Below are 72,089 nucleotides of genomic sequence, written 5' to 3'. Positions count from 1 at the left end.
TAGCTTCTATCCGCACCCGAATCAAATAAAACGTAAGCAGATTTATTGTCAATAAGAAACGTGCCCGTAACAAGCTCCGGGTCTTCCTGTGCCTCTGCCGCATTAATATTGAAAACTCTTCCGCGGCCTTGTCCATTCGTGTTCTCCTGGTTCGGGCAATTTCTAATAATGTGGCCCGGTTTTCCACATTTATAACAAACTACATTGGCATAACTTGCTCCGACACTACTTGCTCTGCCATTACTTATTCCGACACCATTTGTTCCTTTCGTTCTGTTAATCCCTGGTCCGTAGACCTCACACTTCACCGCGCTATGAGCATTTCTTTTACACTTGTTGCAAAATTTGGTGTAGAACCCCGAGTGATACTTTTCACACCTTTGGCATAACTGCTTCTGATTGTTGTTGTTGTTGTGGTTGTTATTGTTGTTGGGATGATTGTTGTTGTTGCTGTTGTTGTTGTTGTTGTTATTGTTGTTGGGCCATTTGTTGTAGTTGCGATTGATGTTGCGATTGTTGGGATAATTGTTGCGATTATTATTGTAATTACTGTTGTTGTTGTTGTTGTATTGGTGATTCTTATCACCGTTTTCCTCCCACTTTCTTTTGACTTGCTTCACATTGGGCTCTTCAGCCGTCTGTTCTTTAATTCTTTCCTCAATCTGGTTCACTAGTTTGTGAGCCATTCTATATGCCTGTTGTATGGAGGCGGGCTCGTGTGAACTTATATCTTCTTGGATTCTTTCCGGTAATCCTTTTACAAACGCGTCGATCTTCTCTTCCTCATCTTCGAACGCTCCTGGACACAATAGGCACAATTCTGTGAATCGTCTTTCGTACGTGGTAATATCCAATCCTTGGGTTCGTAACCCTCTAAGTTCTGTCTTGAGCTTATTGACCTCGGTTCTAGGACGGTACTTCTCGTTCATCAAGTGCTTGAATGCTGACCACGGTAGTGCGTACGCATCATCTTGTCCCACTTGCTCTAGATAGGTATTCAACCATGTTAACACAGAACCTGTGAAGGTATGCGTAGCATACTTCAATTTTTCCTCTTCAGTACACTTACTTACGGCAAACACCGATTCGACCTTCTCGGTCCACCGTTTCAATCCGATCGGTCCTTCGGTTCCATCAAATTCCAAAGGTTTGCAGGCAGTGAATCCTTTGTAGGTGCATCCTACACGATTTCCTGTACTGCTAGATCCAAGGTTATTGTTGGTATGTAGCGCAGCCTGTACTGCGGCTATGTTTGAAGCTAGAAAAGTACGGAATTCCTCTTCATTCATATTCACGGTGTGTCGAGTAGTCGGTGCCATTTCTTTCAAAATAGTCAAATGGAACAAGTTAATCATACAGAATATTAAGAGTAGTTAATAGTATTTCGTAGCATAATATGAACTCATTTATAAAAGCTTTTTCTTCATATTAGCGTTTTATAAGTTTAAATTCGGGTAGTACCTACCCGTTAAGTTCATACTTAGTAGCTAATATACAATTCAACTACTACAATTCTATATGAAAAACTGATTATAATAATATTTCGCGTTCAAACTTTTATACAATATTTTACAAACTTACAATACCGCTTATTTTACATAAAGCATGAAATATAGCACACAATAACTTTGATACAAGATAGTTGTCAAGATAATTCTAGCTAGTACACAAGTCGTTCAGCAAAGGCAATAAAGACACGTAATTCATACGTCCAGAAACAAGTCATGCATTCTGGTTTTACTAGGACTACTTCCCATCCTTGGTCTTGTGGAACATAACCGTTATGGCCGTTGATAAGATAGCGTGTTGTAACGTCGTCAAAGGGACGAGGGTTACGTAATGACCAACAATCTCGTAATAACCTAAAAACCTCATTTCTTACCCCAATTACCGACTCCATCACTTGTGGGAACGTTTTGTTTAATAGTTGTAGCCCGATGTTCTTTTTCTCACTTTGGTGAGAAGCGAACATTACTAACCCGTAAGCATAGCATGCGTCTTTATGTTGCATGTTAGCCGCTTTTTCTAAATCATTAAGTCCTATATTCGGATACATTGAGTCAAAATAATTTCTTAACCCGTTGCGTAAAATAGCATTTGGGTTCCCCGCAATATATGCGTCAAAGTAAACACATCGTAACTTATGGGTTTCCCAATGTGATATCCCCCATCTTTCAAACGAAAGTCTCTTATAAACCAAGACATTCTTGGAACGTTCTTCGAATGTCTTACAACCTGATTTCGCCGTAAATAGTTGTGCCGAAGAATTCTGACCGACTCTAGACAATATTTCATCAATCATGTCTCCGGGTAGGTCTCTTAAAATATTGGGTTGTCTATCCATTTTGTGTTTTTATACTATAAAATAGACAAGAGTTAGATTCATAAAAAAAATACTTATTAATGCAAGCAATTTTTACATATATCATAAAGCATAAGCACACTATATTACATATATTACACCACACGAATACAACTATCTTATTCTGACTCGCTCATTTCTTCTTCTTCGGTTTTGGTTCGTTTTGCCAAGTTTCTAGGGATATATGATGTTCCCCTAATACGAGCTGTCGTTTTCCACAATGGTTTAGAAAAACCTGGTGGTTTAGAGGTTCCCGGGTCATTGTTACAACTTAAGGGCTTCGGGGGTTGACGATACATATAAAGTTCACCGGGGTTGGAATTAGATTTCTCTATTTTTATGCCCTTTCCCTTATTATTTTCTTTTGCCTTTTTAAATTCAGTTGGGGTAATTTCTATAACATCATCGGAATTCTCGTCGGAATCCGATTCATCGGAGAATTGGTAATCCTCCCAATATTTTGCTTCCTTGGTGGAAACACCATTGACCATAATTAACCTTGGTCGGTTGGTTGAGGATTTTCTTTTACTTAACCGTTTTATTATTTCCCCCACCGGTTCTATTTCCTCCTCCGGTTCCTCCTCTTCCGGTTCTGATTCTTCTTCCGGTTCTGATTCTTCTTCCGGTTCTTCTTCGGGAACTTGTGAATCAGTCCAATATATATTCGACTCTTCGTTATTATTAGGTGAGTCAATGGGATTTGTGCTAGAGGTAGACATCTATCACACAATATCAAACATGTTAAAAGATTAATATATCACATAATATATACATGTTAATAATATATAGTTTCCAACAAAAATGTTAAGCAATCATTTTTAAAGAAAACACGGTCGAAGTCCAGACTCACTAATGCATCCTAACAAACTCGATAAGACACACTAATGCAAATTTTCTGGTTCTCTAAGACCAACGCTCGGATACCAACTGAAATGTCCCGTTCTTATTGATTAAAAACGTTCCATATTAATTGATTTCATTGCGAGGTTTTGACCTCTATATGAGACATTTTTCAAAGACTGCATTCATTTTTAAAACAAACCATAACCTTTATTTCATAAATAAAGGTTTAAAAAGCTTTACGTAGATTATCAAATAATGATAATCTAAAATATCCTGTTTACACACGACCATTACATAATGGTTTACAATACAAATATGTTACATCGAAATCAGTTTCTTGAATGCAGTTTTTACACAATATCATACAAACATGGACTCCAAATCTTGTCCTTATTTTAGTATGCAATAGCGGAAGCTCTTAGTATTCACCTGAGAATAAACATGCTTTAAATGTCAACAAAAATGTTGGTGAGTTATAGGTTTAACCTATATATATCAAATCGTAACAATAGACCACAACATTTCATATTTCAATACACATCCCATACATAGAGATAAAAATCATTCATATGATGAACACCTGGTAATCGACATTAACAAGATGCATATATAAGAATATCCCCATCATTCTGGGACACCCTTCGGATATGATATAAATTTCGAAGTACTAAAGCATCCGGTACTTTGGATGGGGTTTGTTAGGCCCAATAGATCTATCTTTAGGATTCGCGTCAATTAGGGTGTCTGTTCCCTAATTCTTAGATTACCAGACTTAATAAAAAGGGGCATATTCGATTTCGATAATTCAACCATAGAATGTAGTTTCACGTACTTGTGTCTATTTTGTAAATCATTTATAAAACCTGCATGTATTCTCATCCCAAAAATATTAGATTTTAAAAGTGGGACTATAACTCACTTTCACAGATTTTTACTTCGTCGGGAAGTAAGACTTGGCCACTGGTTGATTCACGAACCTATAACAATATATACATATATATCAAAGTATGTTCAAAATATATTTACAACACTTTTAATATATTTTGATGTTTTAAGTTTATTAAGTCAGTTGTCCTCGTTAGTAACCTACAACTAGTTGTCCACAGTTAGATGTACAGAAATAAATCGATAAATATTATCTTGAATCAATCCACGACCCAGTGTATACGTATCTCAGTATTGATCACAACTCAAACTATATATATTTTGGAATCAACCTCAACCCTGTATATCTAACTCCAACATTCACATATAGAGTGTCTATGGTTGTTCCGAAATATATATAGATGTGTCGACATGATAGGTTGAAACATTGTATACGTGTCTATGGTATCTCAAGATTACATAATATACAATACAAGTTGATTAAGTTATGGTTGGAATAGATTTGTTACCAATTTTCACGTAGCTAAAATGAGAAAAATTATCCAATCTTGTTTTACCCATAACTTCTTCATTTTAAATCCGTTTTGAGTGAATCAAATTGCTATGGTTTCATATTGAACTTTATTTTATGAATCTAAACAGAAAAATTATAAGTTTATAGTCGGAAAAATAAGTTACAAGTCGTTTTTGTAAAGGTAGTCATTTCAGTCGAAAGAACGACGTCTAGATGACTATTTTAGAAAACATACTTCCACTTTGAGTTTAACCATGATTTTTGGATATAGTTTCATGTTCATAATAAAAATCATTTTCCCAGAATAACAAATTTTAAATCAAAGTTTATCATAGTTTTTAATTAACTAACCCAAAACAGCCCGCGGTGTTACTACGACGGCGTAAATCCAATTTTACGGTGTATTTTGTGTTTCCAGGTTTTAAATCATTAAGTTAGCATATCATATAGATATAGAACATGTGTTTAGTTGATTTTAAAAGTTAAGTTAGAAGGATTAACTTTTATTTACGAACAAGTTTAGAATTAACTAAACTATGTTCTAGTGATTACAAGTTTAAACCTTCGAATAAGATAGCTTTATATGTATGAATAGAATGATGTTATGAACATCATTACTACCTCAAGTTCCTTGGATAAACCTACTGGAAATGAGAAAAATAGATCTAGCTTCAAAGGATCCTTGGATGGCTTGAAAGTTCTTGAAGCAGAATCATGACACGAAAACAATTTCAAGTAAGATTTCCACTCGAAATAAGATTGTTATAGTTATAGAAATTGAATTAAAGTTTGAATATTATTATTACCTTGTATTAGAAAGATAACCTACTATAAGTAACAAAGGTTTCTTGATCTTGGATGATTACTTGGAATGGATTTAGAAAACTTGGAATTAACTTGCAATCTTGGAAGTATTCTTGATTTTATGAAACTAGAACTTTTGGAATTTATGAAGAACACTTAGAACTTGAAGATAGAACTTGAGACAGATTAATTAGATGAAGAAAATTGAAGAATGAAAGTGTTTGTAGGTGTTTTTGTTCGTTGGTGTATGGATTAGATATAAAGGATATGTAATTTTATTTTCATGTAAATAAGTCATGAATGATTACTCATATTTTTGTAATTTTATGAGATATTTCATGCTAGTTGCCAAATGATGGTTCCCACATGTGTTAGGTGACTCACATGGGCTGCTAAGAGCTGATCATTGGAGTGTATATACCAATAGTACATACATCTAAAAGCTGTGTATTGTACGAGTACGAATACGGGTGCATACGAGTAGAATTGTTGATGAAACTGAACGAGGATGTAATTGTAAGCATTTTTGTTAAGTAGAAGTATTTTGATAAGTGTCTTGAAGTCTTTCAAAAGTGTATGAATACATATTAAAACACTACATGTATATACATTTTAACTGAGTCGTTAAGTCATCGTTAGTCGTTACATGTAAATGTTGTTTTGAAACCTTTAGGTTAACGATCTTGTTGAATGTTGTTAACTCATTATTTATTATAACAAATGAGATGTTAAATTGTTATATTATCATGATATTATGATATATAATATATCTTAGTATGATATATATACAGTTAAATATCGTTACAACGATAATCGTTACATATATGTCTCGTTTCGAAATCATTAAGTTAGTAGTCTTATTTTTACATATGTATTTCTTTGTTAATACACTTAATAATATATTTACTTATCATTTAACATAATTAACCAAGTGTATCAATATCTTAATATGATTCATATGTACCTAGTAAGACGTTGTTATAACGATAATCGTTATATATATCGTTTTAGAGTTTCTTAAATTAATAGTCTCATTTTTATTTATATAACTCATTGTTAAAATACCTAATGAGATACATACTTATAATAAAATCATGTTAACTATATATATAACCATATATATGTCATCGTATAGTTTTTACAAGTTTTAACGTTCGTGAATCACCGGTCAACTTGGGTGGTCAATTGTCTATATGAAACCTATTTCAATTAATCAAGTCTTAACAAGTTTGATTGCTTAACATGTTGGAAACACTTAATCATGTAAATAACAATTTCATTTAATATATATATAAACATGGAAAAGTTCGGGTCACTACAGCTGTGGAATGTAATTTGTACTGATTCTCTCTCTTACCGAATCTCATTCTATCTTATCGTTTCTCTCAATCTCAACATGATCTGACCTATCATTTGGTATCAGAGCTTCTAGGGAGTGATATTACATCACTAGATCGATCCAGAGATTGAAGATTACAGAATCTGAACACTCTCGGTATTTTGAATCAGACTCGGTATACTCGAATCTGATAATCTGACGTTTAGATTCTTGTGATAAGTTCAGCGAAGGTGTATTAGGTTGATTAGAAAGAGTTTTGATCATCTTTACAGCTTTTTAACATCAATTATGGAGAATCAAGTTAATTTTTAGAGTTTGTGGCTAAAACTCTCGGTATTCATCATTTCTAGCTTGATTCTGACAGTTTAATTTCACTAATTCTTCAAGTTTTGAAGATTTGATACACATTCGGTATCGTAACTGCCATACCGAATCTACTTCAAGTTAATAATTCTCATTCAGTGTTGCAGATTGTGGTGTGTTTGTGATTCTATCACATTCGGTTTGTTCATACGCAGCTAGTTGATGTGATTTGGAAAAGGATTTGTTTGAAATTCTAAGTTTTCATACTTACACTCGGTATTGTCAACTGCTACAGTTGACATTCGGTATTCTATACATTCAGTATCTTTGTTATTTTGTGTGATACTAACGTGTTTCCTTGTGCAACAAGGTTACAGAATCTAATTCAAAGGGATTGAATTGTGTTTGAACTTCATATTCATACAGAATCTGACTACCGAGTTAGATACCGAATTTGAATCTCTGTATCACTTAATTCATTGGTTTAAGTGTTCTCAGGCTTCAAGTCTTGTGGTTACCGAATCTATACAGAATCTGGGTGTGTTACTTGTATTTCTGATCAGTTTCTGTTACAGAATCTGGTTTACCGAATCTGCTACAGTACAGAATCTGTACCGAATCAGCTACAGTACCGAATCTATTACCGAATCTGACATTCTTGTTAGATTGTTGTGATTTTTCATCCTAGATTTGTGTAATACCGAATCTTTACCGAATCTACCTCTTTTTCAAGATGTCTACTCAAGATACTTTGATCATTGGATTAAATTCCCGTCCTCCAGTATTGTTTGATGGCAAGTACACTCAGAGGCTTCACCGTATCACTCAGTACATAGACTATAAGGGTGAGAAAGCAAAGTACATATGGGCTTCTCTGAGAGATGGTCCAGTTGTAGATTATCATCCGGATACTGGTATGCCAATTCCAGTCTATGAACTTTCTGGTGATAAACGTGAGATAGCTCAGGGTGACATAGAGGCAAAGAACATTGTTATGCAAGCTATCCAGTATGAATTGTTTGAAAATGTTGATAGCAACACAACAGCAAAAGATATATGGGATGAGATCAAACGACAGCAAGAAGGTTATGACATGTCAGATGTTACTAAACTGAATAAGGCTCTGGGATTTTATGAAGACTTCAAGCAGGAACCTGATGAACCACTCAAGGATACCTACCGTCATTTCAATGGTGTTCTCAATGATTTGAAAAGGTGCAAAATCATAAAAGTAAATACTGAAGTCAACATGAAATTTCTCAAAAAGCTCAATGCTGATTGGCTTCCTTATGGAACCATTGTTCGATCAACCAAAGAGATTGACAAGATGACTATTCATGAGCTTGTTGGAGTTCTTATGCATTACCAACCTGAAGTGTCTAAACTTCAAGAACGAAGGAAATAGTCATCTCCAAGTGATCCTCATGCTCTCATTGCCAAAAAGAAGAGCAAATCATTTACGACATCTAAAAGCTTGTCCAAGAAAGTGTTTGTTGAAGATTCAACTGATTCTGAAGAATTGAATCTGTCTGATGTTGATGATTCTCACCTTGAATTAGTCAAGATGGCAGCCATGTTCACCAAGGCAAATCAAGTAATCAATGCAAGAATTCATCATCTTCCTCGTACTACAAGAAAGCTGATCAATCAAAACAACAACAACGTGTTGATGATTCCAAGAAGGATGATTCAATCTGTTTCAATTGTGGCAAAGCTGGTCATTACTCTCATGAATGCAAAATGCCTAAGAAGAAGGATGCAGCTTACTACAAGAAGAAAATTATGTTGGCTAAGATTGTAGAAAATGGGGGAGAGCTGAAACCGGTTGATGATACTTGGTTTAACTGGACTGACGATTCAAATTCAGAAGTTGAACATGCAAATGTTTGCAAGGTGACTAAGCTCATCAAAGCTACGGAAGCAATGGAGAATTCTGACTCAGCATCTAATGATGATGAGGTACAATCATCTGAAATTCCACCTGATTTTATCAAAGTGCAAAATGACATGATGAAGAATTTGGTCTCAATGTCCAAAGAAGTCAAAGGTTTAAAATCTGAAAACAAGGTTTTAAAAGATAAAATTAAACTTTTTGAGACCAAACCATCTTCATCTAAATTACAATCAGAACTGCAATGATTGACTGTCCAACTCAGCTCCACGGAAACTGAGTTGGAAGATCTTAAAAAATTAGTTCATCCGATTAAGGTCGAAAGGACAGATTATCGTCTAAAATCTGAACGACTTGCAGAAAAAGTTCAATTTCTAGAAAAAGATCTTTCTGATTTGAAAACTCAACATAAACCCACACTTTCAAAGCTAAACAAGAAAATTATTCAATTAGAAAACAACATCATTGAAAAGGACTCTGAAATCTCTTCGTTGTTAAAAGAGTCTTTTGAAATGAAAGCACAACTTGCTCGAAATGAGGAAAAAATCTATCGAACAGATCAATCCAAAGCTATCATGAATATGGAACTTTCAAAACAAACAATTTTCATGAATAGACCAAAAACAATTCATGGTGACAAGTGGGGGTTGGGTTATGAAGATCCTAAGATCTTAGACAATGTTTCCAAAAAGATTCCAGGATTATATCATTCTGATTACTTTCAAGCTGGTTTACCATATCATTTTGTGCATGTTTCTGATACTAATTTTGATGATATTATTGTTAATCACAAATCTAGAAAATACCATCAAATTAGCTTAATGTATAAGAAAATTAATGCTAAATTGGGTAAATCAAATCCTGATTTCTTGAAGGAACTTGTTGAAACTGAAAAGAATATGCAACATGAAAATTATGTGCCTAAGCGTAGACTGGTTTATGTAACGACCCGGATTTTTCTGATAATATATAGAAGATTAATATTTACATAATTAATGTTTCCAACATGTTAAGCAATCAAACTCATTAAGATTTGGTTATTTGAAATGAATTTTATACAAATGTTTGGCCACCCAGTTTGTCTGACGATTCACGAACGTCATAACTCGAAATAATTATATAATGATGTATATATGGATATATATATACTTATGATTTTATAAAATGATATTTAAGTATCTCATTACATATAATAACAATTGGTTATATACATAAAATGAGATTACTAACTTAAAGACTTCAAGACTATATACATATATATAACGATTATTGTTATAACAACGTCTTACTAAATACATATGAATCATATTAAGATATTGATACACAATGTTTAACATGATAAATGACAATTAAACATATCACTAAGTGTATTAACAATGAACTACATATGTAAAAACAAGACTACTAACTTAAGGATTTCGAAACGAGACATATATGTAACGATTATCGTTGTAACGATATTTTAATGTATATTTATCATATTAAGATATATTCATACATCATAATATCATGATAATATAATAATTTAACATCTCATTAGATATAATAAATATTGGGTTAACTGCATTAAATGAGATCGTTAACTTAAAGGTTTCAAACAACACTTATATGTAACGACTAACGGTGACTTAACGATTCAGTTAAATTGTATATACATGTAGTATTTTAAGATGTATTCATACACTTTTGAAAGACTTCAAGACACATATCAAAGTACTTCTACTTATCAAAAATGCTTACAATTACATTCTCGATCATTTTCATCAACAATTCTACTCGTATGCAACCGTATTTGTACTCGTACAATACACAGCTTCTAGATTATTTACTATTGGTACATACCAATAGTAAACTCTAATGATCAGCCATGAATGAGTCATAAACCATGATCATGACTTGTTTTAACTTATACTTGATATTTATGCATAAAAACAAAAACTAGTAACCTTATATTGACTAAGCATTAGGCATTTTTTTCAAACAACACACACATCACATTTCCATGATTTTCTGATCCAAATTTTCTCCATCCAAACTCTCTCTACACTCAAGAACATCTCTACTTCAGTAATATTGATCATCTAGGTCAATCTAGCTTCAATTACAATCAAGAAACATCAATATTCAAGAACACATCAAGAACACTTCACAAATACTTTCAAGTTTACTAGCTTACTTCCAAACTTTAAATCCAACTCCACCACTCTTTAGGATCAAGAATTATACTTCCTTTCCAGTAGCTTTGAATCTTTTAATCAAGAGTTTCCAAGCCATCAAAGATACTTTTGATTCCAAGATTATTTCTTATCTTTTCCAGTAGCTTTATCCAAGTAACTTGAGGTTCGTGAATTTGTCAAAGGCCAAGTCTTACCACCATCTATTCTGAAATCATCACAAGTGAGTTATAGTCCCATTTTTACTATCTAAATTATTTTGGGATGATAATACATGAAAAATTTATAAATGCTTTACAAAATAAGCACAAGTTCATGGAACTACATTCTACGATTGTTTTGTTATATCGGATATCTTTACTTATTATTATTATGCTTGGTAACCTAAGAATTAGTGAAAAACACTAATTGACGCGAATCCTAAAGGTAGATCTACGGGCACCAACCACCCCCATTTTCGAATAGTGGAAATGCTTTAGTACTTCAAAGGGTCCTTGTCATACATTTGAATAGTGGAATTTATGATGCCAGATATCTTAAGCGCTCTATGTTAAGGTCGGTTACCAGGTGACTCATCGTATGAATGATTTTTGCAGTTGTAATGATCATGCGCATTTAATTAAATGAAATCTTGTGGCTTATTAAATATTATGATTATTATTATATAGAAATTAAACCTATGACTCACCAACATTTTTGTTGACGTTTTAAGCATGTTTATTCTCAGGTGAATATTAAAAATGCTTCCGCTGTCATATGCCTACCCAAGGTCAAGATTTGGAGTCGGCATAATTGTTTATATTGTTTAAACTTGCATTCGGAGTATTTGTTGTAATATATTTGATCATATTGTAATGGGTTGTGTAAAAACTTATTTATTTGAGGAGATTGTCTTTGATAGACAATCTAAATTATGTCATTAAGACCTTTATTCAATAATAAAGGTTATGGTTGTTTTTTAAAAACGAATGCAAGATTTGAAAAACGTCTCATATAGAGGTCAAAACCTCGCAAAGAAACCAATTAATATGAAACGTTTATAATTAATATGAACGGGGCATTTCAGTTTATATCCCAACACTCATGCTAGAGAAATACATTTTAATGCTTGAGAATGAAGTGTTTAAAAAATCTAGTTCTAGCATTATTGCCATAGATGAGGTGTTTGATGAACCAAATTTTGATGTGAAACCAATTCTACCAGCTTTGCGTGCATGTTTTGATAATGTTTTCCGTGAAGACCTAGCACATGAATTAACTGTCTTCTTTGAGACAGAATCCCTAGGTCAAACTGATTTAGATGTAAAGGTAGAACCTCGAGATGAACTAACTCGTGTAAACCTGATAGACTTTGACAAACCAATTGATCCTTTGAATGAATTTTATGTGAACTTACCTATTGTACAAAACTTGAAACGTATACTAGGTGAAGTTGAACAGGAAAACGTTGATTTGCAACTTAAGTGTCAATCATTAGAACAAATGCTTGCTTTGTGTGATAAATTGCCTCCACTTCCTAAGAAAGAATGTACTTATGATTTTAAGGAAGGTGAAGTGATAGTTTCTGCAGAGGAATTATGTCTTGAGATTAAGAGCTTAAAATAAAAAAATAATTCAACTGAAACAGGCTAACACACTTAAGCAATCATCTATTGTTGAAACCATTGTGTCTACAAGTGTTGGTGGGATGACTAAGAAGGGGAAGGGGATAATAACATCTAAGGATGTAAAACCCATTACTATTCTTAAAAACCCACTATGTTCTCAATTTGGAAACCGTGTTTCAAATGTTGCACCTTCAACACAATTTGTTGTCAAGAAAGTTCATACTCAAAATGGTTCTATGTTAACTGAAAAGATTCCTATGATTCCAATGTCAAATCAATCAAAGGAAAGTCTTTTACAAAAATTAGTCAAGTCAACACAACACAAGAGTCCAAAACCTGATTTGAGTGAGTATGATGCAAAGGAACGTAAAATCAAATTGGAAATTTTGCAAAATCAATCATCTCATGTGTCAACTGAAAAGTTTGGACGTTGAAATGCCCCGTTCATATTAATTATAAACGTTTCATATTAATTGGTATCTTTGCGAGGTTTTGACCTCTATATGAGACGTTTTTCAAATCTTGCATTCGTTTCTAAAAACAACCATAACCTTTATTATTGAACAAAGGTCTTAATGACATAATTTAGATTGTCTATCAAAGACAATCTCCTCAAATAAATAAGTTTTTACACAACCCATTACAATATGATCAAATATATTACAACAAATACTCCGAATGCAAGTTTAAACAATATAAACAATTATGCCGACTCCAAATCTTGACCTTGGGTTGGCATACGACAGCGGAAGCGTTTTTAATATTCACCTGAGAATAAACATGCTTAAAACGTCAACAAAAATGTTGGTGAGTCATAGGTTTAATTTCTATATAATAATCATAATATTTAATAAGCCACAAGATTTCATTTAATTAAATGCGCAGGATCATTACAACTGCAAAAATCATTCATACGATGAGTCACCTGGTAACCGACCTTAACATAGAGCGCTTAAGATATCTGGAATCATACATTCCACTATTCAAATGTATGACAAGGACCCTTCGAAATACTAAAGCATTTCCACTATTCGAAAATGGGGGTGGTTGGTGCCCGTAGATCTACCTTTAGGATTCGCGTCAATTAGTGTTTTTCACTAATTCTTAGGTTACCAAGCATAATAATAATAAGTACAGATATTCGGTATAACAAAACAATCTTAAAATGTAGTTCCATGAACTTGTGCTTATTTTGTAAAACATTTATAAATTTTGCATGTATTCTCATTCCAAAATAATTTAGATAGTAAAAATGGGACTATAACTCACTTGTGATGATTTCGGAATAGATGGTGGTAAGACTTGGCCTTTGACAAATTCATGAACCTAATAATAATATTCTTGTGTCAAGATATATATATATATATATATATATATATATATATATATATATATATATATATATATATATATATATATATATAATTAATATTCCATACTTATGATACTTGTGATAATTTTAATTGTCCATTGTTAGTAGTCCAATGTTCGTAGTCCAATAGTCCAATAGTCCAACAGTATGAATATATATATATAAATATAAATGCGTATATTGTGTTAGAATTCACTAACACTATAATATATTGTCTTAATATAATAAGACACATAATATGTATATTGTCTGAATCAATCCGCGACCCATTGTATACATGTCTCAGGCTAGATCACAACTCAAAGTATATAATATTTTAGAATCTACTGCGACCCACAGCTAACTCGAAATTACTGTCAATGGTGTCTTATAGTTCGTTCCAATAATATATATAGAAGAAATTAAAATGATATGTCAAAACGCTGTATACAGATCCACGGTGATCAAGTCATATATATATATGGTGCCTTACGATCTTTATTAAGACTATAATATATTTTCGTAGAACTTAATCACGACTATTATAAATTGTATTTCCATAAGTTCGGGAACAAGACCTGTATAAATACATGTAGGATACAAGGTAAGTTAGCTAGGATAAGGTTAGCATCCATTTTTATGAATCATGTCCGTAGCTAAAAATTAAGAAAAATATCCAATTTTGTTTTACCCATAATTTCTTCGTTACAAATCCGTTTTGAGTGATTCGAGTTGCCATGGTTTCGTATCGAACTCAACATTATTAATCTTAACAGAAAAAGTATAGGTTTATAGTCGAAAATACAGCTTAGGTGTCAAATAAGAGAAGATAGTCATATCCGTCGTAAGAACGACATCTTGATGACCCTTTTGAAAAACATACTTTCACTTAGAGTTTAACCATGGATTTTGGATATATTTCATATCCATATAAAATAAGATTTTTCACCAAAGAAAATCTTTTAATTCAAAGTTTAAGATAGGTTTTTAAAATTAAACCTAAAACAGCCCCCGTTCGACTAAGACGGCGTATATTCGATTTTAAGGTGTTCTTCGTGTTTACAAGTTTTATATCCTTATGTTAGCTTGACATATAGTCATAATACATGTGTTGAATTATTTTAAAAGTCAAGTTGGAAGGATTAAGTTTATTTGCAAACAAGTTTAGAAATAATCTAAACTATGTTCTTGTTGTTATTAGTTATAACTCAAAATAAGATAGCTATAAGAATATGAATCGAATAAAATTATGAATAAGGTTACTACCTCAAGTTACTTGGATAAAGCTACTGGAAAATATAGGAAATAATCTTGGAATCAAAAGTATCTTTGATGGCTTTGAAACTCTTGAAGTATGAACATGGAATGAACAAAAGTTTGAATAAGAATTCTATCTTGAATTAAGATAGTTATAAGTATATAAATTGAAGCAAAGCTTGTATATGATTCTTACCTTGATTAAAAGATGAAAAGCTACTGGAAAGAAAGTATAATTCTTGATCCTAAAGAGTGGTGGAGTTGGATTGAAAGGTTGGAAGTAAGCTAGTAAACTTGAAAGTATTTGTGAAGTGTTCTTGATGTGTTCTTGAATATTGATGTTTCTTGATTGTAATTGAAGCTAGATTGACCTAGATGATCAATATTACTGAAGTAGAGACATTCTTGAGTATAGAGAGAGTTAGGATGGAGAAAATTTGGATTAGAAAATCAAGGAAATGTGATGTGTGTGTTGTTTGAAAAAAATGCCTAATGCTTAGTCAATATAAGGTTACTAGTTTTTGTTTTTATGCATAAATATCAAGTATAAGTTAAAAAAAGTCATGATCATGGTTTATGACTCATTCATGGCTGATCATTGGAGTTTACTATTGGTATGTACCAATAGTAAATAATCTAGAAGCTGTGTATTGTACGAGTACAAATACGGTTGCATACGAGTAGAATTGTTGATGAAAATGAACGAGAATGTAATTGTAAGCATTTTTGATAAGTAGAAGTACTTTGATATGTGTCTTGAAGTCTTTCAAAAGTGCATGAATACATCTTAAAATACTACATGTATATACATTTTAACTGAATCGTTAAGTCACCGTTAGTCATTACATGTAAGTGTTGTTTGAAACCTTTAAGTTAACGATCTCATTTAATGTAGTTAACCTAATATTTATTATATCTAATGAGATGTTAAATTATTATATTATCATGATATTATGATGTATGAATATATCTTAATATGATATATATACATTAAAATATCGTTACAACGATAATCGTTACATATATGTCTCGTTTCAAAATCCTTAAGTTGGTAGTCTTGTTTTTACATATGTATTTCATTGTTAATACACTTAGTGATATGTTTAATTGTCATTTATCATGTTAAACATTGTGTATCAATATCTTAATATGATTCATATGTATTTAGTAAGACGTTGTTATAACGATAATCGTTATATTTATGTACATAGTCTTGAAGTCTTTAAGTTAGTAATCTCATTTTATGTATATAACCAATTGTTATTATATGTAATGAGATACTTAAATATCATTTTATTAAATCATAAGTATATATATATCCATATATACATCATTATATAATTATTTCGAGTTATGACGTTCGTGAATCGTCAGACAAACTGGGTGGCCAAACATTTGTGTAAAATTCATTTCAAATAACCAAATCTTAATGAGTTTGATTTCTTAACATGTTGAAAACATTAATTATGTAAATATTAATCTTCTATATATTATCGGAAAAATCTGGGTCGTTACAGACGTCTAACGAACAGAGGTGTTTTTCGTGTCATAGGTTATAATCCAAATTTGACTTACAAGTCTGTATGGGTTCCTAAGTCCACGACTAAGAAAGTAGCAACTAAACCAAATAAATCTGCTATTCGACCTAGGAAATCATCTCATGTTTTTCGATTTTCGTCTGTGAACAATACATCTACTTGGAATAAGTTGTGTGCTAAGACTTCTGATAACGATGTAAAACAAATGTGGGTACTTCGGCTTCATTTGGTCTTCTCATTCCCAAGAAAATTCAGGTCCTCTACTAGCATTCCATCGAACCTTAACGATTGGTATCTTACTTTGTTTGAGTCGTTTGACCTCACGATCCATAATTTCGACGGGTTCTTCGACGAAATTTAGTTTCTCGTCAATTTTAATCTCGTCTAAAGGAATAATGAGATCTTCGGCAGCTAGGCATTTCTTCAGGTTTGAAACATGAAAGGTGTTGTGAAGATTTTCTAATTGTGGAGGTAGCTCAAGTCGATAGGCCACCGGCCCAATGCGTTTTTCAATCTTGAATGGCCCAATGTAACTTGAGCTCAATTTCCCCCGCTTTCCAAAACGAATAACACCTTTCCAAGGTGATACGTTAAGCATAACCATATCACCTTCCTCAAATTCTAAAGGTTTTCTTCTAACATCCGCATAGCTCTTTTGTCGACTCCGGGCTGTTTCAATCGTTGCTGAATCTGAATGATTTTATCGGTGGTTTCTTGGATAATTTCTGGACCTGTAATCTATTTATCCCCCACATCACTTCAACAAATCGGAGACCTGCATTTCCTACCATAAAGTGCCTCGAATGGTGCCGCCTCAATACTAGAATGATAGCTGTTGTTATAGGAAAACTCAGCTAACGGTAGATGTCGATCCCAACTGCTTCTAAAATCAATAACACATGCTCGTAGCATGTCTTCGAGTGTTTGAATCGTCCTTTCACTCTGCCCATCAGTTTGTGGATGATAGGCAGTACGTAAATCTAGACGAGTTCCCAACGCTTCGTGTAATTCCTGCCAGAATCTGGAAGTAAATCTGCTATAACGATCAGAGATAATAGAGATTGGTATACCATGTCTAGAAACAACTTCTTTCAGGTATAATCGTGCTAATTTCTCTATACCATCCTCTTCTTTTATTGGCAGAAAGTGTGTTGACTTAGTAAGACGATCGACTATACCCAAATCATATCATAACCACCTACGGTTCTTGGTAACTTAGCAATGAAATCCATGGTAATGTTTTCCCATTTCCATTCTGGGATTTCAGGTTATTGGAGTAGGCTCGATGGTTTCTGATGTTCAGCTTTGACTTTAGAACAAGTCAAACATGCTCCTACATATGTGGCTATATCGGCCTTCATTCCTGGCCACCAAAAGTTTCTCTTAAGGTCTTGGTACATTTTCCCCGCTCCAGGATGTATTGAATATCTGGTTTTATGTGCTTCATCTAGTACCACTTTCCTCAAATCTCCATTCTTTGGTACCCAAATTCTTTCAACTAAATACCTGGTTTCGTCTTCCCGAATATTAAGCTGTTTTTCTAATCCTTTGGGTATTTCCCTTCGAAAAATTCCTTCCTTCAAAACCTCCTGTTGTGCCTCTTTTATTCGAGTAGTAAGATTAGTATGAATAATCATGTTCATAGCTTTTACTCGAATAGGTTCTCTTTCCTTTCGACTCAAGGCATCGGCTACCACATTCGCTTTCCCCAGGTGGTAACGGATTTCACAATCATAATCATTTAGCAGCTCAACCCATCTACGCTGCCTCATGTTTAGTTGCTTTTGATTTAAAATATGTTGGAGACTTTTTTGGTCGGAGTATACGATAAACTTGACCCCATATAGATAATGACTCCACATCTTTAATGCAAAAACAACATCGCCCAATTCCAGATCATGTGTAGTGTAGTTTTGTTCATGAATTTTGAGTTGTCGAGAAGCATATGCAATCACCTTCTTCCATTGCATAAGAACACACCCAAAACCCATTCTTGATGCGTCACAGTAAATAAAAAAATCTTCCATTCCATCAGGTAACGATAAAATAGGTGCCGTAGTCAACTTCTTTTTCAACAATTGGAAGGCACCCTCTTGTTCGGAAGTCCATTCATACTTCTTCCCCTTATGTGTCAAAGCAGTTAAAGGTTTGGCTACTCGGGAGAAATCTTGAATAAATCTTCTATAATAACAGGCTAAACCCAAAAATTGACGTATTTGCATTGGAGTTTTTGGGGTTTCCCAATTTTTGATGGCTTCGATCTTGGCGGGATCAACTTTGATTCCATTACTACTGACTACGTGGTCAAGAAATTGTACTTCATTTAACCAAAAAGCGCACTTAGAGAATTTTGCATAAAGCTGTTCTTTTCTTAACAATTCTAACACAAGTCTCAAGTGTTGTTCTTGTTCTTGGTTATTCTTCGAATAGATAAGAATGTCATCAATAAATAAAATGTCCCGTTCATATTGATTATAAACGTTCCATATTAATTGATTTCGTTGCGAGGTTTTGACCTCTATATGAGACGTTTTTCAAAGACTGCATTCATTTTTAAAGCGACAATAACCTTTATTTTATCAATAAAGGTTTTAAAAGCATTACGTAGATTATCAAATAATGATAATCTAAAATATACTGTTTACACATGACCATTACATAATGGTTTACAACAGAAATATATTACATCGACATATGTTTCTTGAATGCAGTTTTTACACAATATCATACAAACATGGACTCCAAATCTTGTCCTTATTTTAGTATGCAACAGCGGAAGCTCTTAGTATTCACCTGAGAATAAACATGCTTTAAACGTCAACAAAAATGTTGGTGAGTTATAGGTTTAACCTATATATATCAAATCGTAATAATAGACCACAAGATTTCATATTTCAATACACATCCCATACATAGAGATAAAAATCATTCATATGGTGAACACCTGGTAACCGACATTAACAAGATGCATATATAATAATATCCCCATCATTCCGGTACACCCTTCGGATATGATATAAATTTCGAAGTACTAAAGCATCTGGTACTTTGGATGGGGTTTGTTAGGCCCAATAGATCTATCTTTAGGATTCGCATCAATTAGGGTGTCTGTTCCCTAATTCTTAGATTACCAGACTTAATAAAAAGGGGCATATTCGATTTCGATAATTCAACCATAGAATGTAGTTTCATGTACTTGTGTCTATTTTGTAAATCATTTATAAAACCTGCATGTATTCTCATCCCAAAAATATTAGATTTTAAAAGTGGGACTATAACTCACTTTCACAGATATTTCCTTCCTCGGAAATAAGACTTGGCTACGGATCGATTCACGAACCTATACAAATATGTACATATATATCAAAGTATGATCAAAATATAATTACAACCATTTTTATTATGTTTTAAAGATTTGAGTGTATTAAGTCAGCTGTCCTCGTTAATAACCTACAACTAGTTGTCCACAGTTAGATGTACAGAAATAAATCGATATATATTATCTTGAATCAATCCAAGACCCAGTGTATACATGTCTCAGGCTAGATCACAACTCAAAGTATATATATTTTTGGAATCAACCTCAACCCTGTATAGCTAACTCCAACATTACTGCATATAGAGTGTCTATGGTTGTTTCAAATAATATATATACATGGGTCGATATGATATGTCAAAACATTTGCATACGTGTCTATGGTATCCCAAGATTACATAATATATTAGAATACATATATAATACAATATAAGTTAGCTAGGATATGATTTGTATAGATTTGTTAAACATTTGCCGTAGCTAAAAAGATCAAAAATATCCAATCTTGTTTTACCCATAACTTCTTCATTTTAAATCCGTTTTGAGTGAATAAAATTGCTATGGTTTCATATTGAACTCTAATTTAAGAATCCAAATAGAAAAAGTATTGGTTTATAGTCAGAAATTTAAGTTACATGTAAATTACTAATGAGGTAGTCATTTCCGTCGAAAGAACGACATCTTGATGACCATTTTAAAAAACATACTTTCACTTTGAGTTTAACCAAGATTTTTGGATATAGTTTCATGTTCATATGAAAAATCATTTTCCCAGAAGAACAACTTTTAAATCAAAGTTTATCATAGTTTTTAATTATCCAAACCAAAACAGCCCCCGGTTTCACTACGACGGCGTATATCCAATTTTATGGTGTTCATCGTGTTTCCAGGTTTTAAATCATTAAGTTAGCATATCATATAGATATAGAAAATGTGTTTGGTTGAGTTTAAAAGTCAAGTTAGAAGGATTAACTTTTGTTTGCGAACAAGATTAGAATTAACTAAACTATGTTCTAGTGATTACAAGTTTAAAACTTCGAATAAGATAGCTTTATATGTATGAATCGGATGATGTTATGAACATCATTACTACCTCAAGTTTTCTGGAAAAAACTAATGTAAATGAGAAAAATGGATCTAGCTTCAAAGGATCCTTGGATGGCTTGAAAGTTCTTGAAGCAGAATCATGACACGAAAACAGTTTAAGTAAGATTTTCACTCGAAATAAGATTGTTATAGTTGTAGAAATTGAATCAAAGTTTGAATATGAATATTACCTTGAATTATAAAGATAACCTACTATAAATAACAAAGGTTCCTTGATCTTAGATGATTACTTGGAATGGATTAGAAAGCTTGGAAGTAGACTTGCAAACTTGGAAGTATTCTTGATTTTTATGAAACTATACTTATGGAATTTATGAAGAACACTTAGAGCTTGAAGATGGAACTTTAGAGAGATCAATTAGATGAATAAAATTAAAGAATGAAAGTGTTTGTAGGTGTTTTTGGTCGTTGGTATATGGATTAGATATAAAGGATATGTAATTTTGTTTTCATGTAAATAAGTCATGAATGATTACTAATATTTTTGTAATTTTATGAGATATTTCATACTAGTTGCCAAATGATGGTTCCCACATGTGTTAGGTGAATCACATGGGCTACTAAGAGCTGATCATTGGAGTGTATATACCAATAGTACATACATCTAAAAGCTGTGTATTGTACGAGTACGAATACGGGTGCATACGAGTAGAATTGTTGATGAAACTGAACGAGGATGTAATTGTAAGTATTTTTGTTAAGTAGAAGTACTTTGATATGTGTCTTGAAGTCTTTCAAAAGTGTAAGAATACATATCAAAACACAACATGTATATACATTCTAATGGAGTCGTTAAGTCTTCGTTAGTCGTTACATTTAAGTGTTGTTTTGAAACCTTTAAGTTAACGATCTCAATTAATGTTGTTAACCCAATGTTTATTATATCAAATGAGATGTTAAATTATTATGTTATCATGATATTATGATGTATGAATATCTCTTAATATGATATATACATTAAAATATCATTACAACGATAATCGTTACATATAAGTCTCGTTTCGTAATTCTTGAGTTAGTAGTCTTGTTTTTACATATGTAGTTCATTGTTAACACACTTAATGATATATTTAAATATCATTTTATCATGTTAAATATAGTGTATCAATATCTTAATATGATACATATGTATTTAGTAGACGTTATCATAACGATAATCGTTAAATATATCATTTCGAGTTTCTTAACTTAGTAATCTCATTTCTTATGTATATCACACATTGTTAATATACTTAGTGAGATACTTACTCATCATAATCTCATGTCAACCATATATATATGTCTATATATACCACAACATGTAGTTTTTACAAATTTGTAACGTTCGTGAATCGCCGGTCAACTTGGGTGATCAATTGTCTATATGAAACTTATTTAATTTAATTAAGTCTTAAAAAGTTTGATTGCTTAACACATTGGAAACATTTATTCATGTAAATATCAATCTCAATTAATATATATAAACATGGAAATGTTCGGGACACTACAGTACCTACCCGTTAAATAAATTTCGTCCCGAAATTTTAAGCTGTTGAAGGTGTTGACGAATCTTCTGGAAATAGATGTGGGTATTTCTTCTTCATCTGATCTTCACGCTCCCAGATGAACTCAGGTCCTCTACGAGCATTCCATCGAACCTTAACAATCGGTATCTTGTTTTGCTTAAGTCTCTTAACCACACTATCCATTATTTCGATGGGTTCTTCAATGAACTGAAGTTTTTCATTGATATGGATTTCGTCTAACGGAATAGTGAGATCTTCTTTAGCAAAACATTTCTTCAAATTCGAGACTTGGAAAGTGTTATGTATAGCAGCGAGTTGTTGAGGTAGCTCCAGTTGGTAAGCTACTGGCCCGACACGATCTATAATCTTGAATGGTCCAATGTACCTTGGATTTAGTTTCCCCCGTTTACCAAATCGAACAACGCCTTTCCAAGGTGAAACCTTAAGCATGACCATTTCTCTAATTTCAAACTCTATATCTTTTCTTTTACTATCCGCGTAGCTCTTTTGTCTACTTTGGGCGATTTTCAATCGTTGTTGAATTTGGATGATTTTCTCGGTAGTTTCTTGTATTATCTCTGGACCCGTAATCTGTCTTTCCCCCACTTCATTCCAACAAATCGGAGACCTGCACTTTCTATCATAAAGTGCCTCAAACGGCGCCATCTCAATACTAGAATGATAACTGTTGTTGTAGGAAAATTCTGCTAACGGTAGGTGTCGATCCCAACTGTTTCCGAAACCAATAACACATGCTCGTAGCATGTCTTCAAGCGTTTGTATCGTTCTTTCGCTCTGCCCATCAGTTTGTGGATGATAGGCAGTACTCATGTCTAGACGAGTCCCCAATGCTTGTTGCAACGTCTGCTAGAACCTTGAAACAAATCTACCATCCCTATCAGAGATAATAGAGACGGGTATTCCATGTCTGGAGACAACCTCCTTCAAATACAATCGAACCAACTTCTCCATTTTGTCATCTTCTCTCATTGGCAGGAAGTGTGCTGACTTGGTGAGACGATCAACTATTACCCAAATAGTATCATAACCACTTGCAGTCCTTGGCAATTTAGTAATGAAATCCATGGTAATGTTTTCCCATTTCCATTCTGGGATTTCAGGTTGTTGTAGTAGACCTGATGGTTTCTGATGTTCAGCTTTGACCTTAGAACACGTCAAACATTCTCCTACATATTTAGCAATATCGGCTTTCATACCCGGCCACCAAAAGTGTTTCTTGAGATCTTTATACATCTTCCCCGCTCCGGGATGTATTGAATATCTGGTTTTATGTGCTTCCTTAAGTACCATTTCTCTCACATCTCCAAACCTTGGTACCCAAATTCTATCAGCCCTATATCGGGTTCCGTCTTCCCGAATATTAAGATGTTTCTCTGATCCTTTGGGTATCTCATTCTTCAACTTTCCTTCTTTTACAACCCCCTGTTACGCCTCCTTTATTTGAGTAGTAAGGTTAGTACGAATAATTATATTTATAGCTTTTACCCGTATAGGTTCTCTGTCATTTCTACTCAAAGTGTCAGCTACCACATTCACCTTCCCCGGGTGGTATCGAATCTCAAAATCATAATCATTCAACAGTTCCATCCACCTGCGTTGTCTCATATTCAGTTGCTTCTGATTAAATATATGTTGGAGACTTTTGTGGTCGGTATATATAATACTTTTGACCCCATATAAATAATGCCTCCAAGTCTTTAATGCAAAAACAACAGCACCCAATTCCAAATCGTGAGTCGTATAATTTTGATCGTGAATCTTCAATTGTCTAGACGCATAAGCAATCACCTTCGTTCGTTGCATTAATACACAACCAAGACCTTGCTTTGATGCATCACAATAAATCACAAAATCATCATTCCCTTTAGGAAATGACAATATAGGTGCCGTAGTTAGCTTTTTCTTCAATAACTGAAACGCCTTCTCTTGTTCATCCTTCCATTTAAATTTCTTCCCTTTATGCGTTAATGCAGTCAAGGGTTTTGCTATTTTGGAGAAATCTTGGATGAATCTTCTGTAGTAACCAGCCAATCCGAAAAATTGACGTATATGCTTCGGAGTTTTTGGGGTTTCCCACTTTTCAACGGGTTCGATCTTTGCCGGGTCCACCTGGATACCTTCTTTGTTCACTATGTGACCGAGGAATTGAACTTCTTCCAACCAAAATGCACACTTTGAAAACTTAGCGTACAGTTTTTCTTTCCTCAATACTTCTAGCACTTTTCTCAAATGTTACTTCGTGCTCTTGATCATTCTTTGAGTAAATAAGTATGTCATCGATGAAAACAATGTCAAACTTATCAAGATATGGCCCACACACTCAGTTCATAAGGTCCATGAACATAGCTGGTGCGTTAGTCAATCCAAACGGCATAACCATAAACTCGTAATGACCATAACACGTCCTAAAAGCAGTTTTTGGAATATCATCCTCCATTACTCGCATTTGATGATATCCAGAACGTAAATCGATTTTTGAATAAACCGACGAGCCTTGTAGTTGATCAAATAAGTCGTCAATTCTCGGTAGTGGATAACGGTTTTTTATGGTAAGTTTATTCAACTCTCTGTAGTCAATACACAACCTAAATGTACTATCCTTCTTCTTGACAAACAAAACAGGAGCTCCCCATGGTGATGTGCTTGGTCGAATGAAACCACGTTCTAATAGTTCTTGTAGTTGGCTTTGCAGTTCTTTCATCTCGCTGGGTGCGAGTCAGTAAGGAGCACAAGCTACTGGTGCAGCTCCTAGTACAAGATCTATTTGAAATTCAACAGATCGATGTGGAGGTAGTCCCGGTAATTCTTTCGGAAATACATCGGGAAATTCTTTTGCGACGGGAACATCATTGATGCTCTTTTCTTCAGTTTGTACTTTCTCGACATGTGTTAGAATAGCATAGCAACCTTTTCTTATTAGTTTTTGTGCCTTCAAATTACTAATAAGATGTAGCTTCGTGTTGCCCTTTTCTCCGTACACCATTAAGGGTTCTCCTTCTTCTCGTACAATGCGAATTGCATTTTTGTAATATACGATCTCTGCTTTCATCTCCTTCAGCCAGTCCATGCCAACTATTACATCAAAACTCCCTAACTCTACTGGTATCAAATCAATCTTAAATATTTCGCTACCCAGTTTAATTTCTCGATTCCGGCATATATAATCTGCTGTAATTAATTTACCGTTTGCTAATTAGAGTAAAAATTTACTATCCAACGGCGTCAATGGACAATTTAATTTAGCACAAAAATCTCTACTCATATAGCTTCTATCCGCACTCGAATCAAATAAAACATAAGCAGATTTATTGTCAATAAGAAACGTACCCGTAACAAGTTCCGGGTCTTCCTGTGCCTCTGCCGCATTAATATTGAAAACTCTTCCGCGGCCTTGTCCATTCGTGTTCTCCTGGTTCGGGCAATTTCTAATAATGTGGCCCGGTTTTCCACATTTATAACAAACTATATTGGCATAACTTGCTCCGACACTACTTGCTCCGCCATTACTCGTTCCGACACCATTTGTTCCTTTCGTTCTGTTAACCCCTGGTCTGTAGACCTCACACTTCGCCGCGCTATGACCATTTCTTGTACACTTGTTGCAAAATTTGGTGCAGAACCCTGAGTGATACTTTTCACACCTTTGGCATAGCTGCTTCTGATTATTGTTGTTGTTGTTGTTGTTGCGGTTGTTATTGTTGTTGGGATGATTGTTGTAGTTGTTGTTGTTGTTGTTGTTGTTGTTGTTGTGCCGTTTGTTGTAGTTGCGATTGATGTCGCGATTGTTGGGATAGTTGTTGTTGTATTGGTGACTCTTATCACCGTTTTTCTCCCACTTTCTTTTGACTAGCTTCACGTTGGCCTCTTCGGCCGCCTGTTCATTAATTCTTCCCTCAATCTGGTTCACTAGTTTGTGAGCCATTCTACATGCCTTTTGTATGGAGGCAGGCTCGTGTGAACTTATATCTTCTTGGATTCTCTCCGGTAACCCTTTCACAAACGCGTCGATTTTCTCTTCCTCATCTTCGAACGCTCTCGGACACAATAGGCACAATTCTATGAATCGTCTTTCGTATGAAGTAATATCGAATCCCTGTGTTTGTAACCCTCTAAGTTCTGATTTGAGCTTATTGACCTCAGTTCTGGGTCGGTACTTCTCGTTCATCAAGTGCTTGAATGCTGACCACGGTAGCGCGTAAGCAGCATCTTATCCCACTTACTCTAGATAGGTATTCCACTATGTTAACGCAATACCTGTGAAGGTATGTGTAGCGTACTTCACTTTGTCTCCTTCAGCACACTTACTTATGACAAACACCGATTCAACTTTCTCGGTCTACCGTTTCAATTCGATTGGTCCTTCGGTCCCATCAAATTTTGAAGGTTTGCAGGAAGTGAATTTTTGTAGGAGCATCCTACACGATTTCTTGCGCCGTTAGCTGTATTGCTAGATTCAGAGTTATTGTTGGTATGTAGCGCGACCTATACTGTGGCTATGTTTGAAGCAAGAAAGGCACAAAATTCCTCTTCGCTCATATTCAAGGTGTGTCGAGTAGTCGGTGCCATTTCCTTCAAAATAGTCAAATGAAACAAGTTAATCATACAGAATATTAAGAGTAGTCAATAGTATCTCGTAGCATAATATGAACTCATTCATAAAAGCTTTTTCTTCATATTAGCGTTTTAAGTTTAAATTCGGGCACTACCTACCCGTTAAATTCATACTTAGTAGCTAATATACAATTCAACTACTGCAATTCCATATGAAAAACTGATTATAATAATATATCACATACAAATATTCTTCAAACTTACAACTTCACTATATTACATATAACATGAAATATAGTACACTATGATACAGGACAGTTTTGAAGATAAATCTAGTTAATGCGCAAGTTGTTCAGCAAAGGAAATAAAGACACGTAATTCATAAGTCCAGAAACAAGTCATGCATTCTGGTTTTACTAAGACGACTTCCCATCCTTGGTCTTGTGGAAAATAACCGTTATGACCATTGGCTAGGCAGCATGTTGTAATGTCGTCAAAAGGACGAGGGTTTTGTAATGTCCAACAGCCCCGTAATAATCTAAAAACCTTGTTTCTCACCCCAACTACTGAATCCGTCACTTGTGGGAAAGTTTTATTTAAAAGCTGTAATCCGATGTTCTTTTTCTCACTTTGGTAAGAAGCGAACATCACTAAACCGTAAGCATAACATGCTTCTTTATGTTGCATGTTAGAAGCTCTTTCTAATTCACGAAATCCTATGTTGGAATATGTTGAGTCAAAATAGTTTCTTAACCCGTAGCGTAAAATTGCATTTGGGTTCCCCGCATTTAATGCTTTAAAGAAAACACGGCGTAACTTAAAGTCTCCCCAATGTGATATACCCCACCTATCAAAGGAAAGCCTTTTATAAACTAAGGCATTTCTGGAAAGTCTTTCAAATGTTTGACAAGTTAATTTTGCCATAACTAAATGTGCTGATGAATTCTGACCGACTCTAGACAAGATTTCCTCAATCATATCCTCTGGTAGGTCTTCTAAAATATTCGGTTGTCTACCCTTAACGTCCATTTTGTTTTTATACTGTAAAATAGACAAGGATTAGATTCTTAATAACAAACAATACAAGCAATTTTTACATTGAACATAAAAGTACAAGTACACTACAATACATTTATTACACAACATGCTCACACCCCTCTAATCTGAATCACTGGTTTCTTCTTCTTCGGACTTGGTTCTTTTTTCTAATTTTCTAGGGATATATGATGTTCCTCTAATACGAGCCATCGTTTTCCACATTGGTTTAGAAAAACCTGATGGTTTAGAGGTTCCCGGGTTATTGTCACGATATTGAAAATACGGGTGTTGACGGTACATATAAAGTTCATCGGGGACGGAATCAGATTTCTCTATTTTGATGCCTTTTCCCTTATTATTTTCTTTTGCCTCATTAAATTGGGTCGGGAAATTTCTATAACATCATCGGAATCCTCATCAGGATCCGATTCATAAAATTGGTAATTTTCCTAATATTTTGCTTCCTTAGCGGAAACACCATTGACCATTATTAACTTTGGTCCATTGGTTGAGAATTTTCTTTTATTTGACCGGTTTTATGTGGTTCCTACTATTCCTTCTTCGGAACCTCTTCTTCTTCCAGTTCCTCTTCTTCTGGTTCCTCTTCTTCCGGTTCCTCTTCTTCCGGTTTCGTTTCCTCTTCTTCCGGTTCTTCGGGAACTTGTGAATCTTGCCAATATATATTCGACTATTCGTTATTATTAGGTGAGTCAATGGGATTTGTGCTAGAGGTAGACATCTATCACACAATATCAAACATATTAAGAGATTAATATATCACATAATATTTACATGTTAATAATATATAGTTTCCAACAAAAATGTTAAGCAATCATTTTTAAAGAAAACATGGTCGAAGTCCAGACTCACTAATACATCCTAACAAACTCGATAAGACACACTAATGCAAATTTTCTGGTTCTCTAAGACCAACGCTCGGATACCAACTAAAATGTCCCGTTCATATTGATTATAAACGTTCCATATTAATTGATTTCGTTGCATGGTTTTGACCTCTATATGAGACATTTTTCAAAGACTGCATTCATTTTTAAAACAACCATAACCTTTATTTTATCAATAAAGGTTTTAAAAGCATTACATAGATTATCAAATAATGATAATTTAAAATATACTGTTTACACATGACCATTACATAATGGTTTACAATAGAAATATATTACATCGACATATGTTTCTTGAATGCCATTTTTACACAATATCATACAAATATGGACTCCAAATCGTGTCCTTATTTTAGTATGAAATAGCGGAAGCTCTTAGTATTCACCTGAGAATAAACATGCTTTAAACGTCAATAAAAATGTTGGTGAGTTATAGGTTTAACCTATATATATCAAATCATAACAATAGACCACAAGATTTCATATATCAATACATATCCCATACATAGAGATAAAAATCATTCATATGGTGAACACCTGGTAACCGACATTAACAAGATGCATATATAAGAATATCCCCATCATTCCGGGACACCCTTCGGATATGATATAAATTTCGAAGTACTAAAGCATCCGGTACTTTGGATGGGGTTTGTTAGGCCCAATAGATCTATCTTTAGGATTCGCGTCAATTAGGGTGTCTGTTCCCTAATTCTTAGATTACCAGACTTAATAAAAAGGGGCATATTCAATTTCGATAATTCAACCATAGAATGTAGTTTCACGTACTTGTGTCTATTTTGTAAATCATTTATAAAAACTGCATGTATTCTCATCCCAAAAATATTAGATTTTAAAAGTGGGACTATAACTCACTTTCACAGATATTTCCTTCCTCGGAAATAAGACTTGGCCACGGATCGATTCACGAACCTATACAAATATGTACATATATATCAAAGTATGATCAAAATATAATTACAACCATTTTTATTATGTTTTAAAGATTTGAGTGTATTAAGTCAGATGTCCTCGTTAATAACCTACAACTAGTTGTCCACAGTTAGATGTAAAGAAATAAATTGATATATATTATCTTGAATCAATCCACGACCTAGTGTATATACGTCTCAGGCTTGATCACAACTCAAAGTATATATATTTTTGAAATCAACCTCAACCCTGTATAGCTAACTCCAACATTACTGCATATAGAGTGTCTATGGTTGTTTCAAATAATATATTTACATGGGTCGATATGATATGTCAAAATATTTGCATGCGTGTCTATGGTATCCCAATATTACATAATATATTAGAATACATGTATAATACAATATAAGTTAGCTAGGATATGATTTGTATAGATTTGTTAAACATTTCCCGTAGCTAAAAAGATCAAAAATATCCAAACTTGTTTTACCCATAACTTCTTCATTTTAAATCCATTTTGAGTGAATCAAATTGCTATGGTTTAATATTGAACTCTAATTTAAGAATCCAAACAGAAAAAGTATAGGTTTATAGTCAGAAATTTAAGTTACATGTCAATTACTAAAGAGGTAGTCATTTCCGTTGAAAGAACGACATCTTGATGACCATTTTGAAAAACATACTTTCACTTTGAGTTTAACCAAGATTTTTGGATATAGTTTCATGTTCATATGAAAAGTCATTTTCCTAGAAGAACAACTTTTAAATCAAAGTTTATCATAGTGTTTAATTATCCAAACCAAAACAGCCCCCGGTTTCACTACGACGGCGTATATCCGATTTTATGGTGTTCATCGTGTTTCCAGGTTTTAAATCATTAAGTTAGCATATCATATAGATATAGAACATGTGTTTAGTTGATTTTAAAAGTCAAGTTAGAAGGATTAACTTTTGTTTGCGAACAAGTTTAAAATTAACTAAACTATGTTCTAGTGATTACAAGTTTAAACCTTCGAATAAGATAGCTTTATATGTATGAATCGATTGATGTTATGAACATCATTACTACCTAAAGTTTTCTGGATAAAACTAATGGAAATGAGGAAAATGGATCTAGCTTCAAAGGATCCTTGGATGGCTTGAAAGTTCTTGAAGCAGAATCATGACACGAAAACAGTTCAAGTAAGATTTTCACTCGAAATAAGATTGTTATAGTTGTAGAAATTGAATCAAAGTTTGAATATGAATATTACCTTGAATTAGAAAGATAACCTACTTTAAATAACAAAGGTTCCTTGATCTTAGATGATTACTTGGAATGGATTAGAAAGCTTGGAAGTAGACTTGCAAATTTGGAAGTATTCTTGATTTTTATGAAACTATACTTATGGAATTTATGAAGAACACTTAGAACTTGAAGATGGAACTTTAGAGAGATCAATTAGATGAAACAAATTGAAGAATGAAAGTGTTTGTAGGTGTTTTTGATCGTTGGTATATGGATTAGATATAAAGGATATGTAATTTTGTTTTCATGTAAATAAGTCATGAATGATTACTAATATTTTTGTAATTTTATGAGATATTTCATGATAGTTGCCAAATGATGGTTTCCACATGTGTTAGATGACTCACATGGGCTACTAATAGCTGATCATTGGAGTGTATATACCAATAGTACATTCATCTAAAAGCTGTGTATTGTACGAGTACGAATACGGGTGCATACGAGTAGAATTGTTGATGAAACTGAACGATGATGTAATTGTAAGCATTTTTGTTAAGTAGAAGTACTTTGATATGTGTCTTGAAGTCTTTCAAAAGTGTAAGAATACATATCAAAACACAACATGTATATACATTCTAATGGAGTCGTTAAGTCTTCGTTAGTCGTTACATGTAAGTGTTGTTTTGAAACCTTTAAGTTAACGATCTCAATTAATGTTGTTAACCCAATGTTTATTATATCAAATGAGATGTTAAATTATTATGTTATCATGATATTATGATGTATGAATATCTCTTAATATGATATATACATTAAAATATCGTTACAACGATAATCGTTACATATAAGTCTCGTTTCGTAATTCTTGAGTTAGTAGTCTTGTTTTTACATATGTAGTTCATTGTTAACACACTTATTGATATATTTAAATATCATTTTATCATGTTAAATATAGTGTATCAATATCTTAATATGATACATATGTATTTAGTAGACGTTATCATAACGATAATCGTTATATATATCATTTCGAGTTTCTTAACTTAGTAATCTCATTTCTTATGTATATCACACATTGTTAATATACTTAGTGAGATACTTACTCATCATAATCTCATGTCAACCATATATATATGTCTATATATACCACAAGATGTAGTTTTTACAAATTTGTAACGTTCGTGAATCGCCGGTCAACTTGGGTGATCAATTGTCTATATGAAACTTATTTCATTTAATCAAGTCTTAACAAGTTTGATTGCTTAACACGTTGGAAACATTTAGTTATGTAAATATCAATCTCAATTAATATATATAAACATGAAAAAGTTCGGGTCACTACAATAAAGACAATAACAAACTTATCTAAATATGGACTACATACTCGGTGCATGAGATCCATGAAAACTGCGGGTGCATTGGTTAGATCGAATGGCATAACCATGAATTCGTAATGGCCATAACGAGTTCTGAAGGATGTTTTTGGTATATCGGCTTCTTTAACCCTCAGTTGATGATAACCCGACCTTAATTCGATTTTGGAGTATACGCTCGAACCTTGGAGTTGATCAAATAGATCGTCGATTCAGGGTAAAGGGTATCGGTTTTTAATGGTTACTTTATTCAGCTCACGGTAATCGATACACATGCGAAAAGACCCATCTTTCTTTTTAACGAACACAATTGGAGATCCCCATGGTGACGTACTCGGTCGGATAAAACCACGTTCTAATAATTCTTGTAGCTGACTTTGTAATTCTTTTATTTCGGTGGGCGCAAGTCTATATGGAGCACGAGCTATTGGTGCGGCTCCGGGTACAAGATCTATTTGGAATTCAACGAATCGGTGTGGAGGTAGTCCCGGTAATTCGTCCGGAAACACTTCAGGAAATTCTCTTGCAACGGGAACGTCATCGATTTTCTTTTTTACTTTTTCAACCTTCTCTACGTGTGCTAGTACGGCATAGCAACCTTTTCTTATTAGTTTGCGCGCCTTCAAACTACTGATAAGATTTAATTTCGTATTACCCTTTTCTCCGTACACCATTAAGGGTAACCCGTCTTCTCTCGGAATGCGAATCACCTTCTCATGACAAACAACTTCGGATTTTACCTTGGACATCCAGTCCATTCCAATAATTACGTCGAAGCTTCCCAATTCCACCGGTATTAAATCAATTGCAAACGTTTCGCTAATTAAACTAATTTTTTGATTTCAGAAAATTTTATCAACCTTAATTAGTTTATCGTTTGCTACTTCAACTATACACTTTTTATCCAAAGGCGTTAACGAGCAATTTAATTTGGCACAAAGTTCTCTACTCATATAACTTCTATCGGCACCCGAATCAAATAAAACATAAGAAGGTGTATTGTTGATAAGAAACGTACCCGTAACAAGCTCTGGGTCTTCATGTGCTTTCTCCCCATTAATGTTGAAGGCTCTCCCACGGCCTTGCCTATTTCCATTCCGGCACTAGTTTATGGTATGGCCCAGTTTTCCAAATCCATAGCAAACAACGCCGTTATTATTTGTTCCAGTATTATTTACTCCTTTATTTCTATTTGGTCCGTAGACTTCACACTTTGCCGCAATATGGCCATTCCTATTGCACTTGGTACATAATTCTCTACAAAACCATTCCGGATGAAACGTATCACACCTTGGGCATATAGTCCTTTGCTTTTTGTTGTCATTGTTGTTGTTGTTAGGGTTATTGTTGTTGAGATGTTTGTTGTTGTTATTGTTGTGATTGGGATTGTTGTTATTGTTATTATTATTGGGATGGTTGTTGCGATTATTGTTGCGGTTGTTGTTGCGATTATTGTTGTTGTTGGGGTGGTTGCGATTGTTGTTGTAATTGTTGTTTTGATTGTTGTTGTTGTACTGGTGACCCTGATCACCGCTTTCCTCCCACTTTCTTTTCCCCTGTTTCATTATGGCCTCCTAGGCCGCTTCTTTCTTTATCCTTCCTGTAATTTGGCCTATCAATTTGTGGGCTATACGGCTCGCTTTCTGCATTGTTACAGGGTCGTTAGCACCTACATGCTCTTGGATTCATTCCGGCAACCCTTTTATGAATGCTTCAATTTTTGCTTCTTCGTCATCAAATGCTCCAGGACACATTAAAGCCAGTTCATTGAAACGTCACTCGTAGGTAGTGAAATCTAACCCTTGGGTTGTCAGTGCTTTAAGCTCTGCCTTGAGCTTGTTGATTTCGGCTCTGGGACGGTACTCTTCCGTCATCATGTGCTTGAAAGCGGACCATGGAAATGCGTAGGCAGTATTCTGTCCTACGTAATCCATGTAGGTATTCCACCATGTCAAAGCAGTACCACTGAAAGTATGTGTGGCATACTTAACTTTATCCTCTTCTGCGTAGTTGCTGATTGCGAACACAGCTTCAACCTTCTCTGTCCACCGCTTTAGTCCAACGGGTCCTTCGGTTCCTTCAAACTCATTAGGTTTGTAGGCCATAAAAGCTTTGTAGGAACATCCTATCCGGTTGCCACTGTTTCCTCCAGTGCTGGAACCCGATTGGTTATTGTTGTTCATTGCATTCACCACTGCAGCCACATTTGCAGTGAAAGCTTGAAGTTCTTATGTGTTCAATTGTTGTTTTCTAGTAGCTGGAGGAGCCATTTCCTTCAAAAATAGCCGAATGAGTTAATCATATAGAATTTTTAGAAGTAGCCAAAAAGTATTTTGTAGCTTAATATGAACTTATTATTATAAAAGCCTTTTCTTCATATTAGCGTTTTATAACTGTAATAATGTTCATACTTAGCAGCTAACACACAAATTAACTACTAAAATTCTAATATGAAAAACTATGGTAAGTTATTACGTTACTACATAATAATAAGTTGTAATAATAATAATAAACCTTCCATGCTTATTCTTATTATTATACAATCATAAGGAAAATTACATTGCGGATTTTCTTACAAACTTAAACACACAATATAATACATATTTCACAATGCATGGAATACAGGATAGCTGCCGATGGTTCAAGAACGGCGAGATTTCTTAGATGTTGATGTTGTTTCTTTCTCGACCAAACGTTTGGATTTTTGTTTGGATAGTTCTTTTTCCAATTCCTCCCAATTGGTTCTTTCGGCTAATTGTTTGGGAGCAAAACCAACAGTCGTTATACGAGCGGTCATTTTATAAACTGGTCTCTTAGGTGGTTCAGGTGGATGATCACAAACATTTTGGGTCATAATAGGTTCATCGGGTTTGGGATCAGGTATAACAGCTAAAGATTTTCCCAAATCACGTTGTGGTTCGGTAATTTCCACAACTTCTTTAGGATCCTCTTCTTCAGGTTCTTCTTCGGGATCTTCTTCTGGATCCTCTTCTGGAACCTCTACTGGAAATTGTGAATCTTCCCAATTTTCCCAACAATTTTCCACTTTAATGGTAGCACCAAAAGTTAACTTTTTCGTTGGCTCATAAGTAGTGTGCTATGACTCAGCCTCCGAATCACTTGATAAGTAAATGAAATCCGAATCACTAGAAATGAATATATGATCGGATGAAGTCATCTATCAGATAATAGCAGGCACGTTAAGAGAATGATATATCTTATAATATTTATATATTAATAATCTTATGTTTCCAACAATTATATTAAGCAATCATTTTTAAAACAATTACGGTCGAAGTCCAGATTCACTAATGCATCAAAAATCAGTTAGACACACTAATGAAAAATTTTCTGATTCTCTAAGACCAACGCTCAGATACCAACTGAAATGCCCCGTTCATATTAATTATAAACGTTTCATATTAATTGGTTTCTTTGCGAGGTTTTGACCTCTATATGAGACGTTTTTCAAATCTTGCATTCGTTTTTAAAAATAATCATAACCTTTATTATTGAATAAAGGTCTTAATGACATAATTTAGATTGTCTATCAAAGACAATCTCCTCAAATAAACAAGTTTTTACACAACCCATTACAATATGATCAAATATATTACAACAAATACTCCGAATGCAAGTTTAAACAATATAAACAATTATGCCGACTCCAAATCTTGACCTTGGGTTGGCATACGACAGCGGAAGCGTTTTTAATATTCACCTGAGAATAAACATGCTTAAAACGTACAAAAATGTTGGTGAGTCATAGGTTTAATTTCTATATAATAATCATAATATTTAATAAGCCACAAGATTTCATTTAATTAAATGCGCAGGATCATTACAACTACAAAAATCATTCATACGATGAGTCGCCTGGTAACCGAACTTAACATAGAGCGCTTAAGATATCTGGCATCATACATTCCACTATTCAAATGTATGACAAGGACCCTTCGAAGTACTAAAGCATTTCCACTATTCGAAAATGGGGGTGGTTGGTGCCCGTAGATCTACCTTTAGGATTCGCGTCAATTAGTGTTTTTCACTAATTCTTAGGTTACCAAGCATAATAATAATAAGTACAGATATCCGGTATAACAAAACAATCGTAGAATGTAGTTCCATGAACTTGTGCTTATTTTGTAAAACATTTATAAATTTTGCATGTATTCTCATCCCAAAATAATTTAGATAGTAAGAATGGGACTATAACTCACTTGTGATGATTTCGGAATAGATGGTGATAAGACTTGGCCTTTGACAAATTCACGAACCTAATAATAATATTCTTGTGTCAAGATATATATATATATATATATATATATATATATATATATATATATATATATATATATATATATATATATATATATATATATATATATATATATATATATATATATATATATATATATATATAATTAATATTCCATACTTATGAAACTTGTGATAATTTTAATTGTCCATTGTTAGTAGTCCAATGTTCGTAGTCCAATTGTCCAATAGTCCAACAGTCTGAATATATATATATAAATATAAATGCGTATATTGTGTTAGAATTCACTAACACTATAATATATTGTCTTAATATAATAAGACACATAATATGTATATTGTCTGAAGCAATCCGCGACCCATTGTATACATGTCCCGGGCTCGATCACAACTCAAAGTATATAATATTTTGGAATCCACTGCGACCCACAGCTAACTCGAAATTACTGCCAATGGTGTCTTATAGTTCGTTCCAATAATATATATAGAAGAAATCAAAATTATATGTCAAAACGCTGTATATGGATCTACGGTGATCAAGTCATATATATATGGTGCCTTACGATCTTTATTAAGACAATAATATATTGTCGTAGAACTTAATCACGACTATTATAAATTGTATTTTCATAAGTTCGGGAACAATACATGCATAAATATATGTAGGATACAAGGTAAGTTAGCTAGGATAAGGTTAGCATCCATTTTTATGAATCATGTCCGTAGCTAAAAATTAAGAAAAATATCCAACTTTGTTTTACCCATAATTTCTTCGTTACAAATCCGTTTTGAGTGATTCGAGTTGCCATGGTTTCGTATAGAATTCAACATTATTAATCATAACAAAAAAAGTATAGGTTTATAGTCGAAAATACAGCTTAGGTGTCAAATAAGAGAAGATAGTCATATCCGTCGTAAGAACGACATCTTGATGACCCTTTTGAAAAACATAATTCCACTTTGAGTTTAACCATGGATTTTGGATATATTTCATATCCATATAAAATAAGATTTTTCAAAAAAGGAAATCTTTTAATTCAAAGTTTAAGATAGGTTTTTAAAATTAAACCCAAAACAGCCCCCGTTCGACTAAGACGGTATATTCGATTTTAAGGTGTTCTTCGTGTTTACAAGTTTTATATCCTTATGTTAGCTTGACATATAGTCATAATACATGTGTTGAAGTATTTTAAAAGTCAATTTGGAAGGATTAAGTTTATTTGCAAACAAGTTTAGAAATAATCTAAACTATGTTCTTGTTGTTATTAGTTATAACTCAAAATAAGATAGCTATAAGAATATGAATCGAATAAAATTATAAATAAGGTTACTACCTCAAGTTACTTGGATAAAGCTACTAGAAAAGATAGGAAATAATCTAAGGAATGAACAAAAGTTTGAATAAGAATTCTATCTTGAATTAAGATAGTTATAAGTATATAAATTGAAGCAAAGCTTATATATGATTCTTACCTTGATTAAAAAATGAAAAGGTACTGGAAAGGAAGTATAATTCTTGATCCTAAAGAGTGGTGGAGTTGGATTGTAAGGTTGGAAGTAAGCTAGTAAACTTGAAAGTATTTGTGAAGTGTTCTTGATGTGTTCTTGAATATTGATATTTCTTGATTGTAATTGAAGCTAGATTGACCTAGATGATAAATATTACTGAAGTATAGACGTTCTTGAGTGTAGAGAGAGTTAGGATGGAGAAAATTTGGATTAGAAAATCAAGGAAATGTGATGTGTGTGTTGTTTGAAAAAAAATGCCTAATGCTTAGTCAATATAAGGTTACTAGTTTTTGTTTTTATGCATAAATATCAAGTATAAGTTAAAACAAGTCATGATCATGGCTTATGACTCATTCATGGCTGATCATTGGATTTTACTATTGGTATGTACCAATAGTAAATAATTTAGAAGTTGTGTATTATACGAGTACAAATACGGTTGCATACGAGTAGAATTGTTGATGAAAATGAATGAGATTGTAATTGTAAGAATTTTTGATCAGTAGAAGTACTTTGATATGTGTCTTGAAGTCTTTCAAAAGTGTATGAATACATCTTAAAATACTACATGTATATACAATTTAACTGAATCGTTAAGTCACCGTTAGTCGTTACATGTAAGTGTTGTTTGAAACCTTTAAGTTAACGATCTCATTTAATGTAGTTAACCCAATATTTATTATATCTAATGAGATGTTAAATTATTATATTATCATGATATTATGATGTATGAATATATCTTAATATGATATATATACATTAAAATATCGTTACAATGATAATCGTTACATATATGTATCGTTTCAAAATCCTTAAGTTAGTAGTCTTGTTTTTACATATGTAGTTCATTGTTGTCATTTATCATGTTAGACATTATGTATCAATATCTTAATATGATTCATATGTATTTAGTAAGACGTTGTTATAACGATAATCGTTATATATATGTATATAGTCTTGAAGTCTTTAAGTTAGTAATCTCATTTTATGTATTTAACCAATTGTTATTATATGTAATGAGATACTTAAATATCATTTTATAAAATCATAAGTATATATATATCCACATATACATCATTATATAATTATTTCGAGTTATGACGTTCATGAATCGTCAGACAAACTGGGTGGCCAAACATTTGTATAAAATTCATTTCAAATAACCAAATCTTAATGAGTTTGATTGCTTAACATGTTAGAAACATTAATTATGTAAATATTAATCTTCTATATATTATCGTAAAAATCCGGGTCGTTACAGACGTCTAACTAACAGAGGTGTTTTTCGTGTCACAGGTTATAATCCAAATTTGACTTACAAGTCTATATGGGTTCCTAAGTCCACGACTAAGAAAGTAGCAACTAAACCAAAGAAATCTGCTAGTCGACCTAGGAAATCATCTCATGTTTTTCGATTTTTGCCTGTGAACAAAACATCTACTTGGAATAAGTTGTGTGCTAAGACTTCTGATAACGATGTAAAACTTGATATTGCATATGATGCTTCATGTAATGTGGTTTTAAATGATGCTTTGTTGTCTAAATTGCATGATGCTTTACGTGATTATCTCATTGTTGATCCAAAGTTTATTGTTGGTACTAACCGAAAAGGACCCAAGAAACTTTGGGTACCTAAACTCTATGAAATTAACGTTTACAGGGTTTCGACGTCTGTGTTTGGTATATCAATTCCAGTTGTTCTCGACACATGACGGGCGATAAATCCTTGCTTGTCAATTTCATTGACAAATTCCTAGGAACGGTTACTTTTCGAAATGATGAGATTGCAGCAATAATGGGTTATGGAAATTTTGTGAAGAATGGCATAACGATCAAACGGGTCTCATATGTTGAGGGTTTGGGGTGCAGTTTATTTAGTGTTAGCCAGTTTTGTGATGGAGATCTCAAAGTTTTGTTTGAACGTCGTCAATGCTCGGTGCAATCCACCGATGGAAACGATATCCTTGTTGGTAAACGTTGTGCTTCACTTTATACTATTGACCTCAATGATGCACCATCATATGGAACCATGTGCTTGGTTACTCGGTCAATGAAGGAGAATTCATGGTTATGGCATCATCGGATGTCTCACCTGAATTACAAGGGTATTAATCGACTAGTCTCTAAAGACTTAGTTGATGATATTCCAAGCTTTCAATATGATAAGCATCATGTGTGTCCATCATGAGAAATGGGTAAGCTGAAACGGACTTCTCATCCGACTAAGCAACACCCAAGTACTTCGTCGTCATTGCAATTATTGCATATGGACTTATGTGGACCCATGAAGATTTCTAGTCTTGGTGGCCGGAAATATGTGCTTGTCATTGTTAATGACTATACCCGATTTACATCGATTTTCCTTCTCCGGACTAAGTCAGAAACCCCCGTCATTATCATTGAGTTCATTAAAAAGACTCAACGCTCTTTTAACAAACATGTTAAGAGTATTCGAACTGATAATGGGACGAAATTTAAGAATGACCTGCTTGATAGTTATTTGAAGGCCCAAGGCATTGAACATCATTTCTCTGCTGCACGAACCCCTCAACAGAATGGAGTAGTCAAACAACGTAATCGTACGTTGTGCGAAGCAGCAAGAACAATGCTTGCTTACTCCAAACTACCTCCGAAACTGTGGGGGGAAGCCATTTGTACTGCGTGCTATACACAAAATCGCTGCATTATTAATAAACGTTTTGATAAAACTCCTTATGAGTTACTATATGGTAGACGCCCGAATGTCAAATATTTCAGTGTCTTTGGTTGTATATGCTATATGCTTAACGATTTTGACAGCCTCGGAAAGTTTGATCCTCATGGTGATCAGGCCATATTTCTTGGTTATTCTTCGAACAAAGTTGCCTATCGTGTTTATCACAAACGGATAAAGACGATCAAGGAAAGCATTAATGTAAGGTTCGATGAATTATCGGGAATGGCTTTTGAACAACTCAGTTCAAAACCCGATCCTAACCTGGCTATTACTTCTTCTGCGCAAAACTCAATTTCTCTTGAAGAAGGGTGTTCCTACGGTTACAACAGAGGAACTGGATATCTTGTTTGATAGTCTTTATGCTCCTCAACGAAATACAAATGTTCAAACCGTACCGGTTACACCATCACAGTCAACTACTGTGGAGACTCAATCAAGTATTTTTGATGAAGATACAACACCAACTGATTCACCCGTTGCTTCTTCAGTCTTCCTCCCACCTCCAGATACAGATAATCTTAAACCAATTCAAGATTCATCAGTTGATACAACTCCAGTTATTTCTCCAGATACTCAATTGAATCCATTAGATTGTGTTACATCAGATCAAGCAGATCAAGGCTCAACGTCAACAACGGTTGATGTTCCAACGGATACCACTGATGTACAACCTCTTCCACATAACAACCGATGGACTAAAAGTCATCCAATTGATCTTATCATTGGTGATGCATCTACTCCTGTCTCAACTCGAAGGGCTACTTGTAATATGTGTTTATACACTGCCTTTCTTAGTAAGATTGAACCAACAATAGTTGCTCAAGCTTTACTAGATCCGAACTGGGTAGTAGCAATGCTGTAAGATCCTATTTTCTTTTTTTGGGTTTGGACGCCGTCCAAACATTTGGGACGCCGTCCCAGTTTGAAGACCTGGACGTCGTCCAATATTTTGGGATGCCGTCCAGAATGGCTGGCAGGCATGTCTTTTTGCTATTAATTATTTTAGATGGGTATTTTGGTAATTTCACTTCTTGGACGAATTTTAAAGCCCTAGATCAGTTTTGGGAGTCTCATTACTCCATTCACAACCACCAAACATCATCTACTTCAATTCTAAAGAGAGAGTACTCTTAAGTGTGAGAAAGCTCAAATAGGAGAGGAAGAAGCTTGTTTTGGGTTCTAGCTTGAGCATTGAAGTTGTTCATCTCCTCGTTAGCTTCATTTTGATTGTGGTGGTAAGCCCTAAAATTGATTTCTCTAGTAAATATGTTTAAGGGTTAGGGTTTGGGTTAATGTTGTACATAAAACCCATGTATGAGTGATTTGGGGGTTTTGGGTAAGTTTGGGTCATGAAGACCCAAATGGTGACTAACTTAGGGTTTTGAAATGTTGAAATGTGTAAATGGGTCTCAAAGGCCTAATAGATCACTAGTACACCTATAGTTAGTGTTAGTGGGAGTCATTTGGGTTGTGGGTGACCCAAATGGGTATGTTGACTTTGAAATGGGTCAAATGGGTCTTTGATGACCTAGGTTGTCTTGCATGCGTGAAAATAAGTCAACTTGATGTTTAAATATGTATTAAGACCTTAAATGGCTAGAATTAGGGTTTTTGGTGAAGTTAACCCATTATTAGGGTTAAAGGTGCAAAATGAGTCGGGATTGCACTTAGGGTCAAAAGACTCTAGATTGTTAAGTGAGTTGCTTGACCGACTTGAGTTGTGAATTGATTATGTGCTAAAATGTAATAGGTACGTTACATTGACGTTGCAAGTTCGGTTATCTTACACGAAGACTTTGAGGTGAGTGGAATAATTATATGTGTAGGTATATAATGTATCTATTTGTTGTAGCGTGAAATGTGTAGTGTCGAGGTGCTAAGACACCATGTTTCACGTGAAGAGTGTAGCATCGAGGTGTTAAGATGCCACTCGGGTGTAGCATCGAGGTGTTAAGATGCCACCTAGGAGTGTAGTGTCGAGGTGTTAAGACACCACTCCGTAAAATAATGAGTGTTGCATCGAGGTGTTAAGATGCCACTCGGGGTGATGTGCCGAGGTGTTAAGGTGCCACCCTAGGGGTTAGTGGTGCGAGGTGTTAAGTGCCCTAACGGATGTTATGAACACCGATGGCGTTTTCGCGAGCGCCGTTCCCTTGTACTATTGGTTAACCATGGTTATTTGTGTTGTAAGCATATTATATTATTCGAGTTATATTTATATGCGGATGTTATGCTAGCTTGGGGGTATTGGTGAATTATAGCTTGTTATTGCGACGATAAGCTAATGTTGTTTGCTAGCATGTTTGCGGTTGTGTAAGTGTATGCAAGTAGGTATAATTATATATGTATTCGTATAATTATTGCATTCACTAAGCTTTGCTTACCCTCTCGTTGTTTATTTTTTATAGGCTCGGGCGTTGACAAGGGTAAGAGCGTTCAATTGGATTAGTGATCTCCCGCTTGTTTTGTTAAGGGATGCTTTTAGGTGTTAGCTTTTGGAGTTCGACCGAGATTGGGTAGTTTAACCCCAAACACCATGCTCTAGTGTCGTTTGGAACTTAAACTTATATTTGGTCGAAACTTTTATTTTTGAACGAAACTCGTAAAATGAGCGATGTGGGCCCGTTGATGTAAAACTTGATTTGATGATGAAAATCTCTTAGTTTCACTTATATTGACTTGTGGTAAAAAGGTTTTCGTTTGAAAGTGTCGGGAAGCGGGTTTTTCCGTTCGTGTGAGTTGGACCCGTGATCAGTAGCTGGAAGACCATTGGGACGCCGTCCCAACTACTTGGACGCCTTCCCAGTTGTTTGAGCTGGACGCCGTCCCAAACGTTGGACGCCGTCCCACCTTTCTGAGCTGGACGCCGTCCAGGATTCAGGACGCCGTCCAGATGCACTGCCTTAAAATTTTTTTTTTTTGGTACGCGTTTTGGGTTTATGAAGTCGGGTTGTTACAAATGCAAGAAGAGATAAGTCAATTTGTTCGTTTGAAAGTATGGCGATTAGTTCCAAGACCAACGGGTCAACGACCAATAGGGGTTAAGTGAATTTTTAAGAATAAGAAGGACTATGATGGAATCGTGGTTCGAAATAAGGCACGTCTTGTGGCCAAGGGATATCGACAACAAGAGGTTATTGATTGTGACGAAACGTTTGCTCCGGTTGCTAGGATTGCGGCTATTCATCTTTTCCTTGCATTTGCTTCTCATATGAAGTTCACGGTGTTTCAAATGGACGTAAAAACTGCTTTTCTGAATGGTCATCTTCAAGAGAAAGTTTATGTTGATCAACCAGAAGGCTTTGTTGATCCCTTTCATCTAAACCACGTCTACTACTTGGAGAAACCTTTATATGGTCTGAAGCAAGCACCGCGTGCATGGTATGAGACCTTGACAAAGTATTTGTTGGATAACGGCTTCTCTCGTGGAACGATTGATACAACGCTATTCATCCGTAAAAACCAAAGTCACATTCTCTTGGTTCAAATTTACGTTGATGATATTATTTTTGGTTCCACATCCCCGGCCTTATGCAAAGAATTTGGTGACCTTATGGCCAACAAATTCGAAATGAGCATGCTTGACCAGCTTAATTTCTGCTTGGGGTTACAAGTAAAATAATTACCAAATGAGATTTTTATTAGTCAAACAAAGTATATCAATGATATGCTAAAACGTTTTAAAATGACTGATTTAAAACCAATGACAACCCCAATGAGGACTTTACTGGATACTGATGCTAATGGGGAATCCTTTGACGTTATGCTTTATCGAAGCATGGTTGGTTCTTTAATGTATCTGACTGTAAGTCGACCATACATTACACTTGCTGTAACTTTCTGTGCCCGCTTTCAGTCCAACCCTAAGAAATCTCACTCCAAAGCGGTTGTTAGGATTTTTCAGTACCTTAAAGGTACATCTAACCATGGGATCTGGTATCCTCATGGATCCGATTTCAATCTCACTGCTTATACTGATGCGGATCATGGCGGTTGTCATGTTGATAGAAAAAGCACATCTGGATCAATTTAGATGTTGGGGAATAGGCTAGTTGGTTGGTCATCCAAAAAGCAGAACTGTGTGTCTTTGTCAACAGCTGAGTCTAAGTACATTGCTGCAGCTCACTGTTGTTCACAAGTTTTGTGGATGCAAATTCAACTTTTGGACTATGACTTTAAGATTTCTAAGACCCCAATTTACTGTGATTCACAAAGTGCTATTGCAATTATGAGCAACCCGTTCCAGCATTCTAAGACTAAACACATTGATATTCGTTATCATTTCATTAAGGACCATGTAGAAAAAGGGGATGTAGAATTATACTTTGTGCCTACCAAAGTGCAATTAGCTGACATGTTCACTAAGCCCTTATATGAACTTAGGCTAAAGTTCTTGATCAAAGAAATTGGCATGGTAGAGTATAGTGCTTAACATTCCTTAGATCTGTTAGGACTTATACTTAGGATCTTGTGTTTAGGGGGAGTAGATACATTCTAGGGGGAGCAACTACTTCTTTTGCTTTAGATAACATCTTTCAAGGGGGAGCCTTACTTTTAGAATTCTGTTAAATTTATGGGATTATATTTCAATGGTTACGAAAGGGGGAGGTAACTCATTGATATCGTATTTCAAGGGGGAGTTAACTCATTTTCTTGGGAATATATCAAAATGGTGATTTACTTTCTTGTATATCACATTTTGAGGGGGAGAAAAAGGGAGAAAATGAAAAGAAAACTGTTTTTCAATAGTGAATTTCATAAATTCTTTATTTTTATCTGAAATAATTCACTAAGGCTTGTATACATCTCAGTATGCAACCCGTTTTAACAATTGGTATCACTAAAGATTTGTACTTTGTACATAATTCAATATTTTCTAAGTACAAATCTTGTTTTGATAAAATTCATAAAAATTGGAAAAGATAAAATCCAAAAATATTTGAATTTTACTGAATAAATGCTAATTTTAGCATTATACCGAATCTGACAACCAACAGTGCAGATTCGGTAAGTTCAAAATTTTCAATAATTGTCTCAGAAATATTTTTCATGAAAAGATTGAAATGAATATTGAGAGGAAAAGTCAATTTGTTAAGATTTGAAGTTAAATTGATAAAGTTTTGAAAAGTGGAATGTATTCGGTATAATAGGCCCATTCGGTAAAGCCCATTCAGTATTTTATCTTTGGTGTCTATAAAAGGTGGGCCAAAGTCAAACTAACTCTCTTACTGTTCTTGATTACCTACCGAGTCTGACTGAACATATCGAATCTGCCTAATCTACCGAGTCCGTCCTTCTCTTTCTTCAAATCTTTGGTATATTTTCATTTTAATCGATGTTTAAGATACGTAATTGTAGATCTGAGATAATTAAGTGTTTATCAACCAGAAAAGATCAAAATAACTGGATTATAACTTTCAATTTTGAAATATTGTTGATTATACCGAATCTGAGTCGTACTCTTTTAATCTTTGATTAAAGTCAATTGATTTGGATAATTAACATGAAATCTTGTCTAATCTGAGTTAAATTTGATTGATTTATCATTATATCATTCTGATTACATGGTTAATTGCTTATTTGATGGATTCTGTATATACCGAATGTGTTCGATCTACAGTACAGAGTCTGTTCAAACAATTAACATGTGGTTATGCTTTAATTGAGTGGTTAATTGATTTTGGTTGTGTTCATGCATGATATGTGATAGAATATGCATGTTTGAGTGACTTTCTGTTAATTTTGAAGATACCGAATCTGTTCTTGTCTTGATACCGAGTCTGACATTTGGTACCTCGAAACTTTCTGATTTTTTATCTTCGAACACTTAACATGTTTATTCGGGATCTTTTTGAATTGAAAACTCAAAACTCATTTGGTTTCCAAATCTTAAAATTTTTGGTATACCGAATCTGCTTAATTGTGTTTAAAATTGACTAAGTGTTGTTCTGATTCTTTGTGTTATATAATTGACTTTGCATGATTACTTTATACTGTAATGAATATCATATGAATGTCATGTTTGTCAGTTACTTGTGCATATTTAGAATAAATGGTGTTTTTAACTTAGAAAAACCATAAAAATTATAAAATTTGAAAAGTACAAAGGATTTCAAAGGCAAATAAGAATAGAGATATGTGATTTATGTTAAATATCTTGTGGTCTTCTATTTCTTATTCATACAGCTAAATGGTGAACAATCACTTCATCAACTCTGAAACCAACATTCCCTGCAACTACTGGACTGCAATACTGGAGAGGCACACATTATGGCCTGCTCTCAGTACTACTGCCAGTGTGGCAATGACAGATCTGGAGCTACTTAATTGAACTATTAGGTTTATGGAATCTACACAACCTACTACTGAAAATCCAGAGGGAACACAAGCTCGCTTCGAATTTCAACTAAGGGGAGTTCAAGGGATGAGGAGTATCACTAAGGCTGATTTAAGGAGGATCTTCATACTTCCTCTTGTACAGAATGCTCATGCTTTTTCTGCTACTCAGCAAATGATGAATGCAGTCTTCGATCTTGGTTATGTTGGAACTACCAATGTTCCACCAGCTAAGTTTCAGAAGAAATATCTGCACTCAAGGTGGTATGTGATCTTCTTAATCATCAACAGATGCTTGCTGATGACAAGGAGTGGATCCGACAGCCTTACCGTGCCAATGCTGAAGTTGTTCTACTCTTTCATAAGAGTAGAGGCTCCTGACTATGCTGAGCTTTTATGGGAACTGGTTCTTGAAATGTCCCGTTCTTATTGATTAAAAACGTTCCATATTAATTGATTTCGTTGCGAGGTTTTGACCTCTATATGAGACGTTTTTCAAAGACTGCATTCATTTTTAAACAAACCATAACCTTTATTTCATCAATAAAGGTTTAAAAAGCTTTACGTAGATTATCAAATAATGATAATCTAAAATATCCAGTTTACACACGACCATTACATAATGGTTTACAATACAAATATGTTACAACAAAATAAGTTTCTTGAATGCAGTTTTTACACAATATCATACAAGCATGGACTCCAAATCTTGTCCTTATTTAAGTATGCGACAGCGGAAGCTCTTAATAATCACCTGAGAATAAACATGCTTAAAACGTCAACAAAAATGTTGGTGAGTTATAGGTTTAACCTATATATATCAAATCGTAACAATAGACCACAAGATTTCATATTTCAATACACATCCCATACATAGAGATAAAAATCATTCATATGGTGAACACCTGGTAACCGACAATAACAAGATGCATATATAAGAATATCCCCATCATTCCGGGACACCCTTCGGATATGATATAAATTTCGAAGTACTAAAGCATCCGGTACTTTGGATGGGGTTTGTTAGGCCCAATAGATCTATCTTTAGGATTCGCGTCAATTAGGGTGTCTGTTCCCTAATTCTTAGATTACCAGACTTAATAAAAAGGGGCATATTCGATTTCGATAATTCAACCATAGAATGTAGTTTCACGTACTTGTGTCTATTTTGTAAATCATTTATAAAACCTGCATGTATTCTCATCCCAAAAATATTAGATTTTAAAAGTGGGACTATAACTCACTTTCACAGATTTTTACTTCGTCGGGAAGTAAGACTTGGCCACTGGTTGATTCACGAACCTATAACAATATATACATATATATCAAAGTATGTTCAAAATATATTTACAACACTTTTAATATATTTTGATGTTTTAAGCTGTCCTCGTTAGTAACCTACAACTAGTTGTCCACAGTTAGATGTACAGAAATAAATCGATAAATATTATCTTGAATCAATCCACGACCCAGTGTATACGTATCTCAGTATTGATCACAACTCAAACTATATATATTTTGGAATCAACCTCAACCCTGTATAGCTAACTCCAACATTCACATATAGAGTGTCTATGGTTGTTCCGAAATATATATAGATGTGTCGACATGATAGGTCGAAACATTGTATACGTGTCTATGGTATCTCAAGATTACATAATATATATTACAAGTTGATTAAGTTATGGTTGGAATAGATTTGTTACCAATTTTCACGTAGCTAAAATGAGAAAAATTATCCAATCTTGTTTTACCCATAACTTCTTCATTTTAAATCCGTTTTGAGTGAATCAAATTGCTATGGTTTCATATTGAACTCTATTTTATGAATCCAAACAAAAAAGTATAGGTTTCTAGTCGGAAAAATAAGTTACAAGTCGTTTTTGTAAAGGTAGTCATTTCAGTCGAAAGAACGACGTCTAGATGACCATTTTAGAAAACATACTTCTACTTTGAGTTTAACCATAATTTTTGGATATAGTTTCATGTTCATAATAAAAATCATTTTCTCAGAATAACAACTTTTAAATCAAAGTTTATCATAGTTTTTAATTAACTAACCCAAAACAGCCCGCGGTGTTACTACGACGGCGTAAATCCGGTTTTACGGTGTTTTTCGTGTTTCCAGGTTTTAAATCATTAAGTTAGCATATCATATAGATATAGAACATGTGTTTAGTTGATTTTAAAAGTCAAGTTAGAAGGATTAACTTTTGTTTGCGAACAAGTTTAGAATTAACTAAACTATGTTCTAGTGATTACAAGTTTAAACCTTCGAATAAGATAGCTTTATATGTATGAATCGAATGATGTTATGAACATCATTACTACCTTAAGTTCCTTGGATGAACCTACTGGAAAAGAGAAAAATGGATCTAGCTTCAATGGATCCTTGGATGGCTCAAAGTTCTTGAAGCAAAATCATGACACGAAAACAAGTTCAAGTAAGATCATCACTTGAAATAAGATTGTTATAGTTATAGAAATTGAACCAAAGTTTGAATATGATTATTACCTTGTATTAGAATGATAACCTACTGTAAGAAACAAAGATTTCTTGAGGTTGGATGATCACCTTACAAGATTGGAAGTGAGCTAGCAAACTTGAAAGTATTCTTGATTTTATGAAACTAGAACTTTTGGAATTTATGAAGAACACTTAGAACTTGAAGATAGAACTTGAGAGAGTTCAATTAGATGAAGAAAATTGAAGAATGAAAGTGTTTGTAGGTGTTTTTGGTCGTTGGTGTATGGATTAGATATAAAGGATATGTAATTTTGTTTTCATGTAAATAAGTCATGAATGATTACTCATATTTTTGTAATCTTATGAGATATTTCATGCTAGTTGCCAAATGATGGTTCCCACATGTGTTAGGTGACTCACATGGGCTGCTAAGAGCTGATCATTGGAGTGTATATACCAATAGTACATACATCTAAAAGCTGTGTATTGTACGAGTACGAATACGGGTGCATACGAGTAGAATTGTTGATGAAACTGAACGAGAATGTAATTGTAAGCATTTTTGTTAAGTAGAAGTATTTTGATAAGTGTATTGAAGTCTTTCAAAAGTGTATAAATACATATTAAAACACTACATGTATATACATTTTAACTGAGTCGTTAAGTCATCGTTAGTCGTTACATGTAAGTGTTGTTTTGAAACCTTTAGGTTAACGATCTTGTTAAATGTTGTTAACCCAATGTTTATAATAACAAAAGAGATTTTAAATTATTATATTATCATGATATTATGATGTACGAATATCTCTTAATATGATATATATACATTAAATGTCGTTACAACGATAAACGTTACATATATGTCTCGTTTCAAAATCATTAAGTTAGTAGTCTTGTTTTTACATATGTAGTTCATTGTTAATATAATTAATGATATGTTTACTTATCATAATATCATGTTAACTATATATATAACCATATATATGTCATCATATAGTTTTTTTACAAGTTTTAACGTTCGTGAATCACCGGTCAACTTGGGTGGTCAATTGTCTATATGAAACTTATTTCAATTAATCAAGTCTTAACAAGTTTGATTGCTTAACATGTTGGAAACATTTAATCATGTAAACATCAATCTCAATTAATATATATAAACATGGAAAAGTTCGGGTCACTACAATACCTACCCGTTAAATAAATTTCGTCCTGAAATTTTAAGCTGTTGAAGGTGTTGACGAATCTTCTGGAAATAGATGCGGGTATTTCTTCTTCATCTGATCTTCACGCTCCCAGGTGAACTCGGGTCCTCTACGAGCATTCCATCGAACCTTAACAATTGGTATCTTGTTTTGCTTAAGTCTTTTAACCTCACGATCCATTATTTCGACGGGTTCTTCGATGAATTGGAGTTTTTCGTTGATTTGGATTTCATCTAACGGAATAGTGAGATCTTCTTTAGCAAAACATTTCTTCAAATTAGAGACGTGGAAAGTGTTATGTACAGCCGCGAGTTGTTGAGGTAACTCAAGTCGGTAAGCTACTGGTCCGACACGATCAATAATCTTGAATGGTCCAATATACCTTGGATTTAATTTCCCTCGTTTACCAAATCGAACAACGCCTTTCCAAGGTGAAACTTTAAGCATGACCATCTCTCCAATTTCAAATTCTATATCTTTTCTTTTAATGTCAGCGTAGCTCTTTTGTCGACTTTGGGCGGTTTTCAACCGTTGTTGAATTTGGATGATCTTCTCGGTAGTTTCTTGTATAATCTCCGGACCCGTAATCTGTCTATCCCCCACCTCACTCCAACAAATCGGAGACCTGCACTTTCTACCATAAAGTGCTTCAAACGGCGCCATCTCAATGCTTGAATGGTAGCTGTTGTTGTAGGAAAATTCTGCTAACGGTAGATGTCGATCCCAACTGTTTCCGAAATCAATAACACATGCTCGTAGCATGTCTTCAAGCGTTTGTATCGTCCTTTCGCTCTGCCCATCAGTTTGTGGATGATAGGCAGTACTCATGTCTAGACGAGTTCCTAATGCTTGCTGTAATGTCTGCCAGAATCTTGAAATAAATCTGCCATCCCTATCAGAGATAATAGAGATTGGTATTCCATGTCTGGAGACGACTTCCTTCAAATACAGTCGTGCTAACTTCTCCATATTGTCATCTTCTCTTATTGGTAGGAAGTGTGCTGATTTGGTGAGACGATCAACTATTACCCAAATAGTATCAAAACCACTTGCAGTCCTTGGCAATTTAGTGATGAAATCCATGGTAATGTTTTCCCATTTCCATTCCGGGATTTCGGGTTGTTGAAGTAGACCTGATGGTTTCTGATGCTCAGCTTTGACCTTAGAACACGTCAAACATTCTCCTACGTATTTAGCAACATCGGCTTTCATACCCGGCCACCAAAAATGTTTCTTGAGATCCTTGTACATCTTCCCCGTTCCAGGATGTATTGAGTATCTGGTTTTATGAGCTTCTCTAAGTACCATTTCTCTCATATCTCCAAATTTTAGTACCCAAATCCTTTCAGCCCTATACCGGGTTCCGTCTTCCCGAATATTAAGATGCTTCTCCGATCCTTTGGGTATTTCATCCTTTAAATATCCCTCTTTTAAAACTCCTTGTTGCGCCTCCTTTATTTGAGTAGTAATGTTATTATGAATCATTATATTCATAGATTTTACTCGAATGGGTTCTCTATCCTTCCTGCTCAAGGCATCGGCTACCACATTTGCCTTCCCCGGGTGGTAACGAATCTCAAAATCGTAATCATTCAATAATTCAATCCACCTACACTGCCTCATATTCAGTTGTTTCTGATTAAATATGTGTTGAAGACTTTTGTGGTCGGTATATATAATACTTTTGACCCCATATAAGTAGTGCCTCCAAGTCTTTAATGCAAAAACAACCGCGCCTAATTCCAAATCATGCGTCGTATAATTTTGTTCGTGAATCTTCAATTGTCTAGACGCATAAGCAATCACCTTCGTTCGTTGCATTAATACACAACCGAGACCTTGCTTTGATGCGTCACAATAAATCACAAAATCATCATTCCCTTCAGGCAATGACAATATAGGTGCCGTAGTTAGCTTTTTCTTCAATAACTGAAACGCTTTCTCTTGTTCATCATTCCATTCAAATTTCTTCCCTTTATGCGTTAATGCAGTCAAGGGTTTTGCTATTCTAGAAAAGTCTTGGATGAACCTTCTGTAGTAACCAGCTAGTCCTAAAAACTGGCGTATGTGTTTCGGAGTTTTCGGGGTTTCCCACTTTTCAACAGTTTCTATCTTTGCCGGATCCACCTTAATACCTTCTTTGTTCACTATGTGACCGAGGAATTGAACTTCTTCCAACCAAAATGCACACTTTGAAAACTTAGCGTACAATTCTTCCTTCCTCAATACTTCTAACACCTTTCTCAAATGTTCACCGTGTTCTTGGTCATTCTTTGAGTAAATAAGTATGTCATCAATGAAAACAATGACAAACTTGTCAAGGTATGGTCCACACACTCGGTTCATAAGGTCCATGAACACAGCTGGTGCATTAGTTAAACCAAACGGCATGACCATAAACTCGTAATGACCGTAACGTGTTCTGAAAGCAGTCTTTGGAATATCATCTTCTTTCACCTGCATTTGATGATACCCGGAACGTAAGTCAATCTTTGAATAAACAGACGAGCCTTGTAGTTGATCAAATAAGTCGTCGATTCTCGGTAGTGGGTAGCGGTTCTTGATGGTAAGTTTGTTCAACTCTCGGTAGTCGATACACAACCTGAATGTACCATCTTTCTTCTTGACAAACAAAACAGGAGCTCCCCACGGTGATGTGCTTGGTCGAATGAAACCACGCTCTAAAAGTTCTTGTAATTGGCTTTGCAGTTCTTTCATCTCGCTGGGTGCGAGTCTGTAAGGAGCACGAGCTATTGGTGCAGCTCCTGGTACAAGATCTATTTGAAATTCAACGGATCGATGTGGGGGTAATCCCGGTAATTCTTTCGGAAATACATCGGGAAATTCTTTTGCAATGGGAACATCATTGATGCTCTTTTCTTCAGTTTGTACTTTCTCGACGTGTGCTAGAACAGCATAGCAACCTTTTCTTATTAGTTTTTGTGCCTTCAAATTACTAATAAGATGTAGCTTCGTGTTGCCCTTTTCTTCGTACACCATTAAGGGTTTTCCTTTTTCTCGTATAATGCGAATTGCATTTTTGTAACAAACGATCTCCGCTTTCACTTCTTTCAACCAGTCCATACCGATTATCACATCAAAACTCCCTAACTCTACTGGTATCAAATCAATCTTAAATGTTTTGCTAACCAGTTTAATTTCTCGATTCCGACATATATTATCTGCTGAAATTAATTTACCATTTGCTAATTCGAGTAAAAATTTACTATCCAAAGGCGTCAATGGACAACTTAATTTAGCACAAAAATCTCTACTCATATAGCTTCTATCCGCACCCGAATCAAATAAAACGTAAGCAGATTTATTGTCAATAAGAAACGTACCCGTAACAAGCTCCGGGTCTTCCTGTGCCTCTACCGCATTAATATTGAAAACTCTTCCACGGCCTTGTCCATTCGTGTTCTCCTGGTTCGGGCAATTTCTAATAATGTGGCCTGGTTTTCCACATTTATAACAAACTACATTGGCATAACTTTCTCCGACACTACTTGCTCCGCCATTACTCGTTCCGACACCATTTGTTCCTTTCGTTCTATTAACCCCTGGTCCGTAGACCTCACACTTCGCCGCGCTATGACCATTTCTTTTACACTTGTTGCAAAATTTGGTGCAGAACCCCGAGTGATTCTTTTCACACCTTTGGCATAGTTGCTTCTGATTGTTGTTGTTGTTGCGGTTATTATTGTTGTTGGGATGATTGTTGTAGTTGCTGTTGTTGTTTTTGTTGTTGTTGTTGTTGTTGGGCCGTTTGTTGTAGTTGCGATTGATGTTGCGATTGTTGGGATAATTGTTGCGATTATTGTTGTAATTGCTGTTGTTGTTGTATTGGTGATTCTTATCACCGTTTTCCTCCCACTTTCTTTTGACTTGCTTCACATTGGCCTCTTCAGCAGTCTGTTCTTTAATTCTTTCTTCAATCTGGTTCACTAGTTTGTGAGCCATTCTACATGCCTGTTGTATGGAGGCGGGCTCGTGTGAACTTATATCTTCTTGGATTCTTTCCGGTAATCCTTTCACAAACGCGTCGATCTTCTCTTCCTCATCTTCGAATGCTCCCGGACACAATAGGCACAATTCTGTGAATCGTCTTTCGTACGTGGTAATATCAAATCCTTGGGTTCGTAACCCTCTAAGTTCTGTCTTGAGCTTATTGACCTCGGTTCTGGGACGGTACTTCTCGTTCATCAAGTGCTTGAATGCTGACCACGGTAGTGCGTACGCATCATCTTGTCCCACTTGCTCTAGATAGGTATTCCACCATGTTAACGCAGAACCTGTGAAGGTATGCGTAGCGTACTTCACTTTGTCCTCTTCAGTACACTTACTTATGGCAAACACCGATTCAACCTTCTCGGTCCACCGTTTCAATCCGATCGGTCCTTCGGTTCCATCAAATTCCAAAGGTTTGCAGGCAGTGAATTCTTTGTAGGTGCATCCTACACGATTTCCTGTACTGCTAGATCCAAGGTTATTGTTGATATGTAGCGCAGCCTGTACTGCGGCTATGTTTGAAGCTAGAAAAGTACGGAATTCCTCTTCATTCATATTCACGGTGTGTCGAGTAGTCGGTGCCATTTCCTTCAAAATAGTTAAATGGAACAAGTTAATCATACAGAATATTAAGAGTAGTTAATAGTATTTCGTAGCATAATATGAACTCATTTATAAAAGCTTTTTCTTCATATTAGCGTTTTATAAGTTTAAATTCGGGTAGTACCTACCCGTTAAGTTCATACTTAGTAGCTAATATACAATTCAACTACTACAATTCTATATGAAAAACTGATTATAATAATATTTCGCGTTCAAACTTTTATACAATATTTTACAAACTTACAATACCGCTTATTTTACATAAAGCATGAAATATAGCACACAATAACTTTGATACAAGATAGTTGTGAAGACAATTCTAGCTAGTACACAAGTCGTTCAGCAAAGGCAATAAAGACACGTAATTCATACGTCCAGAAACAAGTCATGCATTCTGGTTTTACTAGGACTACTTCCCATCCTTAGTCTTGTGCAACATAACCGTTATGGCCGTTGATAAGACAGCGTGTTGTAATGTCATCAAAGGGACGAGGGTTACGTAATGTCCAACAGTCCCGTAATAATCTAAAAACCTCATTTCTTACCCCAATTACCGACTCCGTCACTTGTGGAAATGTTTTGTTTAATAGTTGTAGCCCGATGTTCTTGTTCTCACTTTGGTGAGAAGCGAACATTACTAATCCGTAAGCATAACATGCTTCTTTATGTTGCATGTTAGCCGCTTTTTCTAAATCACGAAGTCCAATATTCGGATATATTGAGTCAAAATAATTTCTTAACCCGTTGCGTAAAATAGCATTTGGGTTCCCCACAATATATGCGTCAAAGTAAACACATCGTAACTTATGGGTTTCCCAATGTGATATCCCCCATCTTTCAAACGAAAGTCTCTTATAAACCAAGACATTCTTGGAACGTTCTTCGAATGTCTTACAAACTGATCTCGCCTTAAATAGTTGTGCCGAAGAATTCTGGCCGACTCTAGACAAGATTTCATCAATCATGTCTTCGGGTAGGTCTCTTAAAATATTGGGTTGTCTATCCATTTTGTGTTTTTAAACTGTAAAATAGACAAGAGTTAGATTCATAAAAAAAATACTTATTAATACAAGCAATTTTTACATATATCATAAAGCATAAGAACACTATATTCCATATATTACACCACACGAATACAACTATCTTATTCTGACTCGCTCGTTTCTTCTTCTTCGGTTTTGGTTCATTTTGCCAAGTTTCTAGGGATATATGATGTTCCCCTAATACGAGCCGTCGTTGTCCACATTGGTTTAGAAAAACCTGGTGGTTTAGAGGTTCCCGGGTCATTGTTACAACTTAAGGACTTCGGGGGTTGACGATACATATAAAGTTCATCGAGGTTGGAATTAGATTTCTCTATTTTTATGCCCTTTCCCTTATTATTTTCTTTTGCCTTTTTAAATTCAGTTGGGGTAATTTCTATAACATCATCGGAATTCTCGTCGGAATCCGATTCATCGGAGAATTGGTAATCCTCCCAATATTTTGCTTCCTTGGCGGAAACACCATTGACCATAATTAACTTTGGTCGGTTGGTTGAGGATTTTCTTTTACTTAACCGTTTTATTATTTCCCCCACCGGTTCTATTTCTTCATCCGGTTCCGATTCTTCTTCCGGTTCCGATTCTTCTTCCGGTTCCGACTCTTCTTCCGGTTCCTCTTCGGGAACTTGTGAATCAGTCCACAAATCATTCCAATTTACATTTGACTCTTCATTATTATTAGGTGAGTCAATGGGACTTGTTCTAGAGGTAGACATCTATCACATAATATCAAACACGTTAAGAGATTAATATATCACATAATATTCATATGTTAAAAATATATAGTTTCCAACAAAAATGTTAAGCAATCATTTTTAAAGAAAACACGGTCGAAGTCCAGACTCACTAATGCATCCTAACAAACTCCATAAGACACACTAATGCAAATTTTCTGGTTCTCTAAGACCAACGCTCGGATACCAACTGAAATGTCCCGTTCTTATTGATTAAAAACGTTCCATATTAATTGATTTCGTTGCGAGGTTTTGACCTCTATATGAGACGTTTTTCAAAGACTGCATTCATTTTTAAACAAACCATAACCTTTATTTCATCAATAAAGGTTTAAAAAGCTTTACGTAGATTATCAAATAATGATAATCTAAAATATCCTGTTTACACACGACCATTACATAATGGTTTACAATACAAATATGTTACAACAAAATAAGTTTCTTGAATGCAGTTTTTACACAATATCATACAAGCATGGACTCCAAATCTTGTCCTTATTTAAGTATGCGACAGCGGAAGCTCTTAATAATCACCTGAGAATAAACATGCTTAAAACGTCAACAAAAATGTTGGTGAGTTATAGGTTTAACCTATATATATCAAATCGTAACAATAGACCACAAGATTTCATATTTCAATACACATCCCATACATAGAGATAAAAATCATTCATATGGTGAACACCTGGTAACCGACAATAACAAGATGCATATATAAGAATATCCCCATCATTCCGGGACACCCTTCGGATATGATATAAATTTCGAAGTACTAAAGCATCCGGTACTTTGGATGGGGTTTGTTAGGCCCAATAGATCTATCTTTAGGATTCGCGTCAATTAGGGTGTCTGTTCCCTAATTCTTAGATTACCAGACTTAATAAAAAGGGGCATATTCGATTTCGATAATTCAACCATAGAATGTAGTTTCACGTACTTGTGTCTATTTTGTAAATCATTTATAAAACCTGCATGTATTCTCATCCCAAAAATATTAGATTTTAAAAGTGGGACTATAACTCACTTTCACAGATTTTTACTTCGTCGGGAAGTAAGACTTGGCCACTGGTTGATTCACGAACCTATAACAATATATACATATATATCAAAGTATGTTCAAAATATATTTACAACACTTTTAATATATTTTGATGTTTTAAGTTTATTAAGTCAGCTGTCCTCGTTAGTAACCTACAACTAGTTGTCCACAGTTAGATGTACAGAAATAAATCGATAAATATTATCTTGAATCAATCCACGACCCAGTGTATACGTATCTCAGTATTGATCACAACTCAAACTATATATATTTTGGAATCAACCTCAACCCTGTATAGCTAACTCCAACATTCACATATAGAGTGTCTATGGTTGTTCCGAAATATATATAGATGTGTCGACATGATAGGTCGAAACATTGTATACGTGTCTATGGTATCTCAAGATTACATAATATATATTACAAGTTGATTAAGTTATGGTTGGAATAGATTTGTTACCAATTTTCACGTAGCTAAAATGAGAAAAATTATCCAATCTTGTTTTACCCATAACTTCTTCATTTTAAATCCGTTTTGAGTGAATCAAATTGCTATGGTTTCATATTGAACTCTATTTTATGAATCCAAACAAAAAAAGTATAGGTTTCTAGTCGGAAAAATAAGTTACAAGTCGTTTTTGTAAAGGTAGTCATTTCAGTCGAAAGAACGACGTCTAGATGACCATTTTAGAAAACATACTTCCACTTTGAGTTTAACCATAATTTTTGGATATAGTTTCATGTTCATAATAAAAATCATTTTCTCAGAATAACAACTTTTAAATCAAAGTTTATCATAGTTTTTAATTAACTAACCCAAAACAGCCCGCGGTGTTACTACGACGGCGTAAATCCGGTTTTACGGTGTTTTTCGTGTTTCCAGGTTTTAAATCATTAAGTTAGCATATCATATAGATATAGAACATGTGTTTAGTTGATTTTAAAAGTCAAGTTAGAAGGATTAACTTTTGTTTGCGAACAAGTTTAGAATTAACTAAACTATGTTCTAGTGATTACAAGTTTAAACTTTCGAATAAGATAGCTTTATATGTATGAATCGAATGATGTTATGAACATCATTACTACCTTAAGTTCCTTGGATGAACCTACTGGAAAAGAGAAAAATGGATCTAGCTTCAATGGATCCTTGGATGGCTCAAAGTTCTTGAAGCAAAATCATGACACGAAAACAAGTTCAAGTAAGATCATCACTTGAAATAAGATTGTTATAGTTATAGAAATTGAACCAAAGTTTGAATATGATTATTACCTTGTATTAGAATGATAACCTACTGTAAGAAACAAAGATTTCTTGAGGTTGGATGATCACCTTACAAGATTGGAAGTGAGCTAGCAAACTTGAAAGTATTCTTGATTTTATGAAACTAGAACTTTTGGAATTTATGAAGAACACTTAGAACTTGAAGATAGAACTTGAGAGAGTTCAATTAGATGAAGAAAATTGAAGAATGAAAGTGTTTGTAGGTGTTTTTGGTCGTTGGTGTATGGATTAGATATAAAGGATATGTAATTTTGTTTTCATGTAAATAAGTCATGAATGATTACTCATATTTTTGTAATCTTATGAGATATTTCATGCTAGTTGCCAAATGATGGTTCCCACATGTGTTAGGTGACTCACATGGGCTGCTAAGAGCTGATCATTGGAGTGTATATACCAATAGTACATACATCTAAAAGCTGTGTATTGTACGAGTACGAATACGGGTGCATACGAGTAGAATTGTTGATGAAACTGAACGAGAATGTAATTGTAAGCATTTTTGTTAAGTAGAAGTATTTTGATAAGTGTATTGAAGTCTTTCAAAAGTGTATAAATACATATTAAAACACTACATGTATATACATTTTAACTGAGTCGTTAAGTCATCGTTAGTCGTTACATGTAAGTGTTGTTTTGAAACCTTTAGGTTAACGATCTTGTTAAATGTTGTTAACCCAATGTTTATAATAACAAAAGAGATTTTAAATTATTATATTATCATGATATTATGATGTACGAATATCTCTTAATATGATATATATACATTAAATGTCGTTACAACGATAAACGTTACATATATGTCTCGTTTCAAAATCATTAAGTTAGTAGTCTTGTTTTTACATATGTAGTTCATTGTTAATATAATTAATGATATGTTTACTTATCATAATATCATGTTAACTATATATATAACCATATATATGTCATCATATAGTTTTTTTACAAGTTTTAACGTTCGTGAATCACCGGTCAACTTGGGTGGTCAATTGTCTATATGAAACCTATTTCAATTAATCAAGTCTTAACAAGTTTGATTGCTTAACATGTTGGAAACATTTAATCATGTAAACATCAATCTCAATTAATATATATAAACATGGAAAAGTTCGGGTCACTACAGTTCTGGCACAAGTTGATAAGCCAAGGGGTTCATACATCCCTTGTGAAAGGTTTTTCTGTATCTTTATCCATGATGCTATCACTGCTTGCAGAAATGCAAATATTTTTGTACCAGGTACTCATGGATAAAAAATGAAAAGAATTGTGGAGTTGAAGATGAATACCCCGGTGATTTCTGACAATCAATTCACTGCGCCGATTCCAAATTGGCTTGTGGGGCTAGCTATACCCCAAGACGCTCGAATGCGCTCTTATTTTTAGGCTGTAGGAATACCTCTTCTAAACCCGGCACAACAAGAACAAGTTGAACCCGCCGTGGTTCCGGCCCCAGAGGTTCTAGAGGAACCTTTAGTACAACCACCCGGACCAGCTAATCCTCCACTTAGGGTGAACCTCAAACATTCTAGGGTAGCACACTACGCTCAACCCGTGAGGATCAGGGAGCCTAGTTCACCTAGGATTGAACCAACCCTTTCAACAACACCCGAAGTGAGCAGTGACACTGATTCTTCAGCAACTGAGTCATCTCCTGAGCCTTCTCCTAAGAGAACTCAATTTATACCTGATGAGATGATTCAGACTCCGCCAACCCAACGAGTAACTAGATTGAGGACTTCGACACCCATCGTCCACCAAATAGTTACTCCAACCGTTGGTGATACGGACCAAGACCTAGAACCAATTAGGTCACCCTCACCCATCTCCGTATCACATCCAATAATAACAGTAAGCCCTATGCTAAATGAAGCGCAAGATTCGGTAGGCAAGAGATCTAAATGCAAGGATGGTAAAAAGACCACTAAGCCTATCCAATCTAAATAGGACTTAATAATAAATCCTACACAGCAAGATGCTTCGGCATCTAAGGAAGTAAAGTCTTCCTCTGCACTAAAGTCTGCGTTGACTCAATGGATTGAAGAAACTCAATCATTGAAGTCCAGAACGGACGAAGGGGAGCCAAAAATCTTGAAAAGGTACCCTGCATATCGATTGGAAATCCTCCTGTGCCTCAACGTACAACAGGGTCTCGAGGTCCGACTTATCTTGATGAGGGAGATCTGTCGCGTCTCATGGAAACGAGTCAACATGACAATCCTTCGGGATATTTATCAGACTTCCAGCAGACTGATCCTTTGGTTCATGAAAGTGATCCATTGGTTCAAACCACTTTTCTTTCGAATTCTGAAACTCGGGGTCTAGAGGATGAGTCGTTAACTGAAAGAGATGTACCACCTCATGGTATATCAATGATTTTAGGAGTCGGAGATTGCAATATCTCTGCGAGATCAAAACCGACGGGTAGTTCTACTACTTTGTCAGAGTCCCATGAGACTAAAGTCATGGAGGCGGATGCTTCGAAAGAAACTTCGCTGGCGACAACTCCGGTTGTTGCCCAACCTCCATCAGAATGGGATATCACGAATCTGACTAGTAGTATGTACAGTCCTACATATAAGAATAATACCGCACAAACATCCTTACCTGCCCTCACGGTAACTCACAAACTTCCACCGACATCGCCTCCAACAGTTGCTGCTGATGCTGATGTTGTTCGTGGTTACACTGTTGTTTCACGAACTGGGTCACTTTCTCAGAGCTCGAATAGATATGGATTACAATATCTCTCTGACAATGAGGTGGAGGAACTATATCTTGCTATGTTTGAAAAAACGACCTAATCTTGATGAAGTTCACGAGACTATGATGATTTATCTTGAGCAAGTAAGAGTAGTATATCCTTTATCTCCATGCAAGTCACCTAGACCAATTCACATGCCTGATCATGATGATTTTGATCCTGACAATCTTCATGAGGGGGAGAATAGACTAGGTGGTTATCGGTCTAGTGGTTTTCAAAGGTCAACGTATGAAGCTGGTACATCTAGTCAACATAAGGATCAAGATGTTGTTGACATATCTGATTCTGAAAGCGATGAAATTGAGAAAATTCAGTGTGAAAGTTTTCTAGATGAATCGAAAGGTCAGAGAGAGGGTGACTCAGGGATGCTTATGATTATGGATTCAGCTGATCAAGCAGAGAATAAGTCAGCTCAAGAGGACAATCAAAACTTCGATAATATTGAAGATATTTTGAAGGGGTCGTCGAGTGTCGCTAATGAATTCAACGATCATCAATTTGTTAACTTGTCATCTCCAACTGATGAATTTGGGATACACTTTGAGAAGGAGATTTTCTCTAATGGCAAGGAAGATACTATGACTCCTCCTGATCTGAATGTTCCATTTCAAATTGCAGAGATTGTTCTTGAGCGTGATGTTGTTTTCCAATTAAGTGAGGAAGAAAAGATGATTCTTCGTTCACCATTCATTGAACAACAAGCATATAGAATCTATGGTGATTCTGATCTCATCCTTTCTGCAACAATGAATGTTCTGGGTGCATGGAAATATCATAAGAAACCAGAATATCTCAAAGCTTATCTGAGTGTTCGTGAAAAATATAAATTGAAGAATGAAGAGAAACTTCAAGTTCAGTGAAATTCAGGGATCAAAAGCATAAATAAGATTTTGATGATTAACAAGGATGTAGTGAAGATGCCATTGTTTCAGGAACAAGAATGGATGATGAAGATTATCAATTCTCTGAGGCAGATTTTGATAGATTGAAAATGGACGACATTATTTTCATTTACAACCACTTAATTAACTTGAATGAATCTGCAACAATTTATCATGCTACCGCGATGAAGGTAGTCTACAGATTTATTCTTGACTCGATGAGATGGATGCCCGTTCACGATTTTCAAATGGGGTTAGAATCTGGACACAAAAAGCTCGGAATCAAACCGCCAAATCAAGTAATCGAAGAGCTAAGATTTATGTCCTTACTTGAAGTAAGTGACAGTCCTTATGGGTTTGTGTTTGTCAATTCTCACTATATAAAGATTTTTATCAGAGTCTCAGACTTCAGAAGATACTCAGACGGAACGTTGATGTATGCTTTCAAATATTTGAGATGGAGACTGATCAATAACTGGTATTTAACTGAAGATAATGAGATTGTCAAATACATTCTCACAAGATTAAAAAGTCATCTAAAGACAAGAGTGAACATACGAAGATATGAGAATCTCAAGGGATTCAAATCCAAAGTTCACTTCAGAGGAACAAAGTTCCTTTAGATGTTTTAATAGGATTATATTGTAAAGTTCACATTTAACACTAAGGGGGAGATTGTTAGGACCCCGAAGTTGTATAGTGTTAATGTGAAATAAGCTTAAATGAAGGTTCCTTAGAAGAGGGCTATATAAGGAACCTAAGTAGTCCTAATTAGATAGTCATTGCATTTTAACTGAGTTCTAGAAGCTATGGAATGTAATTTGTACCGATTCTCTCTCTCTTACTGAATCTCCTTCTCACCTACCGAATCTCATTCTATCTTATCGTTTCTCTCAATCTCAACATGATCTGACCTATCATATACTTTTATATATCTTAAGTAATAAAATTTATAAAATTCACTTAATATCATAAAAATATATTGGTATGTATTATTAATGTAATTATATTACGCGTGGTAAAAATATCTTTGTATTACATATTTATTTGATAAAATAATATTGATAATAATAATAATGAGTAAAAGTTGTTTTATTTTGTAATAATAATAATAATTATTATTATTCTATTAATAATAACAATAACAATATTTATATTTACTAATGATAATGATTGTTCTATCATGATAATTTTAATAATAACGATACTTTTTATTATTAACTGTACTAATAATAATATTTTATGAAAATAATAATTCTATTCAAAATGATAATTTTTAATAATAATAATACTAAAATGATAATAATAATAATGATATTTACTAATAACAATGATATTTCTATTAAAATCATAATTTTAATAAAAATGATAGTTTTAATATTAATGATACTTTTAATAATAATAATAACGATAAAAATAATAAAATGATAGTCTTGATAAAAATATTAATTATTTTAATAATAATAATAATAATAATAATAATAATAATAATAATAATAATAATAATAATAATAATAATAATAATATATTGATTACTAGATAATAATAATAATAATGACGATAATAACGACGATAACGATAACGATAACGATAATAATAATAATCATCATTTTAACAATAATACTAAAATTAATGATAATTCAGTTGACTATATCTTTTAAACCGTTCATCGAAATCATACGCTTTCTAAATGAAAAGTTATTAATTTTTCGCCAGCTTTCCAACGACATGCATATCATATACCTTATCTCAGTAGCATATGTATTAAATTCATGATATATCATAAACTATTTAACGACGAAATTAAACATACAAGCATGCATAATCATAAATACTCGAGCACTAGTCAGGGATACATTATTAATATATGAAAGTTAAGTTATGAGTGCTCACGTATCAATATTGAGATTCAATATTGCAGGAAGGTACGTAGACGCGATGGAGATGATAAACACTAGATTGACCTCACGAGCATACCCCCGAATATTACCCATAACCTCCATAGCTATAACCCATAATTTCCTTAACTCTATCCCTCTCGAAAACAAGTTTTGAAATCATGCGAGCAGAACCTCGTCGTAGTATTTTATGTATACTAGTAATAATACTACCTAAGAATATTAATACTAATAATAATAAGATTAATAATAATAATCTTAATATTAATAATAATTAATAATATAAATATAAATATTAGAGGGAGAGATATCAGTGTAGTGTATGTGTGTGTTGTGTAATCCGAATTCGTCGAGACTTTATATAACATTTCAGAATTTTCACCCCATGCGATTGCATGGGGTTGAAGAGAAAAAGTCATGCGATCGCATGGCTAGGGGTAATAGCTCACATCTCTTTGTTTTACTCTACCGACAGTTTTATATATTAATTTATATATATTTAATTTATATAATTATTTATATATTATATAATATTTACATGTATAGTTAGTTTGTAATTTTTGTTCCGATGACGCGTACGTTTTCACTCGACTAATGTCTCGTTTCCGGTTTCTCGAACTCATTTTCGTACGCTTAGAAAACTAACGTTTTACATTTCATGATGTGTACCTTTAACAAAAATATAGACTTAACTTATCAATAACTAAATCATTCAAAGTGTGACTTGAATGTTAGAGGGTTTTGGTCATTAGCTTTTATAAATCAATGTTTCATTGTTTACCAAAATATATTATTTTAAAACAAAACGTTTTATAACTTATGTTATTATTATATCTTATTACTTTGTAAAATATATTTTTATTTCAAAATATAAATTCTAATTATTCATTTAATAGTATTTAGTTTTTCAAAAGTAATTATATTTCAACGTTCATTTATAATCATTTAAATAATAGAAAAATATTATGTCGTATCACGTTTACGTTTTTAAAAGAAAAATATATATATATATATATATATATATATATATATATATATATATATATCTTAAATTCTTTTAATTCTATAAAACAATTTATCTTTAATAACAACAGGTTTTAATAACTTAGTTACAGAAATCATTTTCATAAGTTTGGAACTAAATTAAATAATTATTATAAATTTTACTTTTTCAAAACTAATTATATTTGACTTATTTTAAAGGTTGTAATAAATAAACATTGTTAATTTATAAAACGTTATAGGAAAGTAGATTTACATATAAAGTCCAATGAATAAATAAACATACGAAATCATCTTAATATAACTTGTCAAATGAGTTTATCTTATCGGCAACCATTAACTCAATAATTTACTCTACATAATTTAAATCTTATGAAAGTTAAATGATTTAACTTATCCAGAGTCACGAGGAAATTATTGTAAGGTATGAATTAGGAATCTCCACTAAACCTTGTCTAGTTCCCGTTAATTGACACATTTGTTCTTACTTGTAATTCACTTTACCATTTTTCGAATACCGTTAAAAAGGAAAGGTTTCCTAAATCAAAGTGGACCTCTCAACAGAGACTCATAATCATACAACGTATCTGATAAATCAATCATTTGATCTTATCTTCTAATTCCATCGATAAACATATTGAAACCAATACGTTCATGTAAAGTATTATACGTTTAATACTTTGTTAATAATCTTAAATTATAATATATACATATACGTACATATACATATTCATATCTAATTAAATAATGGTTCGTGAATCGTTGAAAACCGGTCAAGGTTAAATGAATGTATGAACACAGTTTAAAATTCTTGAGATTTATCTTAACAAACTTTGCTTATCGTGTCTAAATAATATAAAGATAAAGTTTAAATTTGGTCGGAAAATTCCGGATTGTCACAGAAGAAGCCAGAATAAGAAAGCTGATGCACTAAACAAACTTGATTTGATTACCTTCGAACACTTAGCCAAAGAAGTCATGTTCGAAGTACTTGAAAATAGGTCCATCCAAGAAAAGGAGGTCAACGAATTAGTAGTAGAAGATGAAAAAACACATGAATGAAACCCCTAAGGAAAACTTGGAGTTTGGGATTCTATCAGAAGATAAGAGCGAAGCTAGGAAACTTTGGATGGAAGCTCTGTCGTACAAGCTGATGAATGGAGGTTTGTATTGAAGATCATTTTTAACACATTGGCTTCAATGCAGTGGACCAAAACAAGCTTCGAGCAACATCCAAGAAATGCACGAAGGCATATGTGGTCTTCACTACGACCCGAGGTCAGTGGTAGCCAAGATTCGGAAAACAAGATACTATTGGTAAACGATGCATCAAGATATGGTCGTAATTCTAATCTGAATCCTGCCAGTTTCACTAGAACATCCCCAGGCAACCAAGGCAAATGTTAGTCTCTGTATTGTCAGCATGGCGATTTACAAAATGAGTAAAATATATAGTGGGACTGATATCGCTGAAATGGATGGTTACGTTTGTCATATAACGAGGTTGTTCGAATGAGTCTCAGTAGGCAATGACAGATGATTTTTTGATTGTAAAAGCTGGGCCTAAATCCATTTTTAACTTTCCAAGGGTAGAAAGTGTAATTTGACCTAGGGTTGTGTTTTTGAATGGTTTAACGAATTGAATTTTAAATGTATAATTGGTCTGGATTAAAATGACTGGATAAAAGATAGTAGTTGTTTTAGAATTAATGGTCATGTTTGTGGAAAAGTAAATGCGTTGGAGAGATATCCGGAGTATGCAGATCAAGGTAATGTTGACGAAGATATAGGCTTAGGCTAGCAAAATGTAGTTATGCGGTAATTAAACCTGTAGTTAGGAAAATGATGATCTAATCAAATGAGCCAATCATGTTATCTTATAGGTCTTTGATCTCTCAGAGATCTCATTGAGGAAAGACAAATATGTCACTCAGATTACACTAACGGATTGTGTCTATATTTCAGAGGTTATCCTCAGTAACATACCAGGTGTTGTCGGTAGTTAAGTTCTAATCCTAACCGTAGTTATCTGTTCAGGGGAACGGAATAATATCGTACTATGTTGAGTAAACACAGTCACTAGCAACAGAGGCCTGCCGGGTTAAGTTGACAAAATAAATATAAGTACCAACAAACCTGTCATCATATTATAATAGATTAGAATACCCTAACTATTATACGGAATTACAGTGTTAAGATTAATATGAAACAGATAATGCAGAGTGCATACAATATTTAGTACTAGCAATCCTATGAAATATCAGACAAGTACAAGCAATATGGTTGAGTCATGTCATTGAGTGTAGCTAAACTGGTCATAACAGATCCTAAGAGTTCTCTTGGGGTCAATTATTATGCATACTAGGTCATTCATGTCTCAATTCCTTGATTTCGTGTCCTAAATGTGTATTGGATACCTCTCTAGAACATCAACTGTACCGATTTCATAGAATCTTCAGATACAGTATAAACGAGGGTCTTAATCCTATGAAGTAGCTAATTTCATATAGTTGGACAAGTCTCGATCACAACTTAGGTTGGTTAATCCTTAAGATTCTAGTATACAAACTTATCGGGGTCACAGATTCAGCATAACAACAGTAATCGTACTATATTTACATAACTACACTAGCCCAAGTTTCTATTATGGCAACATACGAATAGTTTACGCACACATAGTAATATCAAAATGCATATCCAACATAGATAGTAACAGTACATGTTTAAATAAAAAGAACATTTAGATTGTAACCTAAAGAGTGGTGCTTCAGAAATATTCGCCCGATATCGCAGGGACACGAGAGTATTGAAAGGACCCGTTCATATACATTATAAACGATTCACAATAGTTGATTACATCGCGAGGTACTTGACCTATATATGATATATTTTACAAATATTGCATTCGTTTTTAAAAGATAAACTTTCATTACATCGAAAGTTGACGGCATGCATACCATTTCATAATCTATCCAACTATAAATGACTTAATCCTTGATGAACTCAACGACTTGAATGCAACGTCTTTTGAAATATGTCATGAATGACTCCAAGTAATATCTCTAAAATGAGCAAATGCACAATGGAAGATTTCTTTCATACCTGAGAATAAATATGCTTTCAAGTGTCAACCAAAAGGTTGGTGAGTTCATAGGTTTATCATAAAACAATAAAATTCATCATTTTGATAGACCACAAGATTTAAATGCTGCATGGTACAAATGGGCCCGAATCCTATACCCACCTGTAATGTACATGTGATATCTTTTAAATACAGTACACGTTTCTCGTGTACGAAATCATATTTCATAAATCTTAGTAACCGCATATCTCATGCACAAAAATAACATACACATAACCTGTGTATAAAATCATTCTCTCGATACATAACATTCACTTTTCATTGCTTTCATAGCTTGGCTTGGTAACCGACCTTAACATATAATGCGCATAAAAATATCCCCAAAACAGAACATCTCGTCTGTATAATATTCATATAAACTTCAAAGTACTAAATACCACGCCCACTATCCCTTCCGTCTAGTGAACATTCTGGGTGGGGGTGTTAAACCCGGTAGCTACCTTTAGGATTCGCGTCAATTAGGCGTGCACTAATTCTCAAAATTAGTGATGTTCCCTAATTCTTAGGTTACCAAGCAATAATAATCAGGGAAAAAATATTCATATCAATTGTGGCAATTATCACGTCCACATAATTCAATGGTGGCAATTATCGCATCCACATAATTCATTCGAGGAATGTTTTGCTTGTGTCTATCTCGTCAAACATTTATAAAAGCATTTCATTTATTCGCAGTTCAAAATGTATTTCAAAAGTATTTAATAAAGCAGTTGTAAAAGTAGCGCATGTATTCTCAGTCCCAAAAATGTAAAGAGTAAAAGGGAATCAAATGAACTCACCATACAATATTTTGTAGTAAAAATATTCATACAACAATACTGAACAATGCAGGGTTGGCCTCGGATTCACGAACCTATATCATTTATGTATATATTAACACATATAATGGTAATCAAACAAATTTATATATTATTAGTGATAATAATATTATCTTGATAGATTATGTGTTCATTAATAACTTAAATATATTTATTTTATATATTTTACATAAATAATTATAAAAATACTAATAGAGTTGTTATGTAATAACTATTTTTTTATATAAATCTTTTGTTTGTATTATTAATAACTATAATAGTACTAAATTTATAATATTAATAGTAATAATTATATTTAGTAATGATATTGAAAATAATAATTTTGTTACTAACGTTTGTCATTTTATTTGTATTAATAATAATAATGTTAATAATATTAATAAGGATAATAAAATAATACTTGATTAAGTTTGATGATTATAACATATAACATTCCTTTTTACCATATCTATATAACATCGTTCTTAATACTTAGTGTTTTAATTGTATCATTAAGCGTAATCATAACCATATCTACTTTCATCTTAACATTTCTTAATTTATATTTTCTTTTATATCATAATAATTAATATTCATAATAATAATAAATAAATAAAAATAATGTTAATAATAACAAATAGGATAATAATACTACCTCCAAGTAATGAGCTCTTAAAAAGAAAATAAACACCGCTGCCCGGGCTTGAACCCACGACCTCTCGCATACTCGCAAACTCGCCTAACCATTCCACCAATTCAGTTTTTCTGCATCTATTTCCTCTACTTTATAAACTTAAGCAAAGCCCAACATTAGAAAGGTCTAAGAGTAACTTATATCTTGGCCCAACAGGAAACTGGATCTCGACGGCCCAACAGGAACTTGGCCCAACAGACCCACACTCTTAAGGTAGTTTTTATTGGGAAAAAAATATTTTGCAGCTTCCTGGTTTCGAACCCACGACCTCTTGGTAAGCAACACACACCTCAAACCATTCAATCTATCTCACGTTTCTGTTATTAATTTGTAACTAAATGTTTATTTAACCGAACCTATTTCTTCTTCTCCTTCATTAAATCAAAACCCAGAACTATTCTTTCTTATCAAAATCATCATCTAATATCACATCATCTCATCATCATGATTATAATCATCATCGTACATACATCATCATCAACATCACGATCTCCAAATCATCTCACTATTCATTGTCATCATCATTGCATCATCAATCATCATCATTCGTGCATCACCTTCGTTCTTCATCATTCTTCATTGTCACCATCATCATCATTTAAGCATCATACATCATCCTTATCTTCATTCGATTAGAAACAGAAAATACGAAGGAATGGTTACCCTATCATCATCCTTAGTGTATCATCGTCAACACCCACCACTATTCATCATCTTCCTTACTCGTCATCGTCTTCTTTTATCGTTTCAGCTCAACAAAAACAGCGAGTAGTAGCTGCAGTTAGTTACAGCAGTTTGTGGTGGTGATGGTTGCTACGGTGGTGGATGGTGGGTAGTTTAAAGGTTTTC

This window comes from Rutidosis leptorrhynchoides, chromosome 2 (assembly GCF_046630445.1).
Source record: "Rutidosis leptorrhynchoides isolate AG116_Rl617_1_P2 chromosome 2, CSIRO_AGI_Rlap_v1, whole genome shotgun sequence".
NCBI classification, from domain to species: domain Eukaryota; kingdom Viridiplantae; phylum Streptophyta; class Magnoliopsida; order Asterales; family Asteraceae; genus Rutidosis; species Rutidosis leptorrhynchoides.
This window is presented reverse-complemented; position numbering follows the sequence as displayed.